We start from the raw sequence: 72,089 nt of genomic DNA on the forward strand, positions 1-72,089 counted from the left end.
ATTACTAGGATTAACCCATGACTGTGAATAAACGTGGGTTAATCACGTTAAAAACATCCTCAAAAACGTTTTTGAAAACTCACAAAGTATACCAGGAGTCTAACGTGTAAAATTACTTAACTACAGCAGATAACATGATCAAAATCTACAAAACATATAAGCCAGTGACTGATTATGTACGCCCAGCACGTAAAAATATAGCAGCACAACGTATTTCAAACAATACAAATCACATTACTAACTACAATACACAAATTACACAGAACCACTTCATCAGAATTTATGCATAAATTTCTTAAATTATATCAGTAAAACTGACAGAAAAGTCCTACTATGCGAATTAGGTTGCTTCTGTATATGTGATGAAGCCAGACCTAAATACCTCAGTACCTTTCGAGAAGTAAGTGAAACTAATGAAAATGTAAATGTGTATTAACTTTTCACCATGCGCAGAGCATTCGCAGTAGCGAATACAGAGAAAATGTATTTATTCATATGAATATTTCTGCAGTTGCCTACATGAACATTGGCCTGAAACGGATCAGAGTAAGTGCAGGATACTCTGTCCCTTATGTAGTAACCATAACAATATTCATCAGAAATCATTTACCATCTATTAAAGAGGAGGAATCGGTCAGATGCACCTGCCATCCCAGATCTGTAAGATCTAAACTCCAATAAAGATCACACACAAGCAGTCACAACAGTTAGGACCATATCCAATATCCTATACAGGGAAGAACCAACAATACAGTCTCGTGCATATTCACTGGCAAGTGACTGTTTTACGCCCCCCCTAATGTCATGCAGAAATAAGTTAAAGATGCAGGATATTAGACACAACAGTTTAAGCTATTGGTATCAATTCAAAACAGGGCAATATATTTAATGCGACGTATAAATAACAATCTTAACAATACTTGTACTGTATCTGATTAGATAGAAACAGTAAGTTAACCTAAGCAGAATCTTATGAAATCTGCCCAGATGTATCGCTTAGTTTCGTTATTAAAAACCACAAATTTTATTTGTTAAAAATGTCTGTGTGATAATGTGTATACGAAATTAGAAGTTAGTCACTACTTTGTTTTGAAGATTTAAATAATGAATATTTTTACACAGAATTGTTTCAACTTTTAAAACCTTCTTTGCTGTTTCGAAAAATATAAGTTTGGTATAAAAGTACATATATTTTGTATTGCTTATGTTTAACTGTTTCATTGTTTATGAAATCTGCCCAGATGTGTCGTGCAGATTCGTTTTTAAAAAACCAGACGTATGCTGTGAATTCTTACTAATAAGTCAGACATGCCATGTAGACTCGTACTGAAATGAAACATGTTTTTTTTTTTTTATATTTATGAAAATAGTGATCAAATTAAAGCTCTTGTTTGAAATTTATGCAAAACACGTTTACTGTTATCGTACAGAAGCAGACTTACAATAACTGTGAAGCATGACATCAGTAGTCCCAGCAAAGCCTACCATGCATTATAAACGTACCTGGTTGTGACTAAGAGCAGCATTAACTTAGTCGTAGTTCAAATTTTACTTCATACATCGTTGTGATACATAGAAATTTACTCAACAGTTGTTTTAATTTCTACACTTGATGACTTCTTACACTTTGTCTGTAAATTCTTCGTCTGGTAATTAGATAGATTTTTGTCTCTAAGTCCGGCGTGTGGTAATCTGCCAGGCCATGGAAGTTAATTAAACAAAGTTTGGCTATAAGTTCTACGTTTTTTGATTTGTCAGACTTTGTTTGTAAACTTTACGTTTGATAACTTGCCAAGCTTTGGAGGTTCTACGTTTAATAGTTAAACATAGTTTATGCGTACGTTCTACGCTTGATGATTTGTCTCACTTAATGTGCAAGTTATATGTTTGAAAACTTGCTGAACTTTGGGTGTAGGTTCTACGTTTGATAACTTATCAGAATTTATACGTTTTACGTCTGATAACTTTAGATATACACAAGTCTTGCCTTCTAAGTTTGTAAATGAAATACACTTTTATTCTATGAATATTTAATTTCTGAAAGTGGAATATATTCGTATATTTGTTTTGCGTGCTTCTCTTTTATTATTTTATAAGAAGTATCAGTCTCATTGTTCGACAAAAACTCACGTACATATAAAAATGTCATTAATGAAAATGCTTTCGAACAAAACTATGAACAAATGTATCGTTTCAATCATTATCTGAACCAAGTAGATTTAACATTATCAGCTTTGAAACGCTGTGCTAAAGACATATTGAATTAATAAGTACACTACTGTCTATACATAGATGAATACGGTAATTAGATATTTCATATTATATATGTGTTCATGGTTATAGTGCTTGAGGCCTGGCACAGCCTGGTAGTTAAGGTGATCGGCTCACAATCTACGGCTCACAGGTTCAAATTTCCTCACTAAACTTGCTAGCCCTTTCGAGCGTGAGTCGTTATAAAGTGAAAATCAATCCCACCTTTCGTTAGTAAAGATTATCCCAAGAGTTGGCGGTAATGAATAGGTTTCTTCTCTGTAACCTATCTCTTTTAAATTAGGAAATGCTAATGCATATAGCATTCAATTAATTTTACGCAAAATTTAACAAAGAAACTGATATTTCCCGAAATTAGTTATTATTATCAGAGTGTTACGTGGAGGTAGTCCAGGCTAAGTAAAATATTTTATTTTCCATTTTCAGTAAATAAATTCCAAGAGTTATGGACTTGGATTCCAATTAATAATGTGGATAAACTGTTGCATGGAATATGTCAAGAGCAAACACACCACCAAAGTAGTTCCATGTATCTCGAGATAAAAATAAAGTTAAAGGTATTCATATTTCAAAAGCACCATGGAACATTTCTGGACTGATCGAGTTTCAAATCTCACAGAAAATTTGTATCACAGTCAAGAATATTTTTGTGTAGGATAGAGTTTTGTAAAACGAAATTCAATTGGTACATATTATCGTTGCACTAAGCTAGAGAGAAATTCCACCAGACAAGTCAGGTGTTACAACAAACGCATGTTGTGTTAAATATTCAGAATATTCATCGCTACAAACATCACTTCTTTGATATTGAAACTGTTATTTGTTCCTGTAAATAAAGTTTCAAAGCAGTGTGTATAAAGGCCTACACTAAAACAAGGCAGTGAATGTCGATGGATATTTCTTCGTTTTTCACATTCATTTTAACATAAAATCGATACAATGACACTTATAATTGTACAGAGCTCTTTCAAAGTCCAAATTATCATTATCTATCCAGTCAATCCGGTATCCTGAGAAGACATTCAAAACTACCAGTCTTTTTTCAGCCAACCACAAAACGTGTTGGTACATGTTTCAAAGAATACGTTAAAAAGCTATCATTATCCATCCAACCAATCACAAAACGTCTTGGTACTTGTTCCGAGAACATGATATCAATAAAAAATGTTCAAGTTCTATACAAACGTTTTTTGTTTTTTAGCTAGTTTTAGAAGCGATATGCCTGAGAAAAACTGCTCAAACCGACACCTAATGCATGATGTCAAAGCTGCTGACCGAAAAAATAGAGTATTCCTTGTTGCAATTGATGCGTGAAATAATTTCAATACGTGAAAATATGACAACAACTTTCATAATCTTACAACGATAAGAATGAAACACCAGAGGGACACGTTCTTTTTTTTTTTTCTACGAATACAAACAAGCCTGAGCCGTATGTTATGTTGATTTTAATTGGCTGAAAACGTTTTAATAGTTGAATAGGCCGGTAGTGAAGTTATGGAAACGTTTTGGAAAACATGTCTCCATTCCACCAGACTTGAACGTTAACAGCTCATATTTATAATAATCTCAGATTCAATGATAATGTAAGACTCTTGTAGAGCAGCTAACATTAGAGAAAGTGATATACAAAAAGTAAATTAAATCCACAATTTATGTAAACATTGTTATGAATTTATGGCTGGTTAATTAGTATTAAAATAATTAATAAGTTCTAATGTGCTAGCTAACATCAGATCAAGGGTCACGGTGGCTTCATCTTTCACAAATACACTTGTTTCTCTCGTGAGTAAGTGAAAACTAAACACCATGTTTAATCAATATTAAGACAATTACGCAGTCCTACTATGGCAGCTAACATCGGACTAAACGCTGTGGTGGTTTCATCTTTCACAAATATATTTGTTTCTCTGGTGAGTGAGTGAAAACTAAACCCCATGTTTTTTCTCCACTTTTGCAATTTTTTTTCTTTTCGTATAATTTATTTAACTTTCAAGTTCACTGTAATGATTAGGACGAATAAAAAAACAGGATCGGCGTGACGACGGGGTGCATGGGTAGACCGTACACCTCCAACTTTCACCTGGCACATCAAATTTATTTATTATAGTGCTTTAAAAATAATATCAAATTGCATAATATTTTCAAAGCGCCAAAAAATACCGTCAAAAATTATACTGCCCCCCCCTTCTTCCCTAGAGTGAGGAGCCAGAGCCGGGCCTGAGAACTAATTATTATAACTAGTTTGACAGTTGTTATGGTCTTACACATGCATAAAATGACAATAACCAGGTACATTTTTACACGTTAAGCTAGCCGGAGTTCAATGAATATGAATTTTCATACTCTTTATATGCCAATACGTCGTGTTTGTTTGTTTTAGAATTTCGCGGAAAGCTACATGAGGGCTATCTGCGCGAGCCGTCCTTAATTTAGCAATGTAAGACGAGAGGGAAGGCAGCTAGTCATCACCACCCACCGCCAACTCTTGGGTTATTCTTTTATCAACGAATAGTGGGATTGATGGTCACATTATAACGCCCCCACGACTGGAAGGATGAGCATGTTTGGTGCGAACGGGGATTCGAAACTGCGGCCCTCAGATTACGAGGCGAACGCCTTAACCCACCTGTCCATGCTGGGCCAATATGTTGTGGAAGGTGCGGGATAAAATCTGTCAGATTACACAATGTAACAAAATTTTTACTTTTTCTTGTTCCTGAGCAGAAAGTGCTATTTCCCAATTGCTTATGCCTAAAGTAAATGGAAAAGACCTATTTTTCTCTTCAAACTTAACTTTTGTGACTTGGGTAATGAAATTTTTAAATTTACCCATTTTCCAGAACATTCCAGGCAGAATCAGTGCTGAATAACCGATAGAGAACTTTTTTAAACTTAGAAAAATTTTCTAGAATGTTGTAGAACTTACGAGAATTTTCAAGAACCTTTTAGAATTTTCTAAAACTTTCCATAGTAATATATATACATGGGTTCACCACTCACCACTTCAGTTTAGTTCTAGCTGCCTAAGTGAACACAAAGACCTATCTGATTTTATCAGAGATGGCATCAAGAAGCTGCAAGCATTCTCCAGACACATTCTGCAATGTATGTGGTCAATTTATAAAAACAAGAGCGAAAAAGTACTCTGTGACAGCATCTGATGAAATGTGTAAAGCCTACAAGGCATATTTCAGCATGCCTGTCGGAGATCAAGATAAACCATGGGCAGCTCATTTTATCTGCGAGCACTGCAAAAAAAATCTAGAAGGTAAGACGGACATTTTTTGCTTGCTCGAATAGTAAGATTTTACATTGTACAAATTTTAAAATTTACATATCTTTTAATTTATTTTTTAAATTTCCAATGGTATAGAAAATATCACATATAAAATACCTCTTACACATTAATTGTGGATGAAATAAATTTATTCCTGATAATAACAAATTTAATTTGCTCTTTTGCAGGATGGTACAGAGATGAAAAGAGAGCCATAAAATTCGCTATTCCAAGAATTTGGCTTGAACCAAATGACCACTCAAGCAATTATTACTTATGTATGGTGTACCCTTCCAAACGTCGGGCTGGCAAGAATGCATCTGCTATCATGTACCTGGACCTTCATTATTCAATCGCCCCAGTGCCACACTGCCCTGAGCTTCCTGTACCCACTCCGCCAGAGAGAAAGCAGCCATCCTCAGTTGAAAGCACCAAATAAGAAGAAGAGGTAGACATTGAAGATCCAGATTACAATTTCAGAGGTGCAGCTGGTGAGAGAAACATATACTACCCCAACCAAAGAGTCCTCAATGACTTGATCAGAGATCTTGGTCTAAGAAAGTCGAATGCCGAGCTTTTGACATCTAGGCTCAAGGACTGGGATTTGTTAGATGAAATTGTGCAAGTCAGCAGAAGCGTCACCGACATTTTTCAAACTTCTTCACTCGTCAAGATAGGCTCTGCTTTTGCCATAACGTATCCGGTCTGTGTGAGGCAACTGGAATTGCCTGTAACACGAACGAGTGGCGCATCTTTATTGATAGCTCATTCAGAAGCCTCAAAGCTGTGCTGATCCTTAACGGGAATATGTATCCATCTTTTCCCTGGCTCATTCAGTGCACCTCAAAGAGGAATACAACAGCGTCAAGACCTTGCAAGAACACTTGAAGTATGATAAGTATGGCTGGATAGACTTCAAAATGGTAGTATTCCTGATGGGTTTCCAAGGACTCTTTACCAAGTTTCACTGTTATCTTTGCCTTTGGGACAGCAGGGACACCGCAACGCACTACAACAGGAAGCATTGGCCACAACAGACATAGTTCTCTCTGGGGAGGCACAATGTCAAGTGTGAGCCACTAGTGGACCTCCAGAAGGTGTTGTTTCCACCATTGCATATAAAATTAGGTCTTATGAAACAATTTGTCACAGCTCTTGATAAGGAGTCTGCAGGCCTTCAAGTACCTTCGAGACTTCTTCCCTAAGCTGTCTGAGGCAAAGGTCAAAGCTGGTATTTTCATTGGACCACAAATAAAGAAGATCCTGGAGTACACAGAATTCCCAAAGAAGCTCATTAGGAAGGAAAAAAGCTTGGGGCAGCTTTCTCGCAGTGGTTTGGGGCTTCTTGGGCAATCACAAGGCCGAAAATTATGTGGAACTGGTTGAGGTTCTGGTAAAGAACTACGGCAAAATGGGCTGCAGGCTGGCCCTGAAAGTCCATATCCTTGACGCCCAACTTGATAAATTCAAGGAGAACATACTCAGAGAAGCAATGCGAGCGCTTCCACCTAGTTATACTGGACTTTGTACACTGTCACCAAGTAGCGTATAACGAAAACATTCAGAGAGACTATATTTGGGGATTGATACGTAAAAGCGATTTGCATTTCAGTTGAAAATCTCGAAAAACTACTCACGTCTAACCATTTTTGCTGATCTGTTTTTTGTTTGTTTTTGGAATTTCGCACAAAGCTACTCGAGGGCTATCTGTGCTAGCCGTCCCTAATTTAGCAGTGTAAGACCAGAGGGAAGGCAGCTAGTCATCACCACCCACCGCCAACTTTTGGGCTACTCTTTTATCAACGAATAGTGGGATTGACCGTCACATTATACGCCCCCACGGCTGGGAGGGCGAGCATGTTTAGCGCGACGCGGGCGTGAACCCGCGACCCTCGGATTACGAGTCGCACGCCTTACGCGCTTGGCCATGCCAGGCCTTGCTGATCTGTATAATCAAAATTGTTTCCACATCACGTGATCAAAACTCCCTATTACACTAAAAGAAAAACAACCTGCTTGTTGATTCTAGATTTTCTATTTCACAAAATGTTTGTTTTTGATATTACCTTGTTTTTAAACATGTCATCCATGATGTAGATATTCTACATTTTTACAAACGTTTATGAAATATGGTATAGCAAATTTTAACTCATACATGCTAACAAACCTCTTTCAGTCTACCACTGCACGTGAACGTCAAGGGACATCTAAAGTTGGAAGCCCGGGACTTTTTTCTTGTGAGTATTCGACAATTACTATGTCTTTCTTTTTTATTACTTAGAAGGTTCTCTTCATTTTGTAAAGGAGAGTTTGTTCCAGATTCGGTTGGAGTGTAAATTTTAGAGTTCATTGCATATCCCGAGCAATTTCTTTGTATAAGATAAGATTTTATCATTAACATTGAAAACTGGCTTTTGTTAGACGTTGTCCCTTTGTCTATACATTGCTAAACTGCCACACTGGTGAGTGTTTATGTTTGTAAAGGCATTTTTTTGTTTCTTCATTCACAGGACTAACATGAGAATAATGGACTATAGAATAGTCGCGAATTTGTCACGAACCAAATATGTATGTGTTGTAGAAGAATTAGACGTGAAATCGTGACTTGCAATGTTTTGCAGTAGCATTCAGACAGTTAATATCAACAGTGATTCATATTTAATATATCGTTTTTTTTTGTTTCATTATGTTCATTGAATAAATGAATGAGATTGAATGAGATAAATTTGAAACGTTCGATTGATAAAGTCTGCTTTTTCATTAGTCTATAGCTTAAAAGGCTTTTTATGCATATTCAAAAATCTATAATATTTTACGACCCTCATTGGCTCAATGGTACGTTTGTGTGATTATAGTGTTTAAAAAAATCGGGTTTCGATACCCGTTTTTAGGGATAGCATGGGTAGCCCTCTGTGTGGTGTTATGCTTAACTACAAACAAAAATAAAGCTTCACACTGTCCACTTCAAGTACTTTAGGAAGCGACAGTGATTAGTTAACGTCGTGTTATTTGTGGCAAACATATCTATTAGAAGCTTATATTGTTGTTTTTATTACCTTTTAGATGTTTATATGTTAATTAGGACATAAGTATTCTAACTGGTTACTACAAGAGTTAGGTATGCATTTATTTTCTTAATTATTGTCTTGTATCTTCATAAAAATTGATGCTGTTCGTTCAACTATCAGATTCCACTCTTGTAGCATGTGTCAGAGCAGTTTATCCAAAATGTCAGAATCTCTAACACTGTCAAAGTCGTTTAAGGGATTTTGGTTGGTCACGTGACGTTTCTAGGTAGCACTGTAGTAATTTTTGCTGTTATACAGCTGTATCGATATGAAGTTGTTCAACGAACGTTAAGACTAAGACAGTTCTGGAGCTAACACCCAAACACGTGAAGCATTCTCCATAGTTTTGGAGTTAACAACCAAACACGTGAAGGATTCTCTACCGTTCTGGAGCTAACACCCAAATACGGGAAACATTCTCTACAGATATGGAGCTAAAATCCAAACACGGGATGCATTCTCTACCCTTCTGGAGCTAACACCCAAACACGGGAAGCATTCTCCACACTTCTGGAGCTAACAATCAAACACGTGAAGCATTCTCTACACTTTTGAAGCTAATACCCAAGCATGTGAAGCATTCTCTACAGTTCTGAAGCTAACACCCAAATACGTAAAGAATTCTCTACAGTTCTGGAGCTAACACATAAATACGTAAAGAATTATCTACAATTCTGGACCTAACACATAAATACGTAAAGAATTATCTAAAATTATGGAGCTAACACTCAAGCACGTGAAGCATTCTCTACAGTTCTGGAGCTAACACCCAAACACGTAAAGGATTCTCTACAGTTCTGGAGCTAACACCCAAAAACGTGAAGGATTCTCTGCAGTTCTGGAGCAAACACCCAAACACGTGAAGCATTCTCTCTGGAGCTAACACCCAAACATGTGAAGGATTCTCTACAGTTCTGGAGCTAACACCCAAACACGTGAAGCATTCTCTCCGGAGCTAACACCCAAACATGTGAAGCATTCTTTACAGTTCTGGAGCTAACACCCAAACACGTGAAGGATTCTGTTTTATTATTCACGTCACTTTCATAAACAATGTTGGCTAAAATGTTTCATATATATAGTTGTTTTTTTTATCATACCTTTTGTTAGGAGATTGTTTTGCACTGATATCTTCGCATGTGAACACAAGACTAACCTAAATCTCCTAAGCGGATTGAAGCTTCGCTTCAAGATGTTATTGGGTTTACGGTCGGAAATAGCGTTGAAAGTAAGGGTACTCAAATGAAGAAACAATGAATTGGAATTTTTATAACACAGAAAAGAAGAAAAGTATACTTAATTAGTTGAACTTAACACTGGAAAAATATTTAGTTTTGTCATAGGAGTTTATTTGTAATTAAGTACAAAGCTACACAATGGGTTATCGGTTTCTAGGGATGTAGGTCCGTAAGACATACCTCTGTGTCACTGGCTGGTTCACTTATGGAGGAATCTTGCTTTGATCAGAAGATAATATTGATGAAGAGAGTAAATTTAGTGATGAGTGCCACCATAACACGGTCACGGGTTCGAATGCTCATTACACCAAACATGCTCGCCCTTTCAGCCGTGGAGGCGTTATAATGATACGGTCAATTCCACTATTCGTTGCTAAGAGCTCTCGTATATTTTGCGCGAAATTTAAAAACAAACAAACAAGCCACCATAACCCACACTTGTACCTCCATCTAGTGAGATAAATGAAGATGTTAGCCGTCTATTAAACATGGCCCTCACTTTCTTTGTTTAGACAATTATGATTTTTCCAAAAGGCACATTTACTTATTGAACAAGAAGAATATTAACGTAAAGCTTAATTTTGAAAGCTTCAACCGTTCCACAAGTCTGTTTTTTATATCATCTTATTATAATAAAGCTTGGACCTATACGTCCAAAACTCGGATCTCGGAAACTACTGCACTTATAATAACCAATATAATCACCAATCATAACTAGATAATATTTTGATGACTAGGGAGTATTTTATAGCTGAGCAATAAATAAAACGACTGAAACTTTTGCAACAGTGGTAGATTTAACAAATGTAAGATAATAAAGAAGGAGTAATTTTCAATTATATTTTTTATATTTTCTAGTGAAAATATTTTCATTAATAACTGTGTCTACCAAGAAACACTTCAATAAAACTTACTCTGTGATGTAACACACTCTGCATTCAACTCACCCTTACTTCTATAATACCCTTTTTAGACCAAGTAAGGCTAAATGATTAAAGTTTGATTGTTTGTTTTTGGAATTTCGCACAAAGCTACTCGAGGGCTACCTGTTTTAGCCGTCCCTAATTTAGCAGTGTAAGACTAGAGAGAAGGGAGCTAGTCATCACCACCCACCGTCAACTCTTGAGCTACTCTTTTACCAACGAATAGTGGAATTGACCGTCACATTATAACGCCCCCACGGCTGAAAGGGCGAGCATGTTTGGTGCGACGAGGATGCGAACCCGCGACCCTCAGATTACGAGTCGCACGCCTTAACACGCTTGGCCATGCCGTGCCAATGATTAAAGTGCAAAGGCTGTTAATCCAAGGAAACGAAGTTAGTTATTCTGTCTCGGTATTGAAAAAAAATACTTTGGATCTAAGAGTGAATTATAAGAATAATGGTCAAATCTCACTATTAGTCCAGGCAAAGGTAGCTCAAAGGCTGGCGGTAGATGCTGTTGACTAGCTCCTTTCCTTCTAGTTCATCAATTCAAAATTAAGAATCGTTAATATAGTTAACCTTTCGCCCAAATATATTCAAAACAAACAAAGTTTTTGTTGCTATGGGTAAAAATTAAACATTACGTTTTATGTTACTAAACTCACTAATGCACTGATCGTTCTGAAATTCCACTATAACACATTCACTACACAATACATAAACGGTTTCAGATTTTAGATACTTTTAAACAATGAATCTATCTCTAACTAATCTCTAATGAACCTATCTAGAACCTATTTACGTTACAAAGAAGTCCACTTTTGAAATCGCATAACGAAACACTTCAATTAATATTAACGTAATACTATAAATTATTTTGCAAATCGCACAACTCTATATTTTCTAAAAATACTGATGCCATAGTTTTTCATAATCGTAACTAAATAAAAGAGTACACACGATCATATGATGAAATAAATCATTTAAGACTTGATCAAGAAAAGCTATTGGGAGGTATTCCAACCATCATACGAAAAGCAATCAATCTTATAATCGAAATGGATTTCGCTTGATTATTCAATACATTCATTATAATGTAGTAAAGTCATTCTTTGATTGCAATCTCTGGTGGGCCCGAAAAATTATTACTTCATCATTTTTTGGCCTTAAAGAGAACTATCATTGCACCCTGTGGCGGCCCACAATTCTCCTAAGGCCATTTTATGGATCCATAGTGTACTTTCGTGCCCTTTAGTATAGAAACCTATTACACCGCTTGGAAACAACATTATTCTTCCATCAAGTTGCCTGCAACATTTAATCAACTCGTCAAACATTTTGGGTGCCTTAGTTTTTCATGCCTAGCAGACTACTGTAGTTTGGAGATCATCAAACCTCATCATCCAAGCTGGTTATATTATGAAGATGGCCATCCAATGTAGTTTTACCTATATTTTGGTGAAGAAGCTCGTTTAGTGTAATATTTTTCTCGTTGCAAAAGGATTTTTATCCTGTTCTTTGATCATTACACAAAGCTCACAAAGCACTATACATGTTTGGAGAAGTACAAACAACATTAAAAAAATGTTTGGATGCTTGTTTAGTTCACAGTTTATTTTTTGATCTGCTCATTTGTTGTAACTAAATCTTTAAACACGTGCAAACACGAACCTATAAATTAACATACACACAGGAATATATACTTAAACATAAAATTTATTATGAAGTTTAATTAAACTAATAAACACACGATATATCTTATAAGTGTTGCTACGAATGTTGCATCGCACTCTGATATTTTAAGCAGGTTAGTGGAATGTGTAGGTTATTTAAGCTTTGTGTAAATTAGATGATTTAAGGATAAATGTTATTTACTGAAAGCCTGAAACAAAAATCACTTGAATTGTTTTTCCCAAATAGCTAATGTTGACCAAACAAAAAAAGAATAAATAAAAACTCATTGTGACATTCAATTTTATATTAAGTGAACCAACATTAAGTATACTGGCAATCAGTACGTTTCTTGACTCTGTCAGAGGAGTGGAGCAAATCTTTTTCCTACGTTTCTGTTAAGACGTTTGACATTCTTTCTCCAACAGTAATCCTGTTTTGATACGAGTCACAAAAACAGTTATATAAAAACAATATAGCGCCTGAATTATCCTTTCTTGGAGGGAATTGCTCGTTTTAAGAGCTCAGGCCAACATTTAATACAAAATGTTGATATATGAATGGACTCTACTCTCGTTCTCAACAGGCTCTCTCTCTCCCTGTGTGTGTTTATAAATTTGAAAAACTAGATTAGTTGTGTTTGGAAAATTTATAAGATTAATGTGTCTTTCCAATTTCATTATTTAATTACAACTTTTTTTACGGTTCTAGGATTTTCGCCGCACGAAGATTATTTAATTTTCAATTGATATAATTTTGTGTTTTTTAGCAAAATATTGAACAGCTTGATAAGAGAGACCATAAAGAAAGTTTGTTTAATTACGTTTCGAATTGTATTCAAATACAACGTAGAGATAGAGCCCTTTATTTATCAACTCCTTAACTTACTCTGTGTTAGATCAGCACCTTTAATGTGCATAACATATACAAAAACTGTTGACAAGACGTAGTTGAGAAAATAAATTATTGAAGTGTGAAATATTCATCGGTGAAACAGTAGTTACAGCTTGTTACGATCAATATGCTGTGCTCTAGACCAATACCTGAAACTGATGGTAAAACATATGGAGAGAAGAATACGATGAAGCTGTCTGAAAGTGTCATTGGAACTCCATAAATTTTCATTTGATATGATTTTGAAAATTAATTAATTTTTACAACAAGTTCACACTTACTTACTCTATCCAGTTTGGTCACGTATGAAGAGGTTATGTGCGAGGTCTTTGGGATTGAAACCATAAATCGCACTCGAAATTCGTCATCACCAGTTTGCCTGATGTTAAATATTCTGGACCGGCGTGACCAAGTGGTTAAGACACTCGACTCGTAATCCAGGGACCACAGGATCGAATTATCGTCACACCAAACATGCTCACCCTTTCAGCCGTGGGGAAGGGGGTGTTATCAAGTGACGGTCAATCACACAGTTCGTCGGTGAAAGAGTAGCCCAAGAGTTGGTGGTGGATAGTGATGACTAACTGCCTTTCCTCTAGTCTTATACTGCTAAGTTAGGGACGGCTAGCTCAGATAGCTCCCGTGTAGCTTTGCGCGAATTTGAAAAACAAACAAATAAATCTTAAATTAACATGTCCAGTGAAGCATTTTGGAGCATTGTGCTCAGCATGTCAGTGTATTGTTTCAGTAGGATAATATATTATTTCAGCAAGATAATGTATCAAAGTAATAATGCCAATGTAATTTTGCAGTAGGATGGTGTATTTATCAACATAATAATGTACCATTACAATAAGAGTGAAAGAGCTGAACTTTATTGGTTGAAATTACTCTCATGATGAGTTCTTAGAGGGTTTTTAATTATCGTAAATTGTTGCTCATTTTATACTGCACTTATAACCATTAAATGATTCACATGATGTTACAAATAGTTGATAAGAGATGTATAATTCATGATAACGAGAAACCCGCTTGAAATAAAAATGTATCTCAGAACGGTTGGTAATGGTATTAACACTTATTATAAGGAGAGAACGTTCTAGATGACCTATGAAGTTCGAAACATTGTTCTCTCCTTATCAATAATAGTATTAATACCCATATAAGCTGTTCTGAGATACATTTTGATTGTAATTTTTTTTTATACGTATGAAAGCACAATTAATAGCAAATCCAGTGGTTCATTATGAGCATATATGTTTATTAACAGCCAATGAACGCTAACCTTATGGTACATTGTATTTAAATTTAAGTAAAAGTTTGATTCTAATAATTAATTTCAATATGCATTAAATTACTTTTGTAAATAAATAGCTCCAATTAATTTCATTAATTTGATTTAAAATTTAATCACATAAGCGTAATAAACCTTTTATCAAACATCAATTTATGGTATACAAGGAGAGGTAATGGTAACTTTGTTAAATTCATCTATTATCAATAATAAGCTTTGAAAAGTTCCTTGGTAAAAAAAAAAAAATCCTCTCACCTTTCTATGAAACAATTTATAATTACTGGTGATTCCTTATACCCAATTAATAAGATTTTTAATCACGTTCAAATGCAATGGCTTAGATGCAAAGTATTATAATTAGTGTAAGCCTGTTATAAACACCAATGTTAAAATCTATTACCGTTATTACAATAAAGTGTATTACAAAATCTCCCACGCGATCTTAACAAAATATTAGTGGTTTTGTTTTTCAAATGTTCCTGGAGGTGATAAAGAAGACATTTGTTTTAGAGAAAAAATATACAATTGGTTATCTGCGATCTATTCGCCACGGGGAATCCAACCCAGGATTCTAGCGTTTTAAGTTTGGAAATTTACAGTTGACCAACAACAGCACAAATATTGATGACCTTTTGATTTTAAAAGGAATAATGTTGTCAATACCCTTACTATAATAAAGATATTTGGCATGGCCAGATGGCTACAATACTGGATTTTTAACCTCTGGATCGTGGGTTCGAATCCCTTTACCAAACATGTTCGCCCTTTCAGCCGTGGGGTGTTATTATGTTACAGCTATTCGCGTTATTTGTTTCTAAAGAATATAGTTCAATGGTGTGTGGTATTGACTATGACTCACTTACCTTTAGGCTATCACTTTAAAATTAGGGAGAGCTCATCGAGTAGATTTGCACGAAGTTTAACAAAGAAGTCTGTAAAAACGTGGCTTAAGGGTGTAAAAACATTCGCTCAATCATCGTTCTCACGAAAGGCAAGAACGAATTAGCTAAAATTGGCGCTAATTTCGAACCTAAACTTGTCCCTTCATTCTCGTCAATCTTAAAAATTAAACGTAATTATTTCGTAAAAGATGACATCAAATCAGAAAAAATAAAATACATTTTGTTATAACACTTTGAACATCAGAAGAGGTAAAAACTAATTCAGAAGACAAATCTAATTTTTTCTAAGGTAATTTAATGTACCATTATTCAGTACCGAAGGTACTCACGTCAATGTCTTGATCAAATTGTAAGCCCTTTATAAACTCAAAACTGTCTTTCAATCTTCATTATTGTTTTGTATGAATTTTGCACGAAGATGTGTTAAGTAACAAGATAATGTTTAATTATAGTATTATTATATTTACAAGAGAATGTTAGTCTTTGTTTAATTTAGGTAATCAGTATAAAATACTTACTTGGGAACTGACAAGATTAATTTGTTTACATTAACTCACATTCAAAATGATTTTTTCTTTGGTATAAGTAATTATATCAATTTAAATATTTAGTATTAGTGGGGCCTGTCATATTTTTGTTCTGTTAACTATAACACTGAAGCTACATTATTTCATCTGACTTAATAAATATTATATTTTTATACATAATTTATGAAGTACATGTAGTTCTATTTTACTGAAATTATATTTTTTTCCGTTCTTCTTTATATATATATGAAGACTGAAAAATGAAAACCACTACTTATAATATGAAAATTGTGAGAGATAAATCACACACACACACAAAACAAAAACATAATTCAGTTGTTGTAATAAGTTTTCTGACTGTGAAAGCAAAATGTCATATTTTGATTTCCTAGGAGTTAAAGAGAAATTAATTATGTATGATTTCTTTTTCTCAGTCAGAAAAACGCCACATAATTGAATTTGGATTGGTAAAAACAATACTTACACAATTTAGTTGCTACAATTTTTGCAATTATTTATTGCTACATTTTGACAATATATTTATTCAAGCAAATGATAATTTTAGTAGGATTAACGCTGTGATAAACTTTAGAATATAAATCTTGGGAATGAAAAAAAATCTATGGTTATATATAGTTTTTTTCCGCTTTTTAAAGTGGGCTTTCTATTGGTTTGAAAGGTACTATAATTGCTTTATTACAAACTTTAGTTAGGATTTCACTTGTATTTCTCAAAAACTTAAGAGAGAAATCTCAGTTTATATATATATATAGTTTTGTTTGTTTTTTATTTAAACATAAAGCTACATAAAGAGCTATCTGTGCTCCGCGCACCACGAGTATCGAAACCCGGTTTCCGCATACATTCTGTTACGACATCGGGGGCTATATGTATGTGTGTGTACATAATTTGAGAATGAATGTAGCATTACACGATCTAACAGCTCATAAAATACTAATATAAACTATTATCCTTTTAAGGTTAAAATTGCAGTTGAAAATGAGTAATAACTTAGCAGAAGTGAGTCTTCTAATTAGCTCATGTAAATATTAGTATTTTATGAGCTGTTAGATCGTGTTTAGTTTCAAAATGACTTAATCAATATTATAGCCCAGATCTTAACCTAATAAACTAACTTTAGGTCTTTGGAACAGTTTACTGAACAGGCTGGAACACAGTTCATTCGTCATCAACTAATGTGTTTTTTGAACTAATAACATAAACAAATTGTGTGAGGCTTCTGCAGGAAAATAATTTAAACCTTGTCTCACAGAATGTAAGAGTGTTACAATAGTAACTGTATCAGTAGAACAATCGTTTTGTGACAACATTACAATATTATTACTTTCCAGTTTTGAATTCACACTCGTTTCATGAGCACAAGTACCGATTATCTGTTTCATATCGGATGAAACCATATTTCACCATTTTTATACCTGCCGGCTTCCTGACTTGAGGTTTGCCAAAAATTGGACACTATTTTGAAACAAAATGACTTGGTTTTTGGTATTTCTTAGTTTACAATAGATCACTTCTCAGAAAACTTCAAACTCATAAGTTGAAAATATTCTAAGTAATACCAATCCTTACACATACAGATATATATATCACTGTTACAAATAAATATAACATACTGATTACAAAAAAGTTGTTCTAAGAACAACAAGTGTTTTTATCTGGATATTTGCAAGAAAATGTATATCTTCAATAATACAGTGAGACAGGAACTATTTTGATGTTGAATTATTTGTTTCTTACAAAGAACTGAGATTATATGTTCACATTTCACCCTTGTAGTTTTTGTCAACAATGCATTTAATGGTAAAACTGTATTCAAACCACTTACTAGAAATAAAACGTAGCGTGGTCAATTATAATCACTTTTGCAAACATTACAACAATGAAGTGTCCAGAAAATCAAGGCACTCGACTCGTTATATGAGGATCGCGGGTTCGAATCCCCTTCGCACCAAACATGCTTGCTCTTTTAGCCGTGGGGGCGTTATAATGTTACGGCCAATACCACTATCCGTTGGTAAAAGAGTAGCCCAAGATATGGCGGTAGGTGGTGATGGCTAGCTGCCTTTCCTCTAGTCTTGCACTGCTAAATTAGGGACAGCTAGCGCAGATAGTCCTCGTGTAGTTTTGCGCGAAATTAAAAAACAAACAATACAACAAATAATTTAATGGAAAAACAACTGTAGTCAAACCACTTATTACAAATAAAACGTAAGGTTGTCAACTATATTTATTTTTGTAAACATTACAACAAGGAATGTGTTTGTTTTTTTTGGAATTTCGCACAAAGCTACTCGAGGGCTATCTGTGCTAGCCGTCCCTAATTTAGCAGTGTAAGACTAGAGGTAAGACAGCTAGTCATCACCACCCACCGCCAACTCTTGGGCTACTCTTTTACCAACGAATAGTGGGATTGACCTCACATTATAACGCCCCCACGGCTGAAAGGGCGAGCATGTTTGGCGCGACCGGGATGCGAACCTGCGACCCTCAGATTAGGAATCGCACGCCTTAACGCGCTAGGCCATGCCAGACCTACAAGGAATTTAACGGAAAAACTAGTCAAACCGTTTCTCTGAAATAAAATATAACGTGATCACCTATATCCATTCTTAACAAATATTACAACAATGCTCTCTTAATGGCAAAACGTATGGTCACACCACTTGTCAGGAATAAAATATAACGTGGTCAACTATATTTAATTATGACTAATATTACAACTGTGATTTAATGAAAACACTGTAGTCAAACCACTGGTTAGAAATTAAAAGTAATCTTATCGTCTCATTCGTTTCTGACTGATCTTTTAGTCTGTCTGATTTTTATGACGAAATTTCATAAACATATATTCCAGGTGTATGACCTAAAATAATATGCTTGCAAAGGTTCTTCATAATTTGTTCGTTTAGCTGTTAAAAGCAAAATTGCATAAAAGTCTGTCAAATGCTTCTGCTAAGTTATCGAAATATATTCTTTTTGTCAGGCCCCCTCAGTGTCACAGCTGTTTATCTGTGGACTTCCAACGCTAGAAACTGGGTTTCAATATCTGTGGAGGGGGGCGTATAACAAGTAGCCCATTGTGTAGTTTTGTGTTTAACTGCAAAGAAACGCTTTATGAATTTTTACAATAAATATATTCTGGTTTTAAACTTGATTACAGATCTTAGAATTTCTCTTTGTAAATAATGACCTCATTACGACGATACGTAACTTCATCTTCATTTCATCAGAGAAGAAAGATCCGTTTAACGTGAAACAGCAACATTAAAATAACACCAGTCTTGGAGTTACCCAATCTAATAAGGACGTTGACGATGTTCATGTGAGAAGATAAACTGATAAAATGAAGATAGTTTTGAATTACTCCAGTTTAATCGAATCTAAATCGTGAGTGAAATGAAAGCATTGAAAAAAGTTATCTTTTTAGATGGTCTCCCCGCTAGAGGTTTTTATTCGTCAGTGATTCTTGTTTTAATAAAATATATTCCTTGCCCGTGTCAAAACGTAATAGTTTAATTTTGGTTTGTTTTGAATTTCGCGCAAAGCTACATAAGGGCTATCTACGCTAGCCGTCCCTAATTTAGCAGTGTAAGACAAGAGGGAAGGCAGCTAGTCATGACCACCCATCGCCAACTCTTGGGCTACTTTTTTACCAACAAATAGCGGAATTGGCCGTCACATTATAACGCCCCCACGGCTGAAAGGGCGAGTATGTTTGGTGCAAAGTAGCTTCGAACCCGCGACTTTCATATTACGAGTCGAACGCCTTAACCACCTGGCCATGCCGGGCCCAAAGCGTATAGCCATACGTCTAAACATTTTACCAATTTATTTCATGGTTAATAAATATGAGGATACATTACCTTTGGACGCAATTGGTTTCTGATCGCAGTTCATTTAAGTTTATTATAACATAATGTAAGTCACATACGTGTAAAATAACATTTTACTTCTGTTAACTGTGTTGCTTGCATTTTTCATTCGCTGCCACAACTCATTGGTATCTCTAAACGTGCATCATTTAAAAAGTAATTTAATTTGCAGTATTAAAGATTAGATACCAGCACTAAAAATGCGGTGGAATGTTACATTTAAGTACAGATTAAAAATACGATTTTTAGTCCATCAATGAATGTTAAACAAGGCATGTGTGTGAGCGAAACTGTCTTCACTTTACTTTGTCGTTTTCTTATTGAACAAAATATGATTTTGAATATAAATATTCAAGAATTCGTGTCAAAATTCCTCATACACATACAAGTGCTCTACACAGGATTAAAATTACTAGCGCTTATAAAGTACTTGGTCGAAATAACTCACATATACATGTAGGTTATACAGACTGTGGTCCCAATTTTTCCTATCGTTGTGAAATAGATGAGGGAGGTTAAAAATATGCCATTTCTTACGTAACACGACGCCTTTATATATAGATCAAATCAAAGCATTTCGAATGCTACAATTTTTGTATTGATAAATTTACCTCAAGCAGAGACTTTCAGAGGTAGCATTTGATTTGTCTTGATTCCACATTTATCGTGATACCACATGAGATATCAAAAACCAGAAACGAAGTCGTGAGGATACTGGTTTTGATTGTTATCTACAACTACCGAAAGGGGTCGTCGAAAGAACAAGTTAATCTTCAAACTGATAACTTTTCTTTTGTAGATTCTTTCAGTTTTAACTTTAATTTCTTATTCAGTAAAAAAACAAACCTGTGTGTTATTCTTTAAATGATATTATTATTTGACACTAGTTCTAAGTAGCTAAGTCCTTTTCATAAATTATTTATTTAGGTTTTAGTTATACGAAGCTTCGAAGTAGATCATTAATATGGTTATTGTACATCCTAATATTAAACAAGTTAGGTTGTGGAGAGAGCAATGCTAACTGAAGTGGTCACCACAGTCACATCTAAGGATGTGAGGTCATAAAACATACTCATCTTATGTTGATAACTTATTTCTGATGATCAATACGTGACTTGTTATCAACTATTTCCAAATTTATGGTTAGCAAAGAATATGTTTACTAAGTTAAAAACTCACGCTAACCAATACGAGTAACATGGCAAATTTTTGTCAGAAATTTCTACAGATTAAATGGAGTAATTATGACTTAAATAGAAGTTTCTTGACTTATAACATTATCAGGTAATCCGTGAAGTTTTTTCAATGTGATGTTGTGTTCTTTTGTGTGCCCTGGATAAATTATCCGTTTCAGAATTTCGCGCTAGGCCACATGAAGTCTATTAACACGTAGACGGCCATAATTTTGAGCTCATAGACTAAAATGAAGGAATTTAGTTAACAACACCCACCGCCGCTTGTTAGATTGCTCTCATCTGATAGAATAGTGAGTTTGTTTGTTATTAATCACAAAGCAACACAATAGGCTATATCTACTATGTACACCACGATTTTCGAAACCACGTTTTCAGCAGCATTAACCCTTATATTTATTATTGAGCCACTGAAAATCTCGAGTAGTGGGATTTGACGGTTACTCTTACAGGATATTCATGACCCTAAATGAGGAGCGAGTTTTTGTGGCAATGGATTGCGAACCACGAATTCTCGGATTTGCAGTCAGGGTGTGCTAACCACTAGTCTACGCCTGACATCTACTGAAAAAACTAAACATTTTTCAAAGGGGAATGTATTTATATTTTCTTTTTTAGTGTGGTGCTTGTCGAACTCTCTACTCTGAACCAGTCTCGGTAATATGCCCTGACCTCTGACATCCTGTAGACATCACAGGAAGAGTATCATCTGTGTACAACAGTCTTGCAAAAAACATCTGAGAGTTGAAATTAGAACCAAAACTATCTGACGAATATAAATAGTGAGATTATATGCTGACAGTTTGTAAGTTGACGTAAAATGTTTTGTGTACCACAGCGTCAATCACATATAATAAATTCTGTAATGAAAAATGTAGGGAAATTCTAGAAATGTAGGGAAATTCCATAAGGAATACTGTTTTAAAACAGTATTTTCATATAGTTCGTACTCAAACTACAGTTTCTATATAGTGCGGAGTATTACTTTGGCGGTACATTGAAGCTATTTTTCTTCAAGACAGTTTTCTTCCATTTAATCCTAGCGCATTTTGCAGTGATGACAAATTACTCCAACAAAATAGTAGATGAAAGCAACTATTTTTTAAACTTCTTGTTTTGTGAAGCTCTCTTTTTTGTAATTCATACGCACCTTATACTGAAAAAGTACATTTTAAAACGTATCTGAGAAGAATTGCTCATATTGCAAACAAAATATTATATGTAATAGTTAATCGAATTCGTTCTTTTACGGCCACAGGAATGTTGAAATTAGAATGCGACAAAAATGACATTAACAGGAAAGAAACTGTGTAATGAGACTTTTAATTGCACGAACTTTCTCCAAAATATGGTTTTGTATATTTATCTATATCCTTAATTAACATATTGTTTTATCAGCATTTTCCTTTTCCTATGTGTTCTTCGCTTGGATATTTATATCTAAGGTACTTAATACTGTGGAGCACAATAAATACTATATTTGTGTGTTTAATTGTTAATGTAATTATTTTTGTCTTTTTGTAATTACGTTGTTGTTGTTTGTAATTAGGCACAAAGCTACACAAGGGGCTATCGCGCTCTGCCCAACGCAGGTATCGAAACCCGGTTTTCAGCGTTGGAAGTCTCCACACGTACCGCTATGCAATTGGGGCCTTTTTGTAATTGTAAAGATGTTTCACTACTTCAATTTAAGCATAATCAAACGAACCACTTACTAACACGATGAGTGAGGGATTCATAAAATGATTAAAAATCTAATATTATTATTTTCTGTTTTGAATACACTAGAATGCAGGGAATTCTGATTAAAAGTTTTTCCAAAGAAACGTAGCGAATATAAAAACTCATAAGAATACATTGAAAATGAAACAAAAACGCATCATTTCAGCTGAGCGTTAGAACATTGTTCTGTGTGCAAGAAGCGTAAAAACATTGTTCTATGTGCAAGCAGCATGAAAACATTGTTCTGTGTGCAAGCAGCGTAAAAAAATCGTTTCCCTATCTAAAAAGCGTGAAATAATTGTTCCATGTTCAAAAGCAGTGCGAAAAAACTGTTCTTGTCTCCAAAAGCAGCGTGAAAACATTGTTCCTATGCACAAGCAACGCGAGAACATTGTTTCTGTATCGAAGTATCAAAGTTTTTAATTGAATTATATTTTATTTATATATTTGTGAACATAAAGTGCATTTATGTTTCGTATGTAGCTCACTACTTACCGTCATAAGTAAGTAGAAACGTGATGAACACAAAACAAAACTTACGATTTGTTTTCAGATATTTATGCAGAGCTAAGCAAGGTTTATCAGCGCAAGCCATCTCAACTTTTCGAAGTATACCCTATAGGGCTATAGGAAAGATATCTGGTAAGCAGTACACACCGATATCTCAACAGTAGGATTTGACAGTTATCTTTATGACGTACTCCCGACTTGAATTCGTAGAGGGAGAGTTTTTTATTTTTTGTGTTGGTAATGGGGCAAAAATGAGGAACTCTCAGATGTGTAGTCTGACTACAGCAAATAATACGCGTTAAAACCTAGATACACGTAACAGTGAAGAAATGGTATTGAACATTGTTGCCAAGCTACGAATGAAAGATTTATATGAAACAAAAGCCTATTTTCAACATTTATATCTTCTCTAAGGTTCGATCTTTTTTCCTGTTTAATGATTTAATAATAAAAGAAGAAAAAATGTGCAAGAGAAGTGATTTAAGTAAAATGCAAAATCGGTTGTTCTTTTGTGAAACTTAAACGTTTGCCAATAAAATATATTTTTTCTATCCTTTTTAAACGAAACGGAATCTGCAATTGATGCTGCGCTTAAAATTGTTTAAGGCAGGATTAGGGTAAATTGATCTATGAGACCTTGGACGTAGTCAAATACATCAATCAAAAGGGTTTGACCTCTTAAGTCCAAAACTGTAATTAAAAATCAAATCGATCAAAAGGTGGAATTATGAGCTAAAACTTTGTACTTGAAAAAAGTATATGAGCCATTATGCCGAGGCTAAATACCAACTCAGAGACGTTATATGTATTGTTATGCCCCGGATGAGTGTGTAATAAGGTAATTATGTAAGAAACTGCGCATGCATTAAACAAGTTGGTCTTGTTTGATTAAATGACTTATAGTCACAAAGTAATGATAAAAAATACACAATAAATAAAATATTTAAAATTTAGTATAAAATATTTATATCTCCAGCTTTTGTCATATAAAGTGTGAAGTTCATAAGTTCGAAAGAGCTGGTTAAATTAAGTGTTCAGTGGAATGTAAATAATATATTACGTGGGTGACTTGTACAGGTCAATGTACAATTCTTTAGTCCTTTAAAACGCTAGATGTCCCCATACAGTTTTACAAAAAAAAAATTAAAACAGATGAGTGTGTTTCCCCTCCTTATCATTGAACTATACATGACTATACATTTAATGTTCCAAGTGTACAACAAATTAATCATACATAACTTCTAGAACTGGTTAGCGAGTTAACAGTGCTGAGAATATATCTCTTTAACACAAGTTTTGAAACCGTCTGGGATCAACACCATTAAATAATGTTGACGATGTTCAGGGATATTTCGGAAAAAAAAGAACCGAGAAAAGACGATGTCACGTGCCAATTACAACGAGGTTTTAAATCCTCTTCCGAGACATCTACATCGCATATAGGTCACATAATGCTGTCTTTACGACGAGAACTTTAACGACAAATTGGCAGATTGAAAAATACTGGATTGTTAAGTAGACACATAACAGGTAGAGACAATCCAGAAAACAAGGTTGTAAGAAGAAAAAATAGAAAATATAAACGGATGGATAAATAATGCTGCAGAAGAAAAATATTCGGAAATTCTAATAGTAGGCACTGTGGGAATTAAAATGCTATGATCAAAACACATCTGCTGCTGGACGCACTGTGTGTTAACAAAAGTGACAGTTTCGCGAATTTACACTAACTGTAACTCAGACTGTGATAATTCAAACTATCATATATTGTAAGTGTATATTCTCTTCTGGACCTTTATCTCACATATCTAATTTAAAGACAGTTTATTAAAAATGCAGGAGATATAACATCTCCAATTTTCATTAGGTTTCTTCTTATCTTTTTCTTCGCCCTCCATAGTGAGACGACGGTAAATCTGCAGACTTTAACGCTAGAAACTTGGCATTAGTCGCACTGTTCCTGGTGGGACCTCCCAGAGAAGGTTCCGTAGTTTCAGTTTACCTTCTCACATGGCTATTTGTGAAGAATAGGAGATGATCTTCGTGATTGAAGGGTCCAACCCCAACTCACCACTTTGACCTTGAATTCCTGTAGACGGGTGGCTCCCTCAGGGTCAACCGGCTTGTCTTGTTAGGCGAGGGTGAACTGAGTAAAAGCGTTGGCATTCTCAACCACATTGTGTCAATTGCAATGACTCTCACCCGTCTTACTTTTGTTCTTGCCCTAAATGGTTGGAAGAAAAAGAGCGGCAGCGTTTAAATGCGATTCATAACATTACTTATCCTGAGGCTCGAAAATTGCTGCCTACCACTCCATCTCGGACATATGCTGCTGCACTTCGTTCCACAACTACAGTGGGAGTGCAGACAGATCTTTCTGTGCCTCCAAGATAGTCGTTCTTGAAATAAATGAAAAGCCTTTTGACATCCATGGTTAAAAAAGTTGATGAATCAACTTCTACACTCATCTCTGTCCCTTCCATACATTCCAACAAACCCAAAGATCCACATCATTTGGTTCCAGGTACAGGCATTTACTCAGATACATCTTCTTCTCTCACCCCAAGATGCAAAACAATTATTTGTTCGAGTCCTCAGTCACTGGAATCTCCTTCCAAGAACAAAGACAAGACCTGCACAATCGATCCAGGGCAGGATCCATGGAGGTCGATAGACCTCCCTCGAATAAGGAAAGCAAAGAAAAAAGACGTGGTCGTAAACAGAAGGGTTCTCCAGCCAATTCGCCTACACGTCATTAAAAATGGCTACCTTGATACAACGGAACTGTCAAGGTTTACGCACTAATCTGGATGAGATCAAAACACTGATTGTTTCCTACCATCCTGTATGTCTTTCCTTACAGGAAACATTTCTCAAACATGGCAATACAGTCACCTTTCGGCAGTATTCTTTGAACAGAAATGACAGCCTGCGTGATGGACGAGTGCATGGATGGGTGGCACTGTTGGTTGATCAGCATGTGCCCACCCTATTTTTGTCACTCAACACACTCTTGAAGACCGTAGCCATCCGTGTTTCGTTGGGTCATACCATCACTGTTTGTTCTCTCTACCTGTCCCCTGGAGAGACATATGATCAATCAGACCTTGATGCTCTCATTAAACAGTTGTCGTCACCCTTTTTAATCCTGGGGGACTTTAATGAACATCATCCCATATGGAGAAGTGCTGTTATTGATAGAAGGGGTCGTTCTGTAGAGCATATGCTCTCTGATCACAATATATTGGTTTTTATACTTATTTCCATGTACCTAGTCAGTCTTTTACTGCTATTGATCTCTTAGTTTGCTCCCATTTACTGTTCTTCCATTTTTCATGGAGGTTTGACAATAATACCCAAAACGGTGATCGTTGTCCTATAATTTTGAGAGAGACTGGTCATGGTCGATGCCACCAAACCCGCGTTTTCCTGTGGAATTTGGATCAGGCAGACTGGTCCACTTTCACTGCTCTCGCAGAACTTGATCGTGCCATCGTCTGTCAGCCATCAATAGACGACTGTGCGGTAGCAGTAACTGACTGTATTATACAAGCAGCTGTTCAATGTATTCCTAAAACCTCGACACGTTTTGCACTATATCCTCGTCCGTGGTGAAATCCTGCCTGCCACATGTCACGAAAGGCTCAGAAACGGGCTTGGGATACTTTCCGTACATATCCCACATAAACCGCATCGCTTTCCAGCGGGCCCATGCACATGCTCGGTGGAAGGAATCTTGGATTAAGTTGACAACTGGCATATCTTCTACCACCAGTTCGAAAGTCATATGTGACAAGTTTCGAAAGGTCAGTAGATAATATAGTTCTGTCCCCCTCTCGATCTTACTTTCTGATGGCCCGGAAGTTGCTGATATCCGGAGCATCGCTGATACTCTAAGTGAAAGCTTTTGCCGGGTACCTGGGACTTCTGCTTCTTCCTCCACCTTCTTAGACATGATGTACACTATGAAACGCTGTGGCATCTATCTCCTGATTCTTTTGATGTTCTTCTAATTGTTTTTAACCGGATCTAGCTGGAGAATGTTTTTTCTGATGCCTGGCGCCAGGCTATTGTCCTACCTTTCTCTAAGCCTGGGAAAGATCCCAAGATTCCTTCAAACTACCGTCCAATTGCTTTGACGAGCTGTCTCTGTAAGACCTTAGAGAGGATGCTTAATACTCATCTTGTTTGGTTCCTCGAATCAAACAATCTCCTCTCGCCCACCCAATGTGGGTTCCGACGACATCGTTCCATCTTAGACTACCTGATTCGACTTGAAACGTCAATCAGAGAAGCCTTTCTCAAACGACAACATCTTGTATCACTATTCTTGGACATTGAGAAGACTTACGACACAACATGGATGTATGGCATTTTGCGAGACCTCCATGTATATGGCCATTTGCCCATTTTTATTAAAAATATTTAATGGACAGGAAATTCGTGTGGGTTCGACTCTTTCCCGTTCTTTTCTACAGGAACTTGTAGTCCCTCAGGGCTGTGTTTTGAGTGTCACACTTTTCAGTGTAAAGATTAATGCCATCACTGAACAACACCCTCTTACTGTTGCAACCGGGCTTTATGTCGACGACTTTCACATTTCATGTCAGTCGTCGAACATGAGATATACTGAGTGGCAACTACAAACTGCCCTCGATCGTCTACTGAAGTGGACCATGGCAACCGGCTTTAATTTCTCTTTCTCTAAGACATTTTGCATGCACTTTTGCTGTCAACGGGGTATTTACCCTGATCCTGAACTTTGTATTGGTGAAGTTGTTTTGCCTGTGGTCCCTGAGACCAAGTACTTGGGGCTTATACTTGACCGTAAGCTGACCTTTATACCACACATTAAGCAACTACGAGTCAAATGTACAGGAGCACTGAACATCCATCGTGTCCTTTCTACAACCACTTGGGGAGCGGATCGATGTTCTATGTTAAAGATATATCGTGCTCTTATTCGATCGAAACTCGAGTATGAGTCAATGGTCTATGGCTCTGCCAGACCCTCGGCCTTAAAATGCTGATCCCCATTCATCGTCAAGGACTTTGGCTCTGCACTGGAACTTTCTGCATCTCCCCAGTCAGAGCTTATGCATAGAGTCTCATGAACCTTCTTTGCACATTCGCTGTTTGCGACTGTCTTTACTGTATGCTTCAAAACTTCGTTCCTTATCAAAGCATCCCACCTGGGGTTGTGTTTTCTTTCCTCGGTGGGCCATACGTTTTCAGAACAGACAATCTGCCATTGCTCCTTTTGGCCTTCGTATGCAGGCGCTGTTGGATGAATTGGGTCTGTCCTTGTATAACATTGCAGTATCCACTGGTAAACCCATCCCACCATGGCTTATTACAGTCCCCAAATGTGAGTTTTCTTTAAGTCATCTGAGAAAAGCAGATACTCCCGATTGGAAGTACCGTCATTTATTTACTGAACATTTTTCGATCAATCCATTCCTATTTATACGGATAGTTCAAATTCAGGTGACTCTGTGGGCTCAGCCATGGTTTGTTGCAAGCAGGATCCTCTCTATAGCTTCTGTGTTCACTGCTGAACTGTACGCCATTTTCCTTAACCTGGATCACATAGAAGCTAAGCAGTACTCCAACTGTACTATTTATACTGACTCGCTTAGTTCTCTACTGGCCCTGGGATTGCTTTACATTGGTTCCCACCCTGTCTTTGCCGCTATTCCAAACCGACTGGCCCATTTATCTTTAATATCTACTTCTATCCAGTTTTTCTGGATACCGGGCCACGTTGGTATTCGAGGGAACGAGCTTGCAGACACAACAGCTAAATCTATCTGCTCTGGCACTATCACCGCTGTGCCTATTCTTTACATGAACTATGGTCCTGTATTGAAGGCTGGCTCCGTATCAGCTAGCAGTCGACTTGGAGTGAGCAACGTGAAAACAAGCTTTTCCAAATAAAACCCTATATTGGACTTTGGCCGTTTTGCTTCCGTAAGGTTCGGAAGGAGGAAGTTGTTTAACTTCTAACTGTGACTACATTGGTCACAGTTTTTTAACTCATCGTTTCCTTTTATTTGGAACTGATGCACCAGTGTGTAGTTTGTGTAACACTCAAATCACTATAAGCCACATTTTATTTTCTTGCTGTCGTTACGACTCTCAACGACGACACCATTTTAAACATATTCTATCCCAAGGTTTGTCCATAGCGTTAGACAGTGTTATTGGTGATGGTGACACTGTCCACCTTGATAAAAATTTTAATTTTTTTAAAGACCATTAATCTTTTTACTGTCATTTAAGTTTTTTTACTTTATACATTACATCTTTTTTAATGTGATTCTCTTTTAAGGATCAAAATACATCTAGTTCGATTTGAAATTAAAAAATGGCTATAATGTTAAATAACTGAAAACCAGGACTGGAAAGACAAACTTCATGTGACTAACGCTGCTATTTGAACTACTCGTTAATCATCCTAGTGATTTATTATTAAAATTTTGCTACACATCTTTTAAAACTTATATTCCTTTACTTTTTGAAAATGGATATGATGACACATAACTCGGAACCAGGACTGGAAAGGCCAACTTCAGGTGACTGACGGTGGTTCTTGTACTTACCTGTCAGTCTTCCTGGCGGGTTATGATAGCTACCATTATGCTACAGAAAGTCCTTTACAACTTCTCTTACTGTAATTTCTCTCTTAACGTTGTAGGCTAGATGTCAACATTGGTTTTATGCTATTTATGTTTTCAAACTCTGTTTTGTTTTACCTTCATTTCTTTTTATGAATTTTACTACATTTACTTTACTTTTATCTTTTTACCGGATGTTTGGCGCAGATAACCTAGATCAAATCAATCCACCAACCATGTAACCCTACAGGGGATGCACCACAATGCCAAAGAAGAACACTGCAGCAATGCCATAGTTTCATGAGCACTATACTATATCCAAACACCAGCATCGGACATAATGTCCATAATAGCCGTTGAGTTGGTAAACAACTTATAGGTAAACGACTACAGATAGACAAGACTGTTGCACAATTGCCACCACCATCAGGTCCTGTTCCTCGATTTTTATTCCTTCTTCCGTATCTGACAAATCTGCAAAACAAATATCTCTTTTTTCATTCAGAAGGGATCAGGAGGTTTGCTGTTTCTCCCAAGTCTGTCAAGAAACTATATTATGGGGACATCTTAGTAGAAACACTTACCTCAAAACATAGTGAGCTCCTCCTGAATTCTAAGACCACTGGGGATATATCCACTGAGGTTACTGTTCATGTGACTCTGAATTCCTCCCGAGGAGTGATCGTTGGGAAGGATTTGAAAAACATACCTGAGTCGGAGATTTTCACTGGTTTCTCCAGCCAAGGCATATCTGCTGTGCGTCGTAAGAACGGAAGTATGCTGTTTGACAGTGTCTTGGTTTTGACGTTTACATCGCCACGTTCGCCTGCCACTTTCAAGACAGGCTGCTTAAACAGTAAGGTACGACCATATGTTTCCAATCCTCTCCGATGTTTCCAGTGCCAGTGGTTAGGGCATTGAAAGGCATCATATCATATTCTTTGCTGTGATGGAAAAGGCCATGACGCCTATGAGTTCGAACTGAACCTCACGTTGTTAACTGTAGTGGTTCCAACTTCTCTTACTATTGTTCTTGCCCTAAGTGAATGGAGGGGAAGGAGTTACAATGTTTAAAACTGTGGACAATATTTCCTGCCCTTAGGCTTGGAAGCTATTTTCCCCCGCCCCATCTCGGATACATGCTGTTGTACTACATACTACTGATACAGTAGGAGTGCAGACAGATCTTTCTATGCCTCCATCAGAGTCATTCTAAAACTATGTAAAGAGTATTTTGCCATGTATTAATAAATGACTTGACGAGACAACATTTACTTTTGTCTATGTTTCCACCTTAAGTCGCTGGAATCTTCATTTACTGACAAAGACCTGTTCCTTTGACCCAGGGCAGAATCCATGGAGTTCTACGGACCTCCTTCTAACAAAGAAAATCAACGTAGTCGTAAATCAAAGGGTTTTCCATCAGTTCTCCTTCACCTAAAAATGTCCACTTTCATACATACGAAACTGTTGTGATTTCCATTCTAATTATGCTCGGTAGGCAAGATTTCAAAGTCAAAAGGAATCTTTGATTATGTTCATGACTAGCTTTTCTTTTAACACCAGTTCCAAAATAATATGGAACACGATTCCGAAAGTCAGTGGACAGCATAATTCTCATCCTCTTTCATCTCGACCTTCGATGGCCAGGAAATTGCTGACCCCAAAAGCATCGTCGAAACGCTCAGGAAGATCTTTTCTCATGCGTCTAACACTTCTGTTTTCTCATTCACCTTTTTGGCCTTAAAGTTTTTAGCAAAGCGATTGCCCGTTTGCATTGGTGGAACTCAAACTTGCTCTTCATCGGTCTGACAGCACACTGGATGGATCTGATGATGTTCACTACGAGATGCTGCGCCATGTATCTCCTGCCTCTCTTTTTATTCTTCTGGTTGTTTTTAATTTAATTTAATTGGCAAAATAATGTTTTACTTGATGTTTGGGAAGAATCCCAAGATTCCTTTTAACTATCGTCCAATTGCTTCTATGAGCTGTCTTTGAAAGGTCTTAGAGAGGATGGTAAATGCTCGTCCTCTTTGATTCCTCGAAAGAAACAAACTTCTCTCGTCCATCTAGTGACATTCGAATCACAATAGTCCACGTTTTACTGTTGTGCTGACGTTACAATCGTGAGCAACAACAAAATTTTAGGTATGATTTTCTACGAGTTTAACTCAGACGTTGAAGAGCGTCATTGGTGATGGTGACATTGTCCAACTTACTTATGTTTTTAAATGTTTAAGGGTCATTGGTCTTTCAAATTATACTTAACTTTTTACCTGCATTTTGAACTTTTTTTGGTTTTTACCTTGATTAATTTTTACCTTTTATAACGATTTTTACTTTTACTTTTTTTAACTGGCTGTTTGGCACAGACAGACTAGTTTCTTTCCGTCAGTAAGCGCCAAACAACTAACCAAATACTCACACGGAGGCCTGACATGGCCAGATGGTTAGGATGCTCGACTCACAATCTGTGAGACGCGGGTTCGAATACCCGTTCCATCAAAACATTTTTGCCCTTTTAACTGTGGGAACATTTTAATATGACGTTCAATCCTACTATTCTTTGGTGAAAGTATAGACTAAAATTTGGGCGGTGGGTGTTTCTGACTAGCTGCCTTCCCTCTATTTTTTCACTGCTAAATTAGAGATGGCTATCGAAGCTAGCCCTCGTATGGTTTTGCATATCAAATCAAGCAATACTCACACAACATAATTTTTTTGTGCTCTGTAAAACTGAGCATACTGAGCATAACTCCTAATTCACTTTTGCAGTGTAGCTCATTAACGACCTTCAGGTGAAATAGGATCAAAACCAACCTCAAATGTAGTGAGTAATACCAAGTTGATTTATTTGTCTGTGTTTATGACATATCATCTACTTTTAAGCTAAAGCAGAATTTTGGCTTTTTTCTCGTTCAAACATTTTCGTACAAATTTAAAGTTTGTGTTTGTTTTTAGTAACATCTGTTACACTAACCTCTACTTATTATTTCTTGTTTGTTTGTTTTTCGAATTTCGCGCAAAGCTACTCGAAGGCTATCTGCACTAACTATCCTTAATTTATCACTGTAAGACTAGAGGAAAGGCAGCTAGTCATCACCACCCACCACCAATTCTTGGGCTACTTTTTTACCAACGAATAGTGGGATTGACCGTCACATTATAATGTCCTACTGCTGAAAGGGCGAACATGTTTGGTGCGACGGGGATTCGAACCCGCGACCCTCAGATTACGAGTCGAACGCCTTAACGAACCTGCCCATGTCCGGCCTCTTATTTCGTAACTTGACCTTTTAAACAGAAACGACTATATGCAGGAGAGAAATGATATACAGATCGGGGTATTACTAACAATACACGTTTATTATCATATATGGTTTATACAAAATTAGAAGCTGTGTTACCATGACAACACGAGAGAAACAGCCGGAAGCTCTCGTTCTAAATTGAGCTATGTGAAAAGAACCCAGGAAAGAAAGTGACAGGATGAAGAGAAGGAGGGTATTTTTTACTTTTTATTAATTATTTTTTCTCATACATCGTTGATGCGACATTTTTTCAATAATAACTATTTATTTAGCACTAAGAAAGAAGCAGGTGGCCAAACGCTTCAGGTACGTACCGCAGATTGATTTCATTGGTTAGCGACCCTAGCACTAGGATTAGTACAAGTTGTAGAATGTACGAGAAGTAAGTTGAGGACAAGTTAAATGGTTGTTAATTTGCTTAATTTTCATGGTTATTCATGGCAAACGAACTGGTTTAGCTTTTTGAATTTTGTAAGACTAGAGGGAAGGCTTGTTTGTTCATAATTTAGCAACGTAAGACTAGAGGAGAGGCAGCTAGTCATACCACTCACCGCCAACTCTTGTGCTACTCTTTTACCATAGAATAGTGGGATTGACCATCACATTATAACACCTCAACTGCTGAAAGGATAAGCATATTTGTTGTAAAGGGGATTTGAACACGCGATCCTCGGATTACGAGTAGAGTGCCTTAACCAACTGGCCATGCCAGGCGATGGCGAATTACAGTGTTAGTTAAAATGTTTGCATACTGTTCTATATTGATGTTATTATCTACGTGTATAGAGTATTTATTGAGTAAATACCCAACTAACAGCAAGGAGAAAGTAGTGCATGATCGAACAAAAAACAAGTTGTTTTTGGTATTTGTTTGTTTGTCAAAACTCTCACATACACAAACACCTGTTTTGGTATTATCTATTTCGAAACATATTGACACTTTGTTTATATAATTTCTATGTACTTGGTATAAAGACATATCTCACACATGCCAGAGGTATAAGGCATAAAACTGTTCAAATATCTAGGAATGGTATGAAGCAAACAGATATTACCAGAACAGTAGGGTACCCCAGTATCGAGAATCCTGAAACGTCATCGGACTATAGGATACGTTGTTCAAAGAAAGTTTATTGGTAGACACCAAACAACGATTGCTTTAGGCTACTATGTTTTCACTAGATTAACACGTCCAGGTAGAAGTAAGTCTTCCAAAACCTTACGACAGAAATGGCATGAACTCATTAATTCCAGGGTATCTAAAAGAACAGTTAATGGGAGTATGACCAAACAAGGTTATTCTACATTAAATACTCTCTGCAAACTAATATTAACCAGAATTCGTCGTCGTTGCTGTGTTACTCGGGCAAGACAGCATTCCAACTTACAGTTAGAACACTGGTGACATGTCGTAGTTTCGGATGAGTCCTGTTTCCAGTTTGTTAAAGCTGATAGTAGGATTTGTGTTCGTTATTTGGCCAGAAAACAGGTGAAGGAAGACTGTTTTCCCACAGTGAACACACGGGCTCATGCTCTGGTGCAATACATGTTTGAGCAGCTTTTGATTGTGGAGAAAAATTAACTTTATATCCTCGAAGAGAAAAGTCAATCACGTATCCTATAGACGTCACATAGAGACGATATTTCTGCCATATGCTAGAGCAAGGTCTGACAATAATTATGTGTTCCAAAATGATAATGCCACTGCCCACGGCGCACGTTTTATATAGGATTATCTCTGTCATGAGGACGTTACGAGATTATCATGGGTATCAAAGTCTCCAGTTGTAATCTCATTGACAATTGTGGGCACAATTGAGCTGCAAGATTGCTAACCATGGCTCTAAACAAGCTATTATAACCGAGTTTAATGCCTTCTAGTAACAAATTGGGATTAAATCACTGCATACTACATCAATAACCTTATCGACAGCATGTCATGTCACATTGTAGAGATTATCAGTGTACAAGGAGGTCTAACCAGGTACTAAGTGTTTAATACCAAATGATACAAGGTTGCATATGCTATTTGTAATAATTTGATGTAATATTTTGTCATTAATATGATTTTTATAATGTTTTGTTACGATAGGTAAAATACTGAATTTCATATCTTTCTATGGGTGTATATTTGCTGTTCTAATAAATCGTTCACGCAACATACATAGAAATTGTCTCATTACATCAATTACGTATGTAGATGTTCAATAGAATATACATTTTTCAGTGCTTACTGTATTTACATTTCATCTCAATAACAATAGCACTATGTAACAAACTTTTTCGGCCCGACATGGTCAGGTGGGTTGAGGCGTTCGACCAGTAATTTGAGGGTCACGGGTTCGAATCCCGGTCGCACCAAACATGCTCGCCCTTTCACTCGTGGGAGCGTTATAATGTGACGATCAATCCCACTACTCGTTGGTAACAAGTAGCACAAGAGTTAGCGGGGGTAGTAAGGACTAGCTGCCTTCCCTCTAGATTTACACTGCAAAATTAGAAACGGCTAGCGCAGATAGACTTCGAGTAGCTATGTGCGAAATTAAAAAAACAAAATGAGCAAACAAATTTTTTTCTTGTTCCTGAGCAGAAAGTGTTATTTCACAATTGCATAAGCAAAATGGCCATTATTCCCTTCAAACTTTGTTTTTATGACCTGAATAATGAAATTTAAAAATTAACCTATTTTCTATGTAAAAACGGGCAAATTTGCACATTTTCATTCACATAGAAAATAGGTTAATTTCTAAATTTCATTATCCAGGTCATAAAAACAAAGTTTGAAGGGAATAATGGACATTTTCTGTACTTTTACAACATAAGCAAGTAAGAAATAACACATACTATCCAAAAACAAAATTTGTTACATTGTGTAATCTTATTTGTTACAATATAAGTATTTTGACCAAGACTATACATAGTGATTATTATACATTTTACATTTTTTACAGTCATGTGTCACAAATGTTTTCACACTGAACTTTCCTTTTCACATTTATACTAGTAAGAAATATAATATTCATACTAATTGTTTTTCACTGGGGATACTGAATATTTTGAACATTTCTGGAAAAGTTGATACGATCTAGAATAAAAAGTAACCAAACTGGTGAATAAAGGTTTGGATTCCTGTTACGGTATTAAGCATAAATCAAAACATTTGCCCTTTTTAATTCCAAATAAGGGTAATGCGTTGGCATATTTTATGCGTAATGACCAAACTACAGAAAATACCACAGGATTTTTAAAAATTATTCTTTCATTATTATGTTTATTACAAAATTATCATTTTGAGTGATATATAAATATATACATACACACGTGGATAGACAAACAGTTAAGTACAGAATTTAAAGCAGACCCTACAGAAGGAACGGGTGTTGTTCATGTGATAGAGAACTATTTTCTGTCTAATATTTTATTTATTTTTTCATTTCCTGTTCCACTATTCATATATTCAAGACCACAACTGTGTGCTTGATGAATTATTCTAGCACGTGCAAGTTAGCTTTGACAAGCTGTTTTCTTAGAATTTAAAATTCTGTTTCCCATGCAACGTTCGACTTTCTACTGACCCCCCATTATATCGGGTAATTTGCCTCTAAACTGTTAGCTCAAAAGTCTAAAACTATTGATTGATTGAGAAGACGCCGTGACAAAATACATACCGAAGACCCATCCAATAGTGGTTAGAACAGAGTCATCTAGTGGTGGGTTATCTAATATACGTAGCTTACTTGGACTGAACACATCTAAAGAGAAATATTCAATATAACTTACATTTTTTGTTTGTTTTTACTACAAAACCGCAACGAACTATTTGCTTTTGCCATCGCAAGGAATTTGTCTACAGACTTTAGCATTGTAAGTCCGTAAACTTACCGCTGATCTACCTCATGGGACCTTAAACCCTCAAATTCAAGATGTTATTGTTCAGTTTTTTTAAATGAGAAAGTTTTCACTACAGAAGTTTGAGTGTCTTTTTCGAATAAACCGATATTCTAATAAAATTCATACAGCGCTATGATACTATTGTAGTTTTTTTTTACCATTCTGATAAACAGTAAAATTAACCAAGATTTTTCTTCTTTTTTTACATTTAACATCGTGCTGTAAAAACAACACATATATAGTTATGTATTGAAGTTGCTTTCAATAAAGATTTCTATTTTTCTGCAATTCCGGCCTGCAGAAAAGACCTGTAATAGCGTTGTGGTTAGAGCACCCGACTCTCAACCTGCAGGTCATTGGTTCGAATCTCCATCACACCGAGCATTATTGTCCTTTCACATGTGTGTGCGTTATAATGTGGCGGCCTAACCAACTATTAATTAATAAAATAATAGCTCAAGGTCTAGCGATGAGAAGTGATGACTAGCTGCCTTCTATGTAGTTTATCATTGCTAAATTAGTGCAGATAGCCCTCGTGTAGCTTTGCAAGAAATTCAAACTTTCTGCTAAAAGTAGCAAATTTGTTTTAAAAACACCATGTGATGTTTCGAAATAATTAATTATATGTATTTTCAGCCTGATCGCGCCTTATGCGATACAAGGGCTAAATAGTTAAGTCAGAGACCCGTGGGGCTCAAGTACGGCCATCCTTAATTTAGAACTACTAACTACGAGTGTAATGAACCAGTATAGCATCCGACGTATGCAGTTACGTTTAATGAATAATACACTTGACTCTCACAACTATAACGCTCTCGTAGTTCGAAATGCATAGCGTGCTCAAAATCATATCGTGGTTCGAATCTTGGGGCATTCAATCCACTTCTCGACAAGCGAGTCGCTTGTTGACGTTTTATAGACGAGTGACCAAATTTAACAGTAAATATTCTAAATAAATTTTGTTTTTGTCCATAAAAATTTATATTTGTCGTTATAAATTATTTTTCTAAAATATCCTTAGATTCGCTTTAGTTTTGATCCTGTATAGATTTTGATTCTGATCAATGCAAATGAGGTAGACATAGATCTTGGGTTAGAATTTGTAGGGTGTATATATTGTCCTGTAATTCGGGTGCTCAAATCGAAATTCGCGAGTTTTTGAATCCCGCCACTGAGCATGCTCGTCGTTTTAACTGTGACAGCATTACAATATGACACCTAATCCCACTTGTCTTTGGTAAAGAGTGAACCAAGAGCTGACGATGAGTAATATTTACTAACTGCCTTGACTCTAGTATGTATCCCGTTTTTGACGGCTTTATTTAAATTAGTCAGAATATTATCTTTTATTCAAACAGTTTGTGGAAAATTATTCAGGTACTGATTTCATTAATTAAAATTTGGGTGTATAATATTTTTACACCTAAAGCCAAAATTACATCCAGCTTCAACAATGAGTGTAATAATAAATTTAGGCTGTAGTTAATTTAATGAGAAAATAGTTTCTCGAAAACCTTTATGAACAATTTACGGTAAAGATAAATCATCATATATTTTACGTTTACAATCTATTAGAAAATCATATTTTTCTGTTTTTGTGAAACGTTATTTGGAATTTGACTAGATTTTGTTTTAAACTTTATTAGATCAATAATTAAATGTATTATATATTTAAAAATGGCTGGTATGGGTAGAGAAAGCACAAGTTGAAACACAAGCAATTAACACAGCATTACATCCATCACTATACTGGTACAGATATGTAGATGACACGATTGCGGGATTCAAATCTACTGAACACACTTAATTTTTTCAATCACATTAACTCTATACATCCCAACATTAACTTCACATGTGAACAGGAAGAAATAAATCAAATATAATTTCTTAACCTCAAAATTACAAGAACCGATACTTGGTTTTTGGAATTTCGCACAAAGCTACTCGAGAGCTATCTGTGCTAGCCGTCCCTAATTTTGCAGTGTAAGACTAGAGGGAAGGCAGCTAGTCATCACCACCAACCGCCAGCTCTTAGGCTACTCTTTTATCAACGAATAGTGGAATTGACCGTTACATTATAACGCCCCCACGGCTGGAAGGGCGAGCATGTTTGGCGCAACGCAGGCGCGAACCCGCGACCCTCGGATTAAGAGTCACACGCCTTACGCGCTTGGCCATGCCATGCCCCAGAACCGATACACAATTTAAAACAGAAATCAACCGAAAAAAATCGCCCATACTGGACTGTACATTTCTTGGGACTCAGCACATGAAACAAAACAAAATCTTAACATACTAAGAAACCAAATAAACACAGCCATAAAACTATGCTCACCAGATAAAATTAACGACGAATTAGACAAAATAAAATAATACTTCATCAACATCAATAAGTTTTCTCCACAAACCGTAGAAAACATTATACACACACACCAAGACAAAAAGCAAAATCAACCAACAAAAGTAAATATATCTCACGAATCAAAAAATCACGAAACCATATACCGCTGCATACCATATATTCCAGACATCAGCAGAAAAATAACCAACATTTGGTAAAAACTAATAACAAAATATGACAGTCTAGTTAATACGAAATTTATTCAAACACCAGGCACAAAACTAAGATCTATACTATGCAAAAAACTACATTGAAAAACACAACACCAACATTATTTATAAAATACAATGTGGTAACTGCCACGACTCCTATACTGGAAAAACAAGTAGAAAAATGGAAACCAGATTCAAAGAACTCAAAAAAGTCACCTTCATACGTTTTCGAACATTGCAAATCAAATAAACACAACATAACCATAGAAAACACTCAAATACTAATTAAAGAAACAAACATAAACAAACGCAAAATTAAAGAAACCTTACTAATACAAGAACTCAAGCCCAAAATAAACCAATACAAAGGAACACCTTTATACCTATATTAATAAATATAATCAAACATCTAAGATCGCCCTCGACATTCCTACACTCAATTACACACACTTTATACAGCAACTTTTTCTTTCTTTGTGAACCTGACGATGACCGAAGAAGGTCGAAACGTTGTTCGCCCCTCTACATAGTGCTTTCTCTATCCATACCAGCCGTTTTTACATATATAATTTTCTTTACAAGTGGGTTTTCTCGTCATCACGAATAATTAAATGTTTTATATGAATATTATTAAAATACTTTAAAATACACATACTTTGAAAGTATACAATTTTCGTCGTTTTAATTCAAATACCTTTAGTTATGAATTGTATTAAATTACAAGAATTGTCAAAAGTAGTGTCTAGGTTTTTTCCAAAAATTTTCAAGCTCGACTCATTTTCTATTGCTTTCACCTTTACTCCTGAGTTTCTTTTGTTTAAAATTACATATATGATTTTCAAATAAAGATTTTGTATATATATATATATTTACTTAACTTTTTTCAGCATTTATATACTGACATTCCTGTGTTAGTTTGTATGAAATTTTATTGTGCTTAGGCTTAGTTTTGTTACCAATCAGTTTCATTGTGCATAGTCAGATTTACTATACTTAGGCTTAGTTTTGTTACTAATCAATTTCATTGTGTGCAGTAAGTTTTACTGTATTTAGTTTGTTTTATTATGTATAGTCAACTTTATTGCATTTAGTCTGTTTTATTATGTATCGCCAGCTTTATTGTATTTAGTCTGTTTTATTATGTATTATGAGCTTTATTTTATTCAGTCTGTTTTGTTATATATAGTCAGCTTTATTGTATTTAGTCTATTTTATTATGTATAATCAGCTTTATTGTATTTAGTATATTTTATTATGTATAATCAGCTTTATTGTATTTAGTCTATTTTATTATGTATAATCAGCTTCATTGTATTTAGTCTATTTTATTATGTATAGTCAGCTTTATTGTATTTAGTATATTTTATTATGTATAATCAGCTTTATTGTATTTAGTCTGTTTTATTACATATAGCCAGCTTTATTGTATTTAATCTGTTTTATTATGTATTATGAGCTTTATTTTATTCAGTCTGTTTTATTATATATAGTCAGTTTTATTGTATTTAGTCTATTTTATTATGCATAATCAGCTTTATTGTATTTAGTCTATTTTATTATGTATAATCAGCTTTATTGTATTTAGTATATTTTATTATGTATAATCAGCTTTATTGTATTTAGACTATTTTATTATGTATAATCGGCTTTATTGTATTTAGTCTATTTTATTATGTATAATCGGCTTTATTGTATTTAGTCTGTTTTATTATGTATAGACAGTTTTTGATGTATGATCTGTTTTATTGTGCATAGTTAGTTTTATTGTAAATAATGAATTTCATTGTGTATATGTCTATACTACGTTTCACTGTGTATAATCAGTTTTATTGTGTTCAACTCTTATATTCTAAACTAACATGTTCTTTTCGTTTTTCATTTTGATTTCAGTTTTCAATCATAATTTTAAACACCATAGTTATCGTTCCAAAAGTTACAAAACGTGTCTATGCCAATTTCCTAAAACTGTAAAGTAACTTGCGACGCATCCGTATTTTCATTTCTGTCAGTCCTATCTTTAATATTAATTTTTCCCAAAGCTAATATACGTTCCCTCGTCTTATCTGTCTCTCATATCACGCATTTCCTTTGTTCTACTGCTTCGTGGTCGTTAATCTTTCCTTCGAAACTTCATGCCTCATATTTATTACTTTTCGTAGTTTCATTCTATATTCTCTACAATTTCTTCCATTTCATATCATAATACTTCCAAACATTATGAATAAAGGTAAATGTTTTATAAAAGTAACAAAGGCATTCATTAAGAAGCGGTGCTACTACAGAAACCCGTCGACAGCACTACATATATGTATACATTCAGAGTTTATTTATGATTTTCAATTTGAATTCATACGTTACTTTATGTCGCGTCCTTTTATTGTGTTATCTAGTTGGTACATTTGTAATATGTTTTCCTTTTTGTTCCTCATTGTAAATTGTTAAGTTATAGCACGTTTTCCTTTAAATTGTTTTAAAAAAAAGGCCAAAGTTATTTTATTAGCGCAACAAGATTTGTATATTATGCTGTTAAAACAACAGAGATTAACAGAATTTCTGTTCCGTTTTCGTGCCGTTATTCCAAACTAAAGTTTTCTTATGTGACGTTCCCATTGGCACAACAGCAAGTTTGAATGTTTATAACGTTTCCTTGTGTCATTATTCCAACTGAGAAACGGCCCGGTATGGCCAGGATTTTAGTAACACGAACCTTCAGAATAACTGCAGGTCCACCGAGGAGCGGATACTCTTGTCTAATCAAATAATGGGACTTCATCTTTACTCTGACAGGCCCAAAGTTTTGGCACATTTTTTTTTCAGCAACAGGCTGCGAACCAAGAATCGTCGAATTCACGTTAGGAGCTCGCTATCTTTTAAACACGCCCATTCCTTAAACAAACACACCTCGACTCGCATAATACGACAGAACATGAGTTGTCTAAATAGCACTAGAATTCAAGTATATATTCGATCATAATAATACATTCTTAGATTTTAAAGTTGTTTTTGTAAAGACGTTTCCTCGATAGGGATTTTTCTAGCGAATGTTTGTTTGATTGGAGGCACGGATAGCCTTCTTTCTGGTTCTATTGTAAATAGGCCTGGTATAACCAGGTGGTTAGGGTGCTCGACTCATAATCTGAGGGTCAAGGATTCGAATCCTCGTCACACCAAACATGCTCGCCCTTTCAGCCGTGGGAGCATTATAATTTGATGGTCAATCTGACTATTCGTTGGTAATAGAGTAGTCCAAGAGTTGGCGGTGGGTAGTGATGACTAGTTGCCTTCCCTCTAGTCTTACATTGCATAATTGAGAATAGCTAGCGCAGATAGCCCTTCTGTAGCTTTGCATGAAATTAAAAAAACCAAACGAACGAAAACAAGCCTATCTTAAACATTTAGAGGTCTACAGAGGATGTAAATTAGGTTGGGCTAACTGTTGTGTTCACCACGATGAATCGAATCCCGAATTTTTGCGATGTAAGTTTGTAGAATTATCACTGTGCCATCGGGTGGAACTAGAGAATGGAAAGTGGTAGTTTTTATAAGTATATTTTTTATTAAATTTCATCTGTAGTCACATTTATTTCGTAATTCGAAAATATTTTATTTAGTATAGTGCAGTATTAATTGCCTAATAAACTGCAGTGGTGTAAATGAATGTGGCGTAGCCTAGGAGATATTATATAATAAAGGAAACGTGTACAAAGAACTTAATTTCTTGTTTCAAATATGTCAAGTTTTTACGTATAGATGGCACCATATGGCGTGTAGGGAAGATTATTTCGAATATTTGAATAATTTTAGCCAATTTATTTTAAGAACTTAGGAAATCGTGCTTTAGTGAACAAATGTAAATTGTTTAAAGAAATTCATTCTTGTGCACACAAACAAGGACTAACTGAAAGTGATAATAATTAGCTATGATTATTGTCTAAATAGCTTGGAAATATAGGATGTAAGTAATACATACTTCTGTAGAAATGAAGAAAATGTTCTTAAGGTGTCACATGCCAAACGCACACACACACGCACGAAAAAGAAACAGACAAAACAGAAACATACCGTTTGAAGAAGCACACACAAGCGTGTGATATTTAATTTATTGAATTATAATATACAGTTTCGGTTATACCATCCAGCCCATAATAATCCTTTAACTAGCCAAAAGGCAGATTATAAATACATTCGTTTAACCAATTACATCTTTCCTATATTTATTACAGCTCTCAACAGATGACGCCACATTATGTATGACGTAGGGCAACTAACCTTTACTTAAAAAGAGAGAAACACCTGACAAATGTGGAGTGGAAATAGGTATAAGAACAAACAAGGAGCATCCAATGTGTGATGAGTTCGAAACGGCGTTACATAAATTTCTTCGTTAAGATAACAAAACTGGTTTGGGAGAATTTTGAAATAGTTAAATAATTCACACAAGTCGCAGAACAAACATTAAAGAAACATGTGCAACAAAATTAAAACTTCAGAGGTGGAAACGAAATATCTCAGTGGATTGCAAATCGGACGATTCGTGGTTCGCGGTCCATCACATCGCCGCAAGAACGCAATCGCACTTTCGTGCTGTTGGTGCGCTTTAAAGGTGACAGTCAGATATTACTATTCGATCAGACAAAAATGAATTATTAATAGATTCTGCTAACCAGTTGCATTTCTCCTACTCTATAAGCTCAAGTTTCGAAATTTATAAAAAATTCTGCAAAACCAAAAACCAAATAAGAAACCAACGGCATCGTGGGAGAGGTATTTGCCCCTATTACAAAACTGATGTTAACTCACAAGCTGTAAATGTTTTCTTTTTAACAGAATGAAAACGGATTTAGGAGTTTAATACAACAACAACGACTCGAAGAAATATCATGCTATCTGCACTGCCATACACAACTAAAAGATGTAATAGAATAATCAATTCCAACGTAATATAGACATACATACGGTCTTGTAGTTAAATACTATGACGTCAGGTCCGGGTAAACGTTTGAATCTTTCAAAAATATTACAAGTTTGTTTATATGTCTTGTCATTAAATACTTTAAGATTAGTAAATTAGAAATAAAAATTAGTTTTTGTGTTCTTTAACAACAAACTTGATTTACTCTTAAAATGCTACTTTATAGGTTTTTATCAAGTATGTCTCAAGACGAATAGTTTTTCGGTGGTTTTGTCTCGAGTCTAGCTTCTTGTACAATGTAAAAAAATAAAGAAAATATCGGGCATCATTCAAGAGTTCTTCGGAATCAACGTCGTCCAGAATTCACTCTACATCACGTTTTCCAGAAATCAAAATGTAAACTGTCTGGTTGGCTTTTTTTTTTTTTTGGCTAATGGTTAGCATATTGGAATACAATTAAAATATCCAATGTTTTAATCATTACATGCTGCTGAACTTAAACTTAACAGTCAATCCCACTATTCATTGAAAAAATATCTTTGTAAGAAGTATTAATCAGTGATGTCGATAAAACCCACTTGTAGAGAAATTTATATACAAAAACGGCTCGTTTGGGTCGAGAAAATATTTTACATAGAAGAGCGAACAACGTTTCGACCTTCTTCGGTCATCGTCAGGTTCACAAAGAAAGAGGTAACTGACCGGAAGCTGACCACATGTTTGAAAGACACATGTTTGGAGAGACAAGTAGAAAAATGGAAACCAGATTCAAAGAACATAAAAAGTCACTTTCACACGTTTTCGAACACTGCAAGTCAAATAAACACAACATAACCATAGAAAACACTCAAATACTAAATAAAGAAACAAACATAAACAAACGCAAAATTAAAGAAGCCTTACTTATACAACAACTTAAACCCAAAATAAACCAACATAAAGGAACGCCTTTATACCTATATTAATACAATAAAATAAATAAAATTATATATTCAAACATCTAACACCGCCCTCTACATTCCGACACTCAGTTACACAACCCCTTTCAAACATGTGGTCAGCTTCCGGTCAGTTACCTCTTTCTTTGTGAACCTGACGATGACCGAAGAAGGTCGAAACGTTGTTTGCTCTTCTATGTAAAATATTTTCTTAACCCAAACGAGCCGTTTTTGCATATATATGTAAGAAGTATTGTTTCTTCATTAGCTGCCTTCCCTCTGTTTTATCAATTTAAATTTAGGAGTGGATAGAGATGATAGTCACAGTGTAGTGAGATTCAGCAAAAAAAAACAACAAATGAAAAAACCGGAAAAATTAGTATAGGTGCGTTCTAAAAATAATAAAAAACAAATTATTTGATAGATGACGTAGAAAGTAGTTTTGTGTTAATTCTGTAGTTCTAAACTAAGGATAATTATATCTGAATTTAAATGATTTTTGTTTAGTTTTTTTTCTTGACTTGGTCATTTAACCTATGTGTAGAATGAGATTCCTTTCTGGTTGAAATCACCAGTAATTAAGCGCTTGGTAAATAACTGTCCAATGCAATAAAGTTAAAGGTTTAAGTCTGTCTCAATAATGATGGAATAATTGTTAATTTATTTCAGAATGGTGCCTTATGTTTGTTCATAAATACCATTAACCTGGAGTAAGCAGAAAGCATAGCAGAGCTTCATTTCGAGATCACTAGTTTTACGTTATCAAATTTCTCAGCATTTAATTACAATACCTTTCAACCAATCATATCCTGTAAGCATTACAGCTCATTCTAATTGAACTTAAACATTAGATTCGGCAGATCAAAACATTTTTAGCAGTTGTAATATTTGGAACATGTAGTTTTAACATGATAAACATTTATCACGATCAACGATTAGTTACTAGGAAATCTAATTTTGCGATGAAACAAGTGTCTAAGAAATTTCATGATGACATGGCGGTCCATTATTCATCCACAACCATTCCTTAAAGAGGTATTTAATAAATATTGCAGAAAAGCCATATCAGGGATGTTTGAATACTTACATAAATGAAATGTAGAATATTTCTGCATCAGTTTATTATTACTTGCTTTGACATGTATAGACAGTAATGTCTTATCTGTGTTCTATACACTAGTGTTAGTTCGTTTTCGTTGTTGTTGTTTTTCAAAATGGACACATATTGTAAAACTATTATTATTTAAAATGGACAGTATATATAATTCAGCTGCTTGTGTGTAATAACATATATATATATATTACAGGATTTCCAGATGTTTGATTTAATTGTGTAATAATATAGTTTTAAAACGGAAGTTTCTTGAGATATTAGTGGTTGAAAAAAACACGATAAGTTGGAATGTTATTAAGTTGTACAATTCAGTAAGTTCACCCAAGGTGGTTTTGCTCTAAAACAAATAATTCAGTTGTTGTTTTAAATTAAGCACAAAGTTGCACACTGGGTTGTTTGTGCTCTGCCCACCAGAGTTATCGAAACCTGATTTTTAGGGTTGTAAGTCCGCAGACATACCGCGGTGCTACTGGAGACAAACAATTCGCTCATTATCGTATTTATGAACATACGAATTTAGAAAATTGCTTGCACAGTGGTGCCAGTAAGAGATTAAAATTACAAAGGAAAGATCACTTTTTAACCGTTTACAAACCCTAAAACAGTGTCAGGTATTAAAACGAATTATAATATAAACTAATGAAGTGCTTGGTATCATTTTTCATTTAACTGAATATTTTCTTTGATATAAGAGAAAATATGATATTATGATCTACAAGAACATTTTCGTTAAGTTGATGATTTTATTTTATTTTCAAGAAGTAAGTTGTTTGTGTGTGTGTTTTCTTATAGCAAAGCCTCATCGGGCAACCTGCTGAGTCTACCGAGAGGAATCGAACCCCTGATTTTAAGCGATGTAAATCCGTAGACTTACCGCTGTACCAGCAGGGGCCGTGTAACTTGTTCATCAAAGTAACAGTAGTACGGTCAATGTACAGTTCAAGACCATCCCTCGTAATTATGTAAAAATAATTGAAAAATGCATTTAAAACCACCAAATGGTTTTCGATATTGAGAAACGAGCGAGTTCGACTGACTTAATGGACATTTTCAAGGTTTATATAGCTTTCGCGTAGCATCATGAATGTAAGCTTCTGAACAAACGAAGTTCTGAGTAAACTGGAGTCTCCCGGTTTGTTTTTTTTTAAACCAGGATTGCCCAGGACCGCTGATGATTTGACTTCTTTTTTTGTGGAATAATTTATTTTCAAACATATTTATTAACATTGAGTATTTTACTTAGTCTGAATTGACTTTCATGCGCACATCTGTAATTAATAACACAAATCTTTCAATCCATCCTGTATCTATTTTAACATATCCTGATTGATAGTAACTTCAACGTCAGCTGGGGATGACTTGGAACACACGTCTCCTGCTCTGACAACGGCTGCGTATAAAATATACATACTTGTTGTGACTTACCCTAAGTACTTACTAATTTGTCTTGGCTGTAACGACAAAAAAGCTTTTTGGGTATGTCTTGAATAAACCGACAAAGACGGTAATGAATTAGTATGCTACTGATGTCATTACCAGAACCTACAAGAAGAGCTAACGGCAGGAAATTCTTTGTGTTAGTAAAGAAAAAGAAATAAATTCTACAACCATTAATTTAAAAGGACGTATAGTCTATACAATCGGTGTTTCAAAATTAAGTATAAAAAATTAAAGGCAAAATCGAACATGCATATCTAAGACTAGATTTAATTAAGCTCGGATTTCCATTAATGAATTTCAAAGTCAATTAATTCTATTATTTGCATTTGTATCCTTAGAAAATGTTCTTTTGCTGTATTTAAAATAGAAATAAACTTTTCAAAGAAGAAGAAAAACCTCGTGCGAGACTCATAATTTGTTGTTCTGTCCACAAATAAAAATCTGATATTTTACATATTCATTCCAACGTCTTCATGACAATGGGAATGACAAGTTGAAAGACAGCGTGGTGACATACTTCATATTGAAATTGAAATTAATGTGTTAAAAGAAACTACAGTTGCCAACAGCATTTTAAAGCACATATGCAATTATACTAATGATTCTTATTGAATATGTGAAGCGAAACACACACAAAAAAAAATACACCAGTGAAAACAATCTCAGTAAAAGATACCATAGCAAAAGTGCCAGTTTACTTGACGAACATATTAGAGTAGAACCACTTTTCTAGGATTTAAATTTAGTGAAACAAATGAAGAGATAGTCGTTAATTAGATGTGAAAAGCTGTGCCTAAGTAAAATTAACAATATAATAAGGTAAAACAGAACGACATAAATTAGTCTAATCGTAAACTGGAGTAGAAATTTAGGCCTCGGATAATTTTACACAAATATAAGAGAGGGTTGTGAAAGGACTGAGTAAATTTACTGTTGTTAAAAAATGTGGTAAAATTGTTTTTCATTGAATTTTAGCAAGGTTACTCGAAGACTGCAAACAAATTGTAAATGTAGAAGTGATAGACTAGTAGTCAACACCCTTCAACCTCAATTCGATTATCTTGGGCTACTTTTTAATCAATGAAATGTAGGACTGATCGTACCAGTATAACGCTTCTTTTGGGTGGAAAGGCTGATATTCACTTCGGAATTAAAAAAAAATGGATCCAAAGAAAATTGTAAGAAAACAATTTATGGAAAATTATTGGAGCAAACTAAGCACAAAAAATAAGTAGAAATATACAATTGATCATATTATGTTATAGAAGCTGTTGATAATAAGTTAAGCCTTAAAATTATCTCAGAAACAAACTTATCTTGCTAGGTATTCTGGCCTTGAAGTTTCGTTCAACCGACAACCCCTTTATAAGAGTTATTTTTTTAAGTGTACAATGTTTTCTGTAACTCCATATAGAGGTAAGAAAAAATGCAAAACATAACAGATCCGATATTTAGCTTAGGGTTGAACAAAGAAACTGACCTAAAGACGTCAAATTGTGTGCATTATAGTAAAACTACTTCGTTATAATCCAGTTGAGGGCAAGTGTGTTTTATTAGTTAGTTAGGGTGCTCAGATCGTAGTTCACAACCCTCATATTTGGGGGCCGTGAGTACGCTATAAGAGTAATACTTGACTATTTCTATACTGTCAGAATTGATTTGTTCGTTTGTTTGTTTTAGAATTTCGCGCAAAGCTATTTGAGGGTTGTCTGCACTAGCCGTCCCTAATTTAGCAGTGTAAGACTAGAGGGAAAGGAGCTAGTCATCACCACCCACAGCCAACTCTTGGGCTACTCTTTTACCAACGAATAGTGGGATTGACCGTCACATTATAACGTCCCCACGGATGAAAAGGCGAGCATGTTTGGTGCGACGGGGATGTGAACCCGTAACCCTCAGATTAAGAGTCGCACACCTTAACCCACCTGGCCATGCCGGGCCTTTCAGAATTAAACAGTTCAAGAATTACTGGTAGGTTCTGTCGATTAGCCGTCTGGTCTACCAGTTCAAAGTTAGGGGTGGTTATGCGCTCGTAGCCCTCAATATAAATTTTATGCCAAACTCCTAAAACGTCCAATTAACGTTCCGAATACGATAATGATTGGGATAAATCACTCTAGAAGATGCAGTAAAGAGAATTTTTCACCATCGCCGAAAACACCGTGATAACATAAAGAGAAAAGAAAAACTCAAAGAAGTAACTGTAAAAAAATAAACCAGAATGTTTTATAATAAGTTTGAGGTGAGAAACGTTGAACAAAGACACAGCGACATCGTGAAACGTTCACTTCCATAACTATATAAACTACAGAAACTTATGTAGAATATTACACTGATATAATCTTTAAAGGCAGTTTTACTTTTAATTTCATTATGTTACTAAATTTGTTATTATGGACGCAATTCTATGTCAATCGAAATCTCCATAAAATCGTAACTGTTTTCTTCCTAGTTAATTATTGGCCCGATATAGCCAAGCGTGTTAAGGCGTGCGATTCGTAATCTGAGGGTCGCGAGTTCGCATCCCTGTCGCGCCAAACATGCTCGCCCTTTCAGCCGTTGGGGTGTTATAATGTTACGGTCAATCCCACTATTCGTTGGTAAAAGAGTAGCCCAAGAGTTGGCGGTGGGTGGTGATGACTAGCTGCCTTCCCTCTACTCTTACACTGCTAAATTAGGGACGGCTAGCACAGATAGCCCTCGAGTAGCTTTGTGCGAAATTAAAAAAACAACAACAACACAATCCTAGTTAATTAACTACCGTTCTTACTACGAGAAACAACAATAGTCAACAATACAAATTACTCATAGCGATATCATAAAATAGGTCCAGTAGCACCAAACTAATGGTGTGTTTCGAATTTCGAGGTAGCTGTCCCTAACTTAGAAGTGTAACACCAGAGCGAAAGCAGCTAGTCATCACTACCCATCGCTACTCTTGTACCAACAAATTGTGAGATTGACCGTCATTTTATAACTACCTCATGGCTGAGATGGCTAGCATATTTAGTGTGACGGGGATCGAACTTTTGGCCTTTAGAATACGAGTCGAGTGCTTTAACCACCTGCCCATGCCAGACCTCAAAGTAAAGTCTTCATTCAATATTCTAATCTAAACATTTGTGTTAGAACGGGTGAGATTTTTACCAAAAGCTACTAAAACCTTGCAAATGTTATTTTTTCCTTAATAGAATATTTGCCACATTTTGTTAATTCTAAGTCCATTATCAGTAAAAGCTCGAACAAAAGATCTGTCGTGGTATTTTATTTTGTAACCTAATATTATTCTACAAAGCTTTAGTGCATTAAAATCACTTATTAGTAGCGTGAATCTATTTAGATTCACCATTTTACGGAGTTTAAAAACAAAACAGTTGAGAAAGTTTACTGATCCACAGTATAATATTGCGTCAAAATCAATTGTTAGCGTTATGGTTCTATTGCAGTCGAGTATTATGTTGTAGCTGTGTATTATTTCGAAGTTAGATTTTGTAACCAGAACCTCATTTCGAGGGAAGCAAGTAAAAGTTATATTTGAAGAATACTGGAATACTATTTTAAACGTCACTTTGCTAATTGTTGCTACACTGCTTCCTGGCGGTGGATCGATAGAAACTATAGCTCTTCGAATGGTAGAGAAGTATTTTCAGGTTTCAATTATTGACAATGTTCTAATTTATAATCGATTAGTGCTTCATTATCCTGCTTAGTTTTTCTTGGTAGTTTTACCATCGTCGTCTTAAGTTTGTAGTTTAGTTATTGATAGTTCTAGCTATTGTCGTCTTAAGTTTGTATTTTAGTTATTAGGTCCGGCATGGTCTAGCGTGTTAATGCGTGCGACTCGTAATCTGAGGGTCGCGGGTTCGCATCCCGGTCGCGCCAAACATGATCGCCCTTTCAGCCGTGGGGGCGTTATAATGTGACGGTCAATCCCACTATTCGTTGGGAAAAGAGTAGCCCAAGAGTTGGCGGTGGGTGGTGATGACTAGCTGCCTTCCCTCTAGTCAAACACTAATAAATTAGGGACGGCTAGTGCAGATAGCCCTCGAGTAGCTTTGTGCGAAGTTCAAAACCAAAAAAAATATTTTAGTTATTGGTATTTATAACTGTTGTCTTAAGTTTGAATTTTAGTTATTAGTAATTATAAGTATTGTCGTCAAAAGTTTGTAGTTTAGTTATTGATAGTTCTAGCCATTGTCGTCTTAAGATTATATTTTAGTTATTGGTATTTGTATCTACTGTCGTCTTAATTTAGTACTTTAGTTATTGATAACTCTAACTATTATTGTCTTAAGCTTATAGTTTAGTTGTTGGTAGTTTTAACTATTGTCGTCCTGATTTTGTATCTTAGTTACTGGTAGTTGTAGCTATTGTAGTCTTAAGTTTTTATTGTAAGTATTGATAATTTTAACTACTTAAGTGATCTACTTATATATTATATATTTATTTGGATGTTATATTACTTGTTATGCCTAAACTGATTTGCTTGTCATGTAACAATAAACTTGTAGTACTCTAAATCTTCGAATGATTTGAATTTTATTGTCGGTGTCTTTGGGATTCGGATCCCCGTTGCACCAAACATGGGTCTATCCCATTGTTCGTTGGTAAAAGAGTAGCCCATGAGCTGGCGGTGGATGGTGATGACCAGCTGCCTTCCTTCTGGTTCTACACTGCTAATTTAGGGACGGATACCGCAGGTAGTTCTCGTGTATCTTCGCGCGAAATTCAATCCAAACCAAACCAATAGGTGTCTTTATGTCTACACTAACAGCTTACAAAATGTGACTTCTGTTTTATCTTTACAAACTGTCACTGACTATTTCAACAAATTGTAAGCGCAATAAATTCACGAGATAATAAAAACTAATATTTGTATTTTTTTAAAGCCTTGCTTTAAAAATTACTTATTTTATTCTCTGCTCGAAACACGTTTGTTTTTTCTTCTTGTTAACTTCCTTTTGTATTACGTGCCGGCAAGAGCAACAGTATCTGTTATATCGTTACATGGTGTCACAAATGTTTCACGGAACTTATCTAATTAGAGAAAAGGACTCAACTCTCAAGCACACAGAATTAAAACGATGTTTGTGGTTGAACGAACAAGATGCAAGGAAGGTGTCAGAGGAAGCAAACTTTCGACAACCGTGATTTATTTTGCTCCTTCAGCTACTAGAACGCCAGACGAGATCACTTATGGTCACGTGCTGTGTGGCAAACGAACCGAGATACAGGGCCAGTTGTTCAGAAAAATAGAGCAATAGAGAAAGCGAGAGTCTAGGTAAAATGGGTAATGTGTATTCCCGGCAGGCTGTTCCCGTTCATACCGTGGATGTCGGGGGTTGGGGGTGAATTTATAGCACAGAAATATACCCGAAGATAAAACGGTGTAATCAATAAATCACGCAGAACTAAGAAATAACTTAATAGCGTGGAAAATATACTTCGTTGCTAAATGCTAAAGCATTCCATCTTAGCAAAACATACCACTTCAGGGTCAGGGGGTGAAGTCAGTTAAACTCTCGTGTTGAGTCATTGACAAATAACTATGTATACTGTAAGAGTAATATAATTTTTGTTTAGTAGCAAATTTTCGCGTTTAATTTTGCAGCTTCAAGCTAACTAGTTTGGAGTGCAGAAAGGATGATGCGTCTCTTTATAGACTGGAGTTAAGTTTACTTTCACCGTTGTAGATAATGCACGAGGCCCGACATGGCCAGGTGGGTTAAGGCGTTCGACTCGTAATCCGAGGGTCGAGAGTTCGAATCCCAGTCGCACCAAAAATGCTCCTTCTTTCAGCCGTGGGGGCGTTATAATGTGACGGTCAATCCCACTATTCGTTGGTAAAAGGGTAGCCCAAGAGTTGGTGGTGGGTGGTGATGACTAGCTGCCTACCCTCTAGTCTTACACTGCTAAATTACGGACGGCTAGTGCAAATAGCTCTTGAGTAGCTTTGCGCGAAATTCAAAAAAAATAATAGATAATGCACGAAACTAACGAATATATTTGAATATGTTTACTACGTTTTGGTTAGTCTATATGTTAATTGTGTAATTTTAAAATGCTTTAAGTATACGTGCCTTAGATTTGTACTTCAATTTTTCATAGACTACACACAACTACTGCAGGTTTTCTTCTTTTAAACTAATTTCGTCCAAAGAACCATCTTGCTAACTGTAGTAATATGTGTTATTGGAAAAACCGATAAGAGGTGAGCAACCAAACCAACCACTTGCTATAAATAACAACTTTATGATGATTCGATAATTTGTTTCTGTTACCAAAAGTGCGGACGTTTTCAAGTAAACCTTGTCTGTTTTAAAAATTAAAGCAAACGGTACCCAAATTAAAACACATTTCTAGTGTTCACATCAGCTTAAGAGTATTAGTTCAATCTGTAGTTTTAGTTCTCGAAGCCATAGAACAAAATATATAGATTCAATTGTGAGAATGAGGCGTTGGTTAGCACGACGGGAGTAACAGTAACTTTTGAAAAACGAATCTCTTTCGTAAACAGCGAATTTCACTCAGTTTTCAGGCAACTAGACGTCAGTTGAAATAACTGAATCTTTTCTATTCTTATAGAAAATATTATTTACACTTTTTTCATCACTCAGACGGTGAAACGTAACAGTGCTCTCTGAATGAATGATTTTATATGATGGATCTGTTTGGTAGACATGCTTATATCGAGAACGATTCAGTATCAGTTTCCATTTGCCGAATAATCATATATTTTTTGTCATGTTAAAGGTTACATGATTTCTTTTACAGTATTTCCACAAGAGTTGTGTACTTCTGTGATTTATTACTTGTCTTTACGTAGCACAGTAGATGTTTATGAGTAGCTGACATAACATCTACCAACCTATGTAATCAAGAAGTAGCTGATGGGTAACCTTCGATAGTCTGGCATCTAGTCCAGGGAAATCATTGTTTGTTTGGATTTCACACAAAGTTACAAGGGGGCTGTCTGTTACTTAGCAGTGTAAGGTTTGACAAAAAGCGGCTAGTCATCATCATCCACCACCAACTCTTGGGCTACTATTTTATCAACGAATAGTGAGATTGACCACCACATACAACGTCTCCACGGCTGAAAGAGTTAGCATATTTGGTGCGACAGAAAATCAAACCCATAACCCTCAGATTACGAGTCAATTGCCCTGATAACCTAGCCATCAGGCCCCAGGCTGTTGCCATTCTCAATCCCTTGTGTCATAGAAACCAGAGTTCAGCACCAGATCCTGCCTCTCCTTATAGTAGTGTCTGTGACTTGTTGGTGATAAATTTCAACAATAACAAAATGCACACTGTTTTAAAATAATGTATTAAAACAAGTCAAACGTATATACAAATGTTCACTACGCTGTTGGTTATCACAGCTGTTTCTAGAGCTTTAAATAATCGACTCTTTTTTTTTTTTTTTTACTAAAGTCCACTGGTTCAATTACTTTAGTACACAACTGACAAGATGAATTATTATTTTCTATTATGTTATTAAAATACAATCTATGATAACTTCACTTTAAAAATCTACACTATACCCTTTTTATGGTTAAACTCAAAATCATGCACTTTAGGTATAACTACCAAACTACACTTTTGATATATATTTATACCACGACAAAAGTATAGAACGCTCCACACACCACTATATATTACGACACAATAATACTCAATTAAATGAACGGAATAATTTCTGAAGGTTCTAGTTATACGACGCAGAAATATTGTAACCACCAGATCATAACTACTGAACAATATAACGTATGATTCGTAAACAGCTACGTAAACAAACCTGCGATAAATTATCAATTATGAAAATAGCTAAATTTACCATCCGCACTAAATAAAATATACAAATTATAGGAGTCGCATTAAACGTGAGCGGAAACAGTCGTGTATACCAAACATATCTTAAGTATCAACTTAAATTATGCAATTTGAATGAACTGTCTGTAATTAAGTGATATAAAATTTAAACACCATTTTCCCTTTCTCGGTTTTGGCTTTTTGACTGGGACTAAGAAGTACCATCAATGAAAAATAGTTATATGAATGCTGATTAAGTAGTCATATTAATAATAATAAATAAATACATGCCCCAAAACTTTATAAAATTCGGCGTATAGAAACAACTCACGAAAATTTAAATACTCGAGTAATAGAATGTCACTTTCACGTCACAGAGAACGAGACGCAAACAAAAAATGTGCGCAAACGAATCACTAAACAAGCTACTTGATCTGTTGAAATAGTAAAACTTTTCTCACAAGGTTTTTATTTTTAATCGGATCAACGTTTTATTTGCTAGTAATAGAAATAAAAAAGGCGTGCGTAAAAGTAAAAAATAAAGTTTGTTTGTTTGTTTTGAATATCGGGCAAAGCTACTAAAGAGCTATCTGCGCTAGCCATCCTTAATTTAGCAGTGTAAAACTAAAGAGAAGGCAGCTAGTCATCACCACCCGCCGCCAACTCTTAGGCTACTTTTTACCAACAAATAATAGGATTGACCGTCACATTATAACGCCCCCACGACTGAAATGGCGAGCATGTTTTGTGCGATGGGGATTCGAACACGCGACCCTCAAATTACGAGGCGAACGCCTTAACCCACCTGGCCATGCCGGGTCCCTAAGAAGTAAAAGTTGATTAAAGTGGGAATGGGGCCACATTATGTCACATGATTTTTAAAATAGTCAACATATTTAAAAACGTCTATCATAAGGTTCTTAGTAACAAATGAAGTTGGTTTGTATTTCATTAAGCGAGTAGCTGAGAACTGATACTGAATGTGTGACTTTTATATGGATTACCGTCCAGCTGCTGCAACTTAGTAGTTTATGTTGTTGCTTCATAGTTCAGATTTTCTTTATCTTGTTGTAACCGTGTTTGAGTCGCCTTTCAATAAATATAGTAAACAAAATACAAACGTACGTAAACCTGTGTGAGGGGAGTTCGTTATCATGTGGCATTTGTAATTTTTTTTACTTGAAAAAGTTTGGAGATTTATTGTTGGTACTACGAGACAAAACACGCCCCACAAGAAAGATTTCCAACTCTATATCTTCCAAATTTTAAACTTCCAAGAACAGATGTATTTGAGTGGTTTTATGAAGTGGCAGATAAAGAAACCTTCAATAACAGACGTGCTTGAGCTATTTTAGGAAGCAGGCCCAAAAGTGGTATTAAGAATGGCTGCTGACTTACAATACTAAAAACTAGGCATCCATGCCCTTGGTGAGAAGGTCCCAGATAGTCCATTGTGTAGCTTTATTTCCAAGAACAAATGCGTTTGAGTTATTTTTAGGAATTGGTAACAAAGGATCTTCCAACAAACAAACGAAGTGATAAATAAAGGAAAGAACACAAATATATATATACACCTTCAACAGTAAAATATCTTTGCACCAACTATTAAATATCAGGTTTCGGTTTGTTGAAACCTGACTTCATATGCATTACTGATAAATTGCTTAACAGCGATATCTTTACGAATAGCCTTAAAAATCACCAGTCTTGAAGACTTCTCTTCCTACATCTTCGTTTGTGGAACAAGTTTAACATTTAGTATCACTAACTTTATGCAGTTCGAACAATCACGAGCCAATGTTCGAATCGCGCTATGCTGCTCTATAGCTCCCAAGTTTTAGCTTAAGAAACCTTATAATTTTAACATTCAACCCTGCTATTCGGTTAAGTAGACACGTAATGGGTGGTGGGAGCGATCGACTGTTTAACCTTCTGATTAGTCGTTCGAAATTAGATTTCACTTTGCCTCTACTTTTATATAAAATACTACCACGTTTAACCTCTTTATCATAATCACAAACCCATTATTTTGAAGATGACATCATATTAGATGATGAAAATAATATTACCCACCATTCTCAGTTTGCTCCTGGTAATGAGTAGTTGCCTTCTCTCTAGTCTTACACTGCTAAGTTAGTGACGGCTAGCGCAGATAGCCCTCTTGTAGCTTTGTGCGAAATCCAAAAATAAACAAACAATCATTTGCTGGTTCATCCATAATAGTGTGGTATAGCTGGGGTTTCTGAGTGTGGCACTATTTCTTTGATACAAAATATTTAGTTACTGGAAACAAACCTAATTCTCCTTGTGATCTGAAAATTCGAAACTTGTAACCAATTTAACAGATCTGTCTTTCTAGCTGTTCAGCTCCTTTCTCGAACTGTTGTGCGACTGTTAACTTTTTAAGAAATTTGGAAAACAAATTTGAGATGCTAATTAGACTGAATAACTGTAGCATAGATTTTTTTTTTTTTTGTAGTTAAGCATGAGGCTACAGAATGGGTTATCTGTACTGTGTCAACCACGGGTATTGAAACTGGATTTATAACATTTTAAGCGCTCAGACTTGCCCCTGTTTCACTAAGATAATTTCATAAATTCCAGTTTTTAATAACATTTTCTTACGTAATTTGTTATTCTGCTAATTTTGATTTGAAGAAAGATAACTATCATTTGTTTGTTGTTTTTTCACGAAGACACTCAATGGACCATGTGCTGTGTACATTACAGGTATTGAGACCACAGTTTCAACGTCATAAGCCTTAGAAATACCGCTGAGCCCGCTTTAGGGCAAGAAAGATGGCATCATTTTACTTCATATAGGAAGAAAGACAAACACAAGAGAGAGATCAAAACTTAATAGTATCGCCTGTTGAAGTAGGAATAATTATTAGTGTTTTTTACTTATTGAGTAAAATTTAGAAATTTCACGTGTTCGTTTATATTTCCCATCTTTAGAATATAAAATTTAAATATAGGAATGAATTCTGGAGATTATCATAATGATATTTATGTTCATAATCTAATTTTTTTTTTTTTTATAAAACTAGAATTATAATGTTTTAAACCTAAAAGAAACCTCATGAACACTTGAGTTAAGCGACCAGGTCAAAGATTCTTAAGACTTTGAACTAAGAGCCAGCGTAAAAGCAGTCGTTCGGAAGCAGCCGCCTTCACATCGGCTTTGTTCGGCTCTTTAAATCCTGGTAACATATTCACTATAACTTTTATACTGCGACTGCATTTGAAATAGCAGATACGGATTCTTCATTATACAACCTAACACTAACTACTTGGCCATGCCTGCCCTCTATTTATAACGAAGATTTACGCATTACACCGTGAGATATGATCTCTAATATTCCATTCAGGTGGTTTATTGCACTATTTGAGGATTTTAATTTTCAGGTTTTTCTTATATGTGATATACAGAGGGTTGATTACATAATATTTAAACGATTTTGTAGCCATACCACTTCGTTACAGTCTATGTCCCTACGTCTGTGCATCTTGACAACAGCTCTGCAGCGTATTTATAATCCCAAAAACCTCTTTTGCAGGTCTTTCATGTTCAAAGCACGCACCACAGCTTTGCTTGCTTTCCATAATCCAGCTAGTGGGGGGGACAAACATTTCTCGGAGCTCGTTTAAACAGTACAATTGCACAGAAATCCACAGGCTACTTGATAAGTACATCTTTGGTATGGAGGAGCCCGAATACTTGGTTTATTCTCAATTTGTGTAATCTACGCTTCAACGACAGGCGTGACGGGAAGTTTATCTTGGTGAACCCACACATGTTGTCTCTATTTCTAGACAAATATCCTTTTTGGTTATGTTTCACGCTGTTGCCTGAGGAATGTAGACAGCTTTTGCAATTAACTTTTGTTTTCATAGACTCTCACTTGTAATAAGACCCCGAAATTTCTTTACCACAACTATAGTGTGACATTTAGCATGTCTTTTTTTCTTGTATTTCCCTGATACTCCAAAATATTCACATTTCTCTGAGTTACAATAAATTAAGTAAAAGGGATATAACCGCACGAAAATTATTAATTACCGATCCAAACACATTTTTATGATGTGTTTTTCATGAATATTATGCTTAAGAAAGATGTGTTAAAAACCTTTCCCAGTAGAGATAAAATTTTTAGTGACACCACATCAAGTACGATATACAATACAAAACTATAGTTTTGATACATGCTGTTTCATCGTGTCTTTATATTGGCTATGCTTATCATGTGATTACATGATTTGCACATTCATACTGGATTTAATATAAGTACCTAATCTTGTATAACCGAATGTCTATCTTAAACATTAATAAAGTATTTGATTATTCAATTACTTTATTATTTCAGTCTTCAAATACCGTAAAAAAGTCGTTACAATGAGACCCAGTAAATAGATGAGAGCGAATGGAGATATAAAAGTTGCTTTAGAACGTTGTTACAGATGCTTTATTCAGACATAATTCTCTTTCCGAAATGAAGCTCTTGAACATACAAGCATCACCAGTTTTATTGGGTTGTGACTTTAAAGTTGTTTTGGAGAAAGGGACGTGACAGTTTTTAAATTACTTGAAGCACGTGCAAGAAACGCGTAATATAAATTTATACTTACCAACCCCAGGATCCGACATAGGCCTTGGGCAAGGAACGATGCACAACAGAACTCGTTTTAAAAACAAAGAAAGCTGAATTTTCCTTTGTCCAACGTGGTGAATGTTGAAAGAACATTAGAAACATAATTATACTGCAAAAGGGAGGAAAGAATTTCGAAGAAGGCTTGTTTTTCTATAGGTTTTACAAAAGCCAGTCTATTCGTACCGAACACTAAAACAAAAAAGGAACTCTTTTGAAAACCGGGCGCTTGGACTCTTATAACGACTATACTGACGTCGATGCTACTAAGAAGCTCTTAGATCCAAAAAAACAGAGAATTAGCATCTAGAGCCAGTCATCAAAAGGACGAGTTTCGTGAAAGACCGAGACTGTCTCCATGGTTTTATGAACGAGACACAACTCGATAAACTTAAATTATTACAAGTTACTATAATCTCCAGAGAGACCGAATTTATCTTGTTTCCCGTATCACCAGACAACAGGGAGACATGTTAAAGTCATGGAACACAGATATCCTGATTTTAGCAAATAACTCGTATGTTGTAACATGATCACTGTATATGTAAGGAAGACAAATACGTTAAATAATATTTTGTTCACTCAGTATTTCACACAGTATTCTTTTGAATCATGAACAGAAACACGGAACTAGATCGTGTGAGAAGAAATAAAAGTTTCACTTGTAATAATATCAGGCTTCATTCTTCTTGCAAGTGTATGTTCTTTATACAGTGTGTGTTATTATAGACGTACGTCAGAACACGTTAACTGTATAAAAATAGGCTTGACGTTGCATTTTATTCAGTTTAGTTACACCAGTCTGTGGTGGTACTGTAATACAAACCTTTTAAACGAACACCGGAAATCACTAAGCTGAAACAGTCGATCCATAGCAGGACTTGGTCTCTTCCACTATGTGATGTCTTTATACAAGTGTAGGTATTAAAAGTAAGTTTCGGTAGAAACGACAAGATCTTTGAGTAATTGTACCTTAGAGGAAACATTCTGATTGTTACTAACTGTGCTTTGACGTTGGAGAGCTTTCCTAAGAAGGATTATACGCTCGAGACTAATTTATCCTGTGACATCCAATCAGATCTTGTCACCAGTTAGACCTGTAAATTTAACGTGACAAGCCTTCCGCCCCTCAGAGTCTTAATTACTAGTCGGATTTTAGATAAATGTCATACGTAGGAGAATTAAACCAGAACTATTGCTTTGTATGTCGAACTTGCATGACTACAACTCAAACTATTATCTTGTTTTTCTTATATTTAGTTAACTTTTTGTAGCCATTTTCTGTCAGTGACTCTCAAAGGTCCTAAATTACAAAAAAACAAACAAAAACACAATTCATATTTACTCACTTTGATAAATAATTATATCATATCCAATGTAATAATTTTGTTTCATTATTGTAGTTAGTTTTACAGAAATATCAATTTTGGCTTTAAGCAACTCGCTATGATTAAACGGTACTTAAGCAGTAAATAACACACACACTGTACCAATAAACAAATAAATGCCCTCCAGTGACTCAGCAGTAAGTCTATGGACTTATACGTTAATGATCGGGTTTCTTAGTGGGCACAGCACAAACAGCCTATTATGTAGCTTTGTGCTTAACTACAATAGCTTCTGTGTATATATATATATATAATATTAATACTTAATAGTCGAATAAAATAAAACACAATCTGAAGTAATGACTGCGTTCAAAACAACAAATCCAAACCTCTGACTAATTATACTAATTATAAAAGGAAGCAAACCCACACAAAAATCAAAAACGTATCTCAAGACAATTGTTGCATTGTATTTTACAAATAATGTTCGTCTTGTGATTGCAACTGCTACGACTTCTGTATTGGAGAAACAAGGAGAAAAATGGAAACTACATTCAAAGAACACAAAAAATATCTTCACATGTTTTTCAACACTGCAAGACAAATAAACACAACATAACCATAAAAAACACCCAGATATTAAGTAGGGAAACAAATATCAAGAAACGCAAAAGCAAAGATGCCCTACTTATACAACAACTAAAACCAAAAGTAAACCAATAAACAGGAACACCTTTATACAGATAGTAATTAATAACCTAGTATGTAACTGCAACGCCACCTACAATCCTGTACACGTTTATATTCCCATCCCTGAGACAGGTACCTGGCAACGGTCAACTGCAAACTCTCTCTTTGTTAACCTGAAGATGACCTAAGAAGGTCGATACGTTGTTCTCTACTTTACTTTAATAAATGTTGTGATACTATATCAACCGTCTTAAAATACATTTTTACTTTAAGTGGGTTTCCCATCATCATGAAAAACCGAAAACTTTGCACTAATCGGAAGAATCTCCAAGGAACAGGCTGTACTCCATATTATAGCCTGTGCCCTGGTGATCATTTCGGTTAATATAGCGTTTTTTAATTTTCTTTGAGCTTGTTTTTGTTATAATATATTATATACATACATATATATATAGGAAAAATTAAAAATTTTAACAGAAAGTAGAGATTATTTATTCGCAGAATCGCTATAGGAAGCATCTCTACAAGGGATTCAAAATCATTTAAAATTCTATACAACTATATATCACTTTATTTGTTTATGTATTTTTATCGCAGTATTTATTTGGTTTTGTATACGTCTTTTACCAATTCAGCTAATAATGAATGATCTCTACTGTCTGGTGAAATTTAAGGCTCGGCATGGCCAAATGTTAAGGCACTCGAGTCGTAATACGAGGGACGCGTGTTCGAATCTTCGTCACGCCAAACTTGTTCACCCTTTTAGCCGTGGTGCCGTTATAATGTTACGGTCACTCCCACTATACGTTGGTAAAAGAGTAGCACAAGAGTTGGCGGTGGGTGGTGATGACTAGCTGCTTTCCCTCTAGTCTTACAATACTAAATTAGTGACGGCTAGCGCACATAGCCCTCGTGTAGCCTTGCACGAAATTCAAACTATTGAAATTTTAATTTTTCTGACACTTGTAATGTTTGCGATAATTAAAATCACAATCACAAATTTATAAAATATAGTATAAACTTTGACAATTTTACAAACTTATCTATAGGTGAAAGTAGAATTACATTTCATAAATTTGTGATTGTGGTTTTAATTACTGTTTTGTTACTTTTTGTAACAGGATCCCTACTTAATTTCAAAATTCGTAATATTTTAATACTCTTCTCTGTATACTGTTTATATTATACCAGTAATAATTATATACTTTATCTTTAGAAATTGTCACGTGTCTATCTATCAACGTGTAGTGCCATCTGTTAGGTTGAAAATATATTTAAGTACTCACATAATATGTTTACAATGTATAAAATATCTATATATTTATCGTAATATCAAAACCAGATACTCATAGACCAGGCACATAAGCTGGAGAAATCTCGTAATGATAGTCCGAACCGTCTAGGCGTTAGCCCTGCTGACATGATCATGTGGGTAGGTAAGTAGTAGACAAAAACGTTGCTCTTTTAGAAATGTTTGAATCACAATACCAAAACCATTAGCGATCTTTCTAGGATATTATTATATGCACATAATATATTTGTAATCAGTATTTTAAATGGTCGGTGTTTCACTTTGGAATTCAATAGTATTATTTCTTGGTGCGTAAATTATTTGGAATTTGTGTCCATCCCTATGTAAAGAACTACTGTGATTAATAATAGAGTAGGAGTTGCTTTTCTACATTTATATAGAAAGAGAGTGAGTGTTCTTGCAATGTGATTTAAAACACAGTAAATTTTATTTTATGTAAAAAGTAGTCCTCTTTTAACGACTTCAGCGTAAGATAGATAGACGAAAGATATTTTCTCTGAATATGACCATAAGGTTTCTTGCTATATGACAAAATACAAATATAAACATATAATGCTTAGTCCTCTCACTCATTGGTTCCATTTCTAAATTGACTAACTTTTGGTCTTTATCAATGAATATGTACTACAACAATTTTTTTAATGCATCAATCCTTTAAGTAGAACATGCTGTAACTAATTTACAGTATGAACTGTTGTTTTATGTTTTAATTTGATGTTGTTCACTTAATAAACGCTTCAACAAACAACGAAATTGTTAATGTCTACCACAAAGTATTTTACAGTTTGGTGAGTGATTTGAATGACACCCAAATCACCATAGAGATTAAAGGGATTTTCAAGACACAAAAGACAAAGAGATAAGGAGGTGTATGAATACCTCAGATTTATTAGGGAAATGAAAAATAGCGTTAAGATCCTTAAGCTATCAGCAATTTAAAGAGGAGCTTCAAAACTCCAAAGAGCAAACATAAATTTCAAGACCCAAATTTTATCTTTTATCAAATTTTATCACGCTCTTTATCTAAAGAAGAAATCTGTGATATGCTATCATACTAAAGGTTTTTTCTCTCCTGTTTTTAGTAAATTTAGTATTGAAGTTCACAATTCTTTTCGTGGTGTTTGTAAGTACAGTTGTATTTTTGTTTAATGAAAGTATAGCATTGTTCCAAGAATGTGGCTAAGTTCCTCTTGCCCTAGTTGGTTATTGTTTAGAATCACTCTATTCTGATATCACGTGCATTTTCTCATGAAAATATTTGTTGTCAAGTCGAACATTATATTAAATCCAGGCAACAGTCTTCTTTACTGGTAGGTTAGAGGATACCTTAAGGTTATATCATCCCTTATGTTTCTATTGGAATGAACAACAGTAATTTGACTAGCGCATGCATTTTAGCAAGATGACTTTTTGTCACTGTTCAGCTCTGTCCTTCATCTTCGTGCATTCGTCCTTAATTGTGTTGTTAGCTAATACAAACTACTTTAACTTTGTTTCACATTGTGTTTAGTTTCATCTAAAGGAAATTACACAAACCCAAAGTGATCAAGAAGATAAGAAGTTCTAGGTTCCAAAGTCACCAAGAAGTCAAACATGGGAGCAGATTAGTGTAACACTGCAGGCTATTACAAATTTCACGATATTACTCATTAATACTGCTTCTGTGTATGTTTAATAGGGAAGTAATAAGTATCGTATGGAAAAAATTCCAGTAATATCATATCGGAAGTGGCTGTTCACAACCAAAGATGTAGCTTCACAACGGAAAATCCAGACACGAACCAAACAGCGCAGCGCTACGGTTCTAGCCAGCAATGAACAAATGACACTCTTTTTAAAATAACAGTACAAAATGTATAATGAAAGAAAAAAATTATATAAACGAAGGAAATCCCGACGTCTTATAAATTAATTAAATATTACCAGTATGGTGGAGCTACATTTGTTAATATACAAACTAGTATATATAATAAGTTTGCCTTCACTATCAAAGTATAATTAATTATGGCGCAATTGCTGTAAAGTTTGCTACAAAAGTTGATATTTATGAAATATGAAATCATGTTTACCCCTAATTCATGTATCATTTTTGTTATAAACGTTCTTGCATTGAGTTATTAAAAGTATGTATATATGTATAATATTTTACTACATTAATAGTTTCTATGTGTGACAGTAATATGTTTACGTAAAAATCCGGAGTGGGCAAAGCGGATATCTCAGTTTGCTTTTACTCTAAAATTAAACAATTTTGTTTGTCGTAACAGTAAAACATCTCTAATGTCTAACAATAAATTTAACGTATCTTAATTAATTGTGGAATTGGAATAATTAACCTAAACGACACCTTATGAGCGAGCGAATTACACCTCTATGATTCGAATAAACGACACCTTATGAGCGAGCGGATTATACCTCTATGATCCGGATATAGTCATCTTTAATTCTGAGCTACTGACTAGGGACAAGGCGGCCAGACAGTAGTGCCAGCCGCCGCACAAGGTTTCACCGGCTATTTGAGCTGAATGAAAAAAAAATTACTATCACTTAATGGTTAGCGTTTTGGAATTGTTACCCGTTATGTTATTTTTGTTATTGCTCCAAAACGAGCTCAGAACTTTAGAACCGTGAGTGTACCGTAGAGGTGACAGTGAAATTCTACTATTCGGTCAAAAAAAAGAATAGCCCTACATTTTGTGGTGAATGTTTTACCTTTACTTTTCTTTACGTCTATCAGTTCACAATTATGGACATGCACAACCTATTGTGTAGTTTACACGAAACTTTTGGAACTTCATAACACGTCCAGAGGGACAGCAGTATTTTAAACCTGGGAGTGTATGATTTGAAGGTTCACGCCACGTGCACATAAGATATCGTTCAGTTGAAAATTCAAATTGATCAAATTCTCTTTTAGAAAAAAAAATAAAAGTGCTTAAACGAAACGTAACGCAGTAAAATTAAATTTGTATATTTCAGCTGTTCTCACCAGCACAATTCTTTGTTGGATGAGCTTTATGTTTTTTATGATAGAAGGCTAGGTTTGATTTGATTTGTGTTAAATTTTGCTCCAAACTACACGAGGGCGATCTGCGCTATCCCTCCATAATTTATCAATGTAAGACTAAAAGGAAGGCAGCTAGTCATCAACACCCACTGCCAACTCTTGTGTTACTCTTTTATCAACGAATAGTGGGATTGACCACAACTTATAACGCCCCCATGGTTGAAAGGGTGGGCATGTTTGATGTGACGGGAATTCGACCCCATGACCCTCGAATTACGAGTCGAGTGCCTTAACCACCTGGCCATGCCGGGCCAGAGGGTTAAGTAAGAGACATATACTTTTGTGATACAACTTTGTCCAAATATGATAAAACAAAAAAACAACAACTGATGTCTAAGGATAATGTGAAATTAAAAACAGCCAAGAACCCATTAAGGAAGTAGCAGAACAATGCGGTTAAAAGTGTTGTTGGAGAAAAACAAAAAAACTCTTGTTGTTTTTAACTGTTTTAGCACGCCATTATATGTTTTATATTATTCTCTCGATTTGTATGGTATTATTTTAATACGCCAGTACTTTAGTACAAACGTTGACATCATGACACAACATTTAGTTTAATGCGCCACTATTGCACTAGGTGGATCTACATTTCCTAGAATAAATCCACAATTACTTCTATTTAAGCACCGACTTATCTAAGTAGGTATGGAAGTTTTCTTCACATAAATGAATGCGATTGAAAACATAGAAGAGCTGTACTTAAAACGGTCATCGCTTGAGGTTTTATTACTCAGCAAGTTGCTCTTAACAATATTTTGAGATTAAACGCCATTAACAGTTTGCTATTGTTAATGTATGAATAAATTATTTTACGTAAGTTTCAATACTAGAGTGTTTGTTTGTTAATGAATTTCGCACCAAGCTACAAGAGGGCTACCTGTTTCATCTCTGGTCTATCGCTTCTAAATTAGGGACGACTAGCCCCAATAGTCCTCGCGTAACTGTGCGTAAAATTAAAAACAAACAAAGTTATAAACAATATCTGTGCCACCTAGCGAGGATAATTTAAAATTGGTACATTGAACGGTAGTGCAAGCACAAGAAAAGAATGTGCATTATAGGGCGTGGCCGAATGGTTAGCTTCCAAACTGTGAACCAAAAATGCATGGTTTGAGCCGCGCAATGGTGGATATGCTCCACACTTTTAGATGTGATGGCATTAAGTTTCGACTAATAATCTCTCTATGTGGTTACGAGTAGTGAAGTAGGTGGCGAGTGTTGCTGACGTTTTGAGTGTCTAACTGAGAGATATCCATGCCTGAACTTAGAGAACTTTGGTCTGTGTGTTTAGCTTATGTTTATTGTCAGGTATCGTTCTGGTTGAAAATATCGATTATCCAACGCACCACATGTGAATTATATTCCGACAATGCGTCATCATAGACCAGCATTGGCTTATGAACGTTTTATATGGTAGCTTTAAGTTATTACACACTGGTTGGTTGTAGAGCTGATTAATCGAACTTTATAAGAAAAATTCTAATATTAACATACATTGGTGTGGCTCTGTAGCTCATATATTATGGAAGTTCAGAGAAAAACCAGAAGATATGGGTAAATACCTTGACCATAGACAAAAATCACCAAAATATGTAAAGACAAGCATCACAGGTACCGTTGGAACAAACCAGAAGAGTCTAAACGAATGGATAGATAGTACATCTGCTTCTATGTAGATCCAGAAGACTCGAGATCGAATCCTAGATGATGCCACCACATACAATAACTTCCAAAACGTCTCTAAAGGTGGTGATAAATTAAAATTTGAAGAATAGGCTATAAACTAATGAACGTTTAATATTAAATAAACAGAAGAAATAATTAGTAACTTAACTTAGTTACTTGTATATACTTTATAACATTCGATTCACCAAAAAACTTGAATGATAATATTAATCAGATTTAGTGGTTGTTTTCAGGGAATGTTGAAATAATCGATATTTTTTCTACAAAAATCAAATCACCAATTTTAACGAAAAAGTCTTTGATACTATAATATTTTCATGAAGATTTATGGCTTAGTTTCAGCAATAGGAAGAAAAAGGTTAATAGAAGGAAGTGCTATGTTTCTCAGAAAGCTTGTAGTGAAATTATTAAAAGTGTAGTTCTTTATTTTTAGTGAATTCATGAAATTATTAATTGTAATTTACAACCCCCCAGTTTTGGTCACAAAATGTATTACTTGTAGTAATATCGATCTTTTAATACCGTGTCAATAAATCTCAGGTTTCTGCTTCTGACAGTTATAGAAAAAAATTCTTAAATTCCAATATTTTGTTTCGGAATCTAAAAGTTTACCGAAAGAGATTGCTTTAGTAAAATCGTAACTTTTGTGAAAGTGAAGTTGGGATATTGTTAATATTGTTATGTATTCTGGGAAAGTTGACAGAATTTTTCCTACTGGCTTGCAGTGAAAGTTCATATCATTATTTTTCCTGTATTATTAAAGATTCAATAAAGAGGGCAATATATCAAGTTTCACCTATTTTTGTTCTCGACGAAGAAATGTGGTTCTTACAATTTCGACTGGAATTTTAAACTTCTCCAAGCAATTCCTTTGTGGTAAAAAGGAAAGAAAACTCACGTTGCTGAGGCAAATCCCGGGTTTTCGAACTACTTGTGGGCCCAGACCCCAATAGCGTCTTTATATGGAGTTTCTAAGATATGCTGTCTGTAAGAAACTAGTAAGTCCTTTTGCATTACCTGTCAATTTTCTTTTTCAGCCACCTGCGGGCAACTTGCAGTTCACCTGCAACTGGCAGCAGACCTGACATGCAACAGCTTACTATCTCACAGATAATGGATTTCAAAAGAACATCTTGTAACAAGATCTGCCTCTTAAGTAATAGAAAGACGGCGGCTTTTTCGTGGAATGAAAATACACCTAAAAAAAATAGTTTCTCCCGCTGACAGACTGTTGGAAGGAAGCTGTTGATAGACTATAGTAGCTGTATCACGTGTACAGGAAGGTAATTTTAGTAGGGATCAGATTTTGAACAGCATGTGCAAAGGGAGGAAAAATCACCTTGCACAGTTTGCTCTGATCTATCACTTTTATCTTCTCTTCTGTTACAAAAGCAGTCTCTATTCTGTACTCTTCACTAAGGCATTTTCTTAACAAATAACCTCCAATATACACAGAGCTAATAACTATCACTGAACGTGGAACGTCCGTGATTGTTATGAGCATGTTATAAAGAAAAGTAATTTGTAAAGAATCACATCAATGGATACGCTGTAGATGGCTACCGTACTGCTTACTGAAGCAGTTTTGTATTACTATTAGTACGTTATATACATATGTAACGTTATACCTAATACTAATGATCAGACTCGTTATTTTCGTTTCATATATTTTAACATTAGAGAAGAAAAAACTTTGAGAATTTACTTTTTAGAACATAAAAGAAGTAAGAAAATTACGTTGGTGATTTCATATGCTATGCTTATGCTTCGATTCTAGAAACATTTCAGCGTTGAAAGCCAGCAATACATCACAGGCAATGTACAACACAGCAGCGCGTCAGAGACTCTTTCAGCATCAGAGTAAAACTAAAAGTAAACGTCTTAGAAACTAAAAATGAAACTTATTCATACACACTTGATATAATGAATCAGATGAAGTTCTGCTAAAAGAAAAGAACGACATACTTGCAGAAAGTTTGCTCTGAAGTCAGTCAAACCAAAAACTTTTAACATTTCATTCAAACAAAACTAATAATTTAAAAAAATATATACCAGAAATCTTTTGTACACACTTGTAATATGCAAGATACTAATCCGTGTATAATAGATCAACAAGCTACTTAGGTTTTGTAAAATGAAGTATTACACCGAACATAGAAACATTTATCGGAATATTGTACGGTCAGGCTTAACATTGTGTGGTGCCTTAGATGACCCACGTGTTGTACAAATTACCATTATTGCAAAAAGTCTTTCGAAAGTACGTATTGCATTTTGAACATATAATTCTCGTGGTATAAATAAAAAAGAGAGAGAACGAATTTCGATTTGAAAAATCAACGTCAGAAAACAAGGACAAAGCTGAATACTTACCATTAAATTACCAGGGTATTTCTGAAAACATACCATTAAATTACCAGGGTATTTCTGAAAACTTACCATTAAATTACCAGGGTATTTCTTTTTAACATTTTACTCTGGTAATTTAATGTTATTAGCTATGTGTATATATTGTTGTGAATCCAATTGAAAGTTTTATGGTGCTGTGTAAATACTGAAATACCATACTCAATATAACCTGTAACCTCTGAGGATGTATCGGTTGTGAACCATGTTGCCTGTTGTTGATTTTTTAACAGGAGTGTCAAGTGTCAATGAGGAGTACTTTATTTGATATTAAAGTGTAAAACAACAGGTAGTTTGTTTAGATATTCTTTTATAAAGTAAGTTCACAAATATCTGTACACCTTAATTTTTTTCAAAAGGATTCTATTGTTTTTATATATTGAAACACTGAACATTGCAACAAATATTTTTGCTTAAGTTCATTCATATTAGTGTCGTACTTTCCGATAAATGGTACTATTTAGGAATACAGTGGGACTTTCGGGCCCTTGCAATATTCCTAACTAATAAAGGTAGTTAATAACCTGACTTTCCAATAAGTACCAATATTTAGGAACATAGTGGGACTTGAAGGCCCTTGCAATGTTCCTATTTAATAAATGTAATTAGTAACATGACTTTCCAATTATTGCCAATATTAAAGAAAATCAGTGGGAATTGAAGGTCCTTGCAATATTCCTAACTAATAAGTGTAGTTAATAACCTGATTTTCCAATTAGTGCCAATATTTACGAATACAATGGGACTTGAAGGTCCTTGCAATATTCCTAAGTAATAAAGGTAATTAATAACCTGACTTTACAAGCTAACAGTTAGTTACTTTACTTCAATATTTTCAATGTGAATGGCTCTGATGGATAAGTACAAAAATAAACCACTCTCAGCTATAACAATAAACATTTTCTCAGATCCTAAATAAAATAATAAGAACGATACTGGAGTGTTATTTCACTATATATATAAAACATG

The 72,089-nt window shown here is 35.1% G+C and overlaps 1 protein-coding gene across 1 annotated transcript; it reads left to right on the top strand.

Annotated features, from left to right (window-relative positions):
• Positions 1 to 5,469: 5,469 nt before the first annotated feature.
• LOC143236106 (uncharacterized) lies at positions 5,470 to 30,926 on the top strand. The gene is made up of 3 exons (XM_076474375.1): positions 5,470 to 5,542; positions 5,740 to 5,859; positions 30,385 to 30,926. Exons 1-3 carry the CDS (start codon positions 5,470 to 5,472, stop codon positions 30,924 to 30,926), a joined length of 735 nt encoding a protein of 244 aa, XP_076330490.1.
• The last annotated feature ends 41,163 nt before the right edge of the window (positions 30,927 to 72,089 follow it).

This window comes from Tachypleus tridentatus, chromosome 13 (assembly GCF_004210375.1).
Source record: "Tachypleus tridentatus isolate NWPU-2018 chromosome 13, ASM421037v1, whole genome shotgun sequence".
Taxonomy (NCBI): domain Eukaryota; kingdom Metazoa; phylum Arthropoda; class Merostomata; order Xiphosura; family Limulidae; genus Tachypleus; species Tachypleus tridentatus.

Excerpts from the sequence above, each read along its gene's own strand:
- LOC143236106 (XM_076474375.1), top strand. The coding sequence starts at position 5,470 with ATGCCTGTCGGAGATCAAGATAAACCATGGGCAGCTCATTTTATCTGC. Across the intron at positions 5,543-5,739 it reads CTGCAAAAAAAATCTAGAAG|GATGGTACAGAGATGAAAAG; the intron begins GTAAGACGGACA and ends GCTCTTTTGCAG. Across the intron at positions 5,860-30,384 it reads CCCTTCCAAACGTCGGGCTG|GTAAACGACTACAGATAGAC; the intron begins GCAAGAATGCAT and ends AACAACTTATAG.